The sequence below is a fragment of the Melopsittacus undulatus genome, chromosome 3, assembly GCF_012275295.1.
Source record: "Melopsittacus undulatus isolate bMelUnd1 chromosome 3, bMelUnd1.mat.Z, whole genome shotgun sequence".
Classification (NCBI taxonomy): Eukaryota; Metazoa; Chordata; class Aves; order Psittaciformes; family Psittaculidae; genus Melopsittacus; species Melopsittacus undulatus.
In genome coordinates, this window is record NC_047529.1 from 116,065,578 (window position 1) to 116,124,724 (window position 59,147).

The window sequence follows — 59,147 nt, forward strand, 5'->3', positions numbered from 1 at the left end:
AAGAAAGGTGGTACACACACGGATTGAAAGACAGCAACCAAAAACGTCACACATTCCCATTCACACAGGAAAAACCCATGAGTTCACCAAATGGAAAACAAAAGCAGTAAATCTTACAGCTTAACCCAATTCCACTTGATTGTAGCTGCATGAGACAGTGCAAGGCTTGCTCAAAGAGCATTTTTCCATTGGGTAACATGGGCTGGCAGCTCTAATGACACACTCCAGTGATTGTCTCTGAAACAACCTGTCTTGACCAAAACAGATGACCAAAAGGATGAATAGGAAAGTCCTATTAACCTGAAATGACTCTTATGTATTCTTCCCACTTGTTCCCTTGTTCGTTCTTCCTTGTAAAACATGAGCATTCAGCAACAGAAAGATACGGTGATAAAGCCAAGCACTCATCTATAAAATAAACTCTCTCAAGGACTTACGTACCAAGCTGAAGAAGAAAGCTCCTCACTGCAGCAATGCCAGACTATGCCTTACAGGCCTGGTATTTTCACACCCAGCCAACAACGGGGTTTAAGGCCATAAATCCTACATAAGAATGGGGCAGTGTTCTCTGGGTCCATAGAAGAAAAGCATATTGGGCACATAGAAGAAAAGCATATTGAAAATGAAAAGCTGATGCATAGGATTGGGATACCTCTCCTCGCTTGGTTTCCCACTCCATCCTCTCTTAGTTGACATGTAATTCCTTTTATTAAAGGATTCTCTCTTTAAGCAGTTAGGATCTTTAGGCGCCAGCTCTACTCTTACTGAAGGACTGATCAAGAATGTCAAGACTTAGAGTCAGAAACCCTATTTCCAATTCCAGATGGATGTTTGATTTGAATGGTTTGTTCAGCCCCAATCACCCCAATTTATTTCTGCCATGAGCTAAAACCTCAGTTTCCTGACAGAAGATTATTGCACAAACTACTGGTTGGTTCTTTATTTGCTCTTTATTTTGCTGCTGCTTTAAATACTTCATCATTGCCTGCAAATAGCTCACAGGTTTCCCACTTACAAGAGGTGGGGTTTTAAAGCCAGGATATAATTAAGCCTTCATTATCAGGAATATTTCCTTTCCAGGGACCCAGCAGGGTTTCCAACATACCAAAATCCCACGTGGACCTTTTCCAGAGGGTAGCCAGGTAATTTGGCAGAAGACAAGAAAAAACAAGGAGCCAGAAGGGCTAGAGGATTTGATAATCAGCTGAACATCACTAAAGAAATTGGAAGCCAGAAGTGAAGAAAGGAATTCAAGGAAAGGAAAAAAGCTCAATTTGTGAATTTGAACACCATGTACAGGACCTTCTGGAAAGCATTTGGATACTGCCAAAGACTTTGAGATCACTTCCCCAAAACTGCAGAAGTATTACTCAGTTAAGATTTTGCAATAGCAGAATAAAAGCAGCCACAGGCCATGAATACAAATATGAATCTTGCCAAAGAATGTATCTATTTTGGCACATATTATTGTCATTTTTCCAAAGGGAAACACCACCCACAGATATCCAAAGGGAGGAATTGTTCCCTTTGCTGACCCAGGCTGAAAGTGTGTACAGCCCTCGATGGGGCAGCTTGTATCACACTAAGTCACTAAATGTAAAGAACAGATACAATGAAAGCATCTCTACTTCCACTCCTGTATTCTTCTCTGCCATCTGAGTATCTATGAGTTACTTTTCCTATATGAAGCTACCTCACCAGAGGACTCTTCATAGAGCTTGCATCTCCAGGAGCAGCAAGGGGTGCACATTTTCTCTCTAGCACTGGACATGGCAAAGAGACGTGGACCAAAAGAGAGTGTTCCAAGCATGCTTAGCTTATTCTGGTAGGTGTATTCCCACGTCTGAAGCATTTACCATACAAAGGTTAAACCAAGATCATCAGGATTAGAGGCTAAGTTTAGAAAGTCCTTTCTACATAAAACTATTCTCTACATTTACAGTGAAATGAGAAAAAAGAAAAGCATTTCATGATACTTGTCATACTGAAAGACTTAGTTTGGAGTTTAAAAGGTCCCCATACCCAACTGTAACAACCTGTGGAAAACTTCAAGTAGGATTCCACCTCCTGGATGGCATGACATCTGTGGGAACTCAAAGAGATGGCATCATTGATGGCAATGAACCTGCAGGCTCAGCTTAAATACTACCAAAGCTTAAGTGTCTGCAGAAAGTCCACCAAGTCAGGCCTGACTTATTCAGTAATAGTAGGGCTCCACTGTTATTGTGCTGCTATCAGTTCTGGAGGTGTAGAGATACAGCACAAGGTAAAGGAGAATAGTTTAAAAGCACCGCAGTGAGAAATCCACATCCCAAATTCAGATCAATCTAATAACACAAGGTGAATGTTAATGAAGTCGGCTCCTTTTGTAACCAAGATGTATGATATAAACAGCAAATGTTTCCTCAAAATGAAACATCACTATTTTCCCTTCAGTCATCCTTACAGCTCTTAACTGCACACGTGATTTAAATCGTATGAGCACAAAAACATCTCTTAAGACAAGTTACACAGTTCATAACAGAGAAACAAATGCACAAAAGGATAGAACACGGTTTGATACGCCACAAACACTCAGAGAAGGTTTAACACACAACATGGAATTTCTTCAGCAGCACTGATTAAACTCAGGATGAGGCAAGGATCTTCCTTACAAAGTAAAGGCACCAGCTCTTTGTAAACACGTACTCCTCTCATTTTAACTGAGAAAGCACTCAAATGTGGAGGCAACCTGTGTGGTAGTGTTCCATTGCCTATAAATACTCCACAGTAGAGACAAAGGCCTTTCTCCTCCTTTGCATTTAACAAGAAATGGGGTTTTTCTTCAGTTTATCTAGTGGGAGACTCTCTAAATCTCCCTGGAAATGTTACAATGAATCTGTAAGACAGCGTTTTCTTTTATCTGCCTTCTGATACCCATCGAGAAGTTTCAAGGCAAAAGCAATGTCAGTCTGAAACACACACGTTTGCAGTCATCTCTTGTTTTCACCGTTGTGCTATAGACAGTTCCCCAGAAGGAACCATTGGCTTATATTAAAAATACAGATACATTTAAAAAGGAACTTGTGATGCCTGGAGAGTGTTCACACAGTTCTCTACTAATGAAACTGCAGAACTTGAAACCTGCTATAATAAATACTCCATACAAAAGTGAACTGCCTGCGTCATGGGCAAAATGAACTGAGCATCTTCCTAGTTCCTATCACGCAACAATCACCGGCATCACCAAACACATTTTACTACTCATACACACAAATCCAGTGATTACACTAATTACTATTGTTCGGTAGGCAACCAAACTTGTGCATTTCTAAAGCCACCTTCTTTGAGCTTTTATAAAGCTGACTGAACTTTTAATGCAGTGTTTTCTGGTTCGACAGGACTCTCAACTGGAACCTGGAGAGGAGGGAGAAAAATAAAGGACAAAGCTGAAATTAAGCTGTTATTCAGCAGAAGCTCTTCCCAAACTCAGTATTCCTGGGTAACTATACTATTGGAGTCTAACATACTATGTAGTTGATTAACCAAATGGGGCATTAGAGAAAGCCCCACTTTACCTTATCTCAATAACGGAAAGAAAACCAAACCAAAACACCAGCCCCCCCTGACAACCCATAGAATTGAGTTTTGTAGTATAACTCTAAACTGTACATTTAATACATACAGGTATTTATCACATGGAGATAAACTTTCAGGTCTTTTCTCCATTATATTTAACACGGTAGAATCTTGATGATCAAGGTTTGGTATCAAAATGCTATTGTACTTTAACAACATAGGCAGCTCTCCATTATTTATGGTGATCTCAGGGTAAGGACTCCAGGTCTTTGTTATATCCTGGCTAATATAAATGAAGCTGTGGGCCAATCTAGGCTAATTCACCAGGTGATAATAGAAACCAGACAAGCCATGGACCACTGCCTACAGTCAGCATGTACAACCCCCAGACAGCCCCCTACCCGGGCTGGTAAAGCCACAGGATGCCACACTGTGCACACACAGCTGCACAGGTTTCAGGTTCAAGTTAGCTCATGGGGCACCAGATGCTAACAGTGTGCACCTGATTGAAAACAATCAAAAACTGCAATATATGCAAGACACCTACATGTGACAGAGGATCCTGCAGTGTCCGGCTCCAAAAAGCTGCTTCATGATAGATCCAAATGACCAGAAATCCCACAACACTGAAAGAAAGTTTCCAGTGCCAACCTTACTGCTCCTAGTAACTGTGATCATCTGAACAACCTGCTGAAACATGGGACTGGGACCTCCTGAACAGCAGGAAGTGTGCTGTGCTCCCCCTTCATTTAAACTGAGGGTGCTCAGCAGAGCTAAGGGGAGAAACAGATACCCGAAGGAATCACCCCATGTGGCTCTGTTGTTCCAAACCAGATGGAAACAGTCCTAGTATGAGTTTTTGCAATTCCTCTTTTGCTGCTAGTATTATGCCAACAGAAGCCAAGCATTCAAGTATGGCAATGCAATCATGGTAGAAGAGTCACCACTTACAGCTTTAACATCCAAATTCATTATCCCTGAATTCACATTGTGTCTTCGCAAATCTGATTTTATTAAGGCTGTAACAAGGAAATGAAGAGAAAGCTGGTCACAACTTTGCAGTGACATGCATTTCAAGGGAAACATTCATACAGTGCAACTACATACAAGGTGCTTTCAGCACATACTCAGAATACCTGTATTCCCTCTGCTGCATTTGGAACTTACTGACAATTTGAACTTGCTCCTCACAAGGCACACACAGAAAAAGACAATGGAAGCTTTTAAACCACGAGCAAAGCTGGATGGTTTTAGCATGTTCAGCACATTTCTAAGTACCAACATGTGCAAGTCACTGGTACAGTTCAGGAATACATCCAGAGTTTCTTGCATTTAGAAAACTGCAAAGTGTCTCCATGTATGTATTTGTTTACATGCATTAACCTACTCTGGAGATAGACATCTGCCTCAGATTCAAGACATGACTCCCAAAATGGGTGAGAGATCTGTCACCCTTAAAACAAAAGGTCTGTGTGCAGCAAGTACTTACAGTGAAAGCGAGAGCAAACAGAAAGAACACTAACCACTAAACCCTGCAGCTGTAACTTCGGTCAGCCCAGACAGGAAACCATGTACTGAAACCCTAGATGGCCGAGACATCTAAAAACTACCCAGCAATTCACTATGTCAGAAAAACCTCCATGTTTTTACATGAAAGGGAAATCATTACTTACGTTTCTGGTTAATTACCTGTTAAGATAATGCCCACAAAGATCCAAGCACAAAGGAAGAGGTTTCCTGCACGAGGACTGTAGTCTGTTGTGAGTTTTCCTTGAACAAGTGTGAAGATAATTCCAAATATCTATGAGCAAAGAAGTGGCTTCATCAGGATCACACAGAAAAGAGCCATCACTTTACCTCGCAAAGTTTTAGGTCATATCTTATGGAAACCAAATTGACTACAGCAACACAAAGGAGACTTAAAAGCCAAGTCTAAGAAAGCCACCTTAGGCAGAATGGCCTTCCTGAATACTATTTTACTTGAAGAAATAAAATGATACAACCTGTGCTGATGCATTAAGGAGACCTGAGGAAGTGCCTTCAGACTCTGGGTATGTAATTTCCACAGCAAACTCAAAGCCAAGTGGGAGATAGCCAGTCATGAAGAACCTATTGAAGAGGAGAGCAAGAGGATGGCCTTCATCTATCACTACAGCTAAGGAAGTCAGACATAAACACATGGTATTATGAATTAGCTGGTATCCCAAACTGTCCATTTTCAAGACCTAACATGATTCAATACTTGCTTCACTGGCTTCATTCCCTCAATTTTATCCAACAATTTTAGACACACATCTTTCTTTTTAGGACAAAGGTGTTTTAACCTATTTGTCCTGTTCCGCATAACCACCTGCACTCCACACATAGAATCATAGAATAGTTAGGATTGGAAAGGACCTCAAGATCATCTAGTTCCAATCCCCCTGCCATGGGCAGGGACACCTCACACTAACCCATATCACTCAAGGCTTCATCCAACCTGGTCTTGAACACTGCCAGGGATGGAGCATTCATAACCTTCTCTGACGCATCCATGAGCCACTCCATAGTTGAAGCCAATTGATTTTAAATGGAAGTCACACACAAACATCATTTTATCAGGCCAACCATCCATGCTGGAGGACAAAAAGGGACCATCGGTAGGAGGTGAAGCTGGACACTAGAATGTCTGCTAGAACCTGCTGAGGAAGATGCTGAGGGGACTCACTGGTGATGGGCTTAATGCAGTTGAGGTTTCTAAAGTCTAACTGGTTTTTAAAGTGAAAATCTCAAGGCATTTCTGGCTCTACCTTGACCATTGTGCCTGGATTCAGCACTATTCCTGCTGGGCCTTTTACATGATGAGAGGTGCTCTTCTTAATGAACAAAGCACCCAGCACGTTGCTTAGGCTACCAAAACTTTGATCCAAATCAACACACACAGAAGCCAGCCTTCCTAGAGTTTAATCACTTATGCACTGGTCAACAGAAAGGTGTAGCTTTACTGCAGAGAGCTTTCTGAACTGGACCCAAGCTAACTGACCCCATACAGACTGTTGGGTCCATAAAATGGGAAAAGAAATTCACTGAGAAGTGAGTTGCTTTAGGTTTATTTTGATGTAATTGAAGGTGAAACCCTAGTAAACACTGTCTGTACTGTGTGCTATAGGCATAGCTGAGAGGATGGCAACAGAATATACAGTAGAATCATTTAGTTCACATAGTTAGATACTGTTTCTGAAGAGAACTGCAGGAAGCCTTCTAGCCCTCTAAATGCTCACCCCAGTACTCCTCCAGTCACAAACACCACTGTAAGGTATCCGAGGTCCAGGGTGAAGGTAAACACCAGCATTCCAATGAAAGAGAGAATGTAAACGATCAAAGTAGTTTGTCTGTAACCCAACCACAATAGAAAACAATTAACAAAAGTTAACACTGTTAGCATAAGGTCATAGCACATTGCTGAAGCATGGAAAGGTAACAGAAACGTTACTTATTCTGACACAACCGGCATTCTACAGCTAGAAAATCTGCTTCATGTAATTCTGACTCAAACATATCATGCAATGAGAACATATCCCTCGTTACTGCCTTGGTTATATGGCTGCTTTACTCAAGACTAAAGACACTCAGACTCTTAAAGAGTGGACAATCACAGCAGATACTATTACCTTAAGATTGTCTTAGTTCTCTCTTATGTTGTACCTCTTGGCCATGCTGCAGCACTGCCCATTACACAGTATGTCAATATATGAGCAGCCAGATCAAACACTAATAGCAATAAAAGTCAGCCTAAGAGGCAAGTCAAACAAATCTCATTACAATGTTCCATTTATATTAACTCTGGAATAAGGGATGTCATCCAAAATATTAAAGCACATGTTATTTATAAGCCAAAATACATGCAGAAACACAGCCAATCTGTAGCATTAACATCCATGAGGTTTCTAGAGCTCCCGCACATAACATACTAAGAGTCCTAGGGGAGAGCTACTCCACTGCAAGCAGTGTTCCAGGACACTGCTTACTCCTGGTGGGCACCACAACATCAGTGATGGACCCAGGAGCTCCTGCCCCAGAACAGAGTTCTGCTCCATGGTCATTCCCTGAATTTAAAGCAAATATTACACTTGCTAACTGGACCACCATCAACCATCCATTTCACAGACCAATGCAGAGTAGGTTTTGAGCTTTTATGCTTTCCTAGGAGAAGGAGCCCACTGGGCCACCTGGCCACTGTATGTGAGACATACAATGCCTTCCTGGTTAGCCTTACGCTCCTGAAGAGACAGGAGTACAAGCAAAACCCCTTCACATCTTTACATACTCCTCTCATTTCTCTTGGCCAGGAACCAGTGTCAAGCTTTTGCCTCAAGAAGCTAGTCTCCATCAAGGCTGCTAAAGATCAGAGATGAACTGCATTTCATCGCTGGTTCAGTTCAGCTCTCAGGTTGCAGTGTTTTTCCAAGGCAATCGCACCAGCCTCCTACCCCTAACCCCACACATGCCTACCCACACTTACTTGTATGTTTTAGTGTAATCCAGCCACAAACCACAAATAATCGAACCCACCATTCCTGCCACCACCAGTGTCAAGCCAATTCTCCCAGCGTTCACTTCTTCTCCCTTTCAACAAATATTTATATGGTGCTCATTAATAACTTGCTTCCACTCAGAGTCAAGTTCAGACCTCTTGGTAGTCATAAGCACAAACACATACTCCTATGACTCCCATAGCTGTATGGTGCAAGAAACTGCAGGGGGGTACAAAGGAAACCAAACGTCTGAGCACACATAGCACCTACACAACAACACACATCACCTCTGCAAATGGTCAGGAGAAAAAGAAATACAAGGAAAATCCAAGAACCTTACCTCATAATGAGTTAATATCATCTGGTTTAAGAGTGTGGAGACAGAATAAAATGCTCCAGTCATAATACCTGCAGTACCAAAGGAAAAGCTTCAGCTGTTTCAGGTGTTGCCATGCAAATCTGCTATCCTAAAGAGTACCTTTAGGTATTTCAGACTCACGTCAGAGGCAAAACCTTTTACAGGTCAGGCGAAATCTCCTCCCCAGACCTACAAAGGGTATTTTGAATCCTGGCTGCTGACTTAAAGGTTGTCACTTTCTCCCATTAAAACCCACCACAACTAAAACCCATTGTACTTTCCACACACACCCGGACTGCTCTGCCAGACTACAGCCAGACAGCCCCACTTACCATAACTGATGAGCAGAAGTACAAATGGAGTATTTCTGAACAAGTTAATAATTGACTGCTTGTAGGAGTAATCCTCGGGAGGCACAGTCTGCAGGACTGCTTGAGAGTGACTAGGAGGGTACTTGGGCTTTTCTTCAAACACTGGGGAAAGAGAAGAAGGAACCGGTTTGATTCCTCTTTATGCCTTTTCCTTTCTGAAGTGCCTGAGTCTGATGGATTTCAGATTAACTTGTGCTTTGTACACTCCCATTCTAGATTCTCTTGTGGAAGAACCAAGCCACAGCCCCAAAGGATGTGCTAATGATTTGGTCACATCTGATCGCTCCCCACATAAGGTCAAAGACAGACTTCATCTGCAATGTGTCTAGACCTCTGTATCTTATCCGTAAGACTAACAGAGAGAATTCACATTATATTATAATGGCCTTAGAGCAGAAAGAATAAGTGAACTAAATACTCTGAGAGGTCACCCCATGTGAAGCAGACATACAGTAAGCCAGTTGTCATTTAAACCTGGCACATTGGGTAAGCAAACAAAAGTAAACTGGAGAAAAAATAAATCTCAGCTGTTTTAAGCACAGGCAGATGCTTTAAGTGTGATGTTGTAAACACTCCCTGTGGTCACCATTTAAATTATAAGGGAACACTTACCAACGCCTGTTAAGAAGAACAAAAGTGTGGATACTATTGCTGTTCCATAGAACATGATGCTGATGTTATGTGCCATTAGATCGATATCTTTCGGTGTATTTGGAACCAAAACAGGTGGCAACAAAAAGCCTATTGCAGTGCCAAGCTGTAAAGCAAGAAAAGAAAACCAAAACTCATTTCACTGTGAACATAAAAACTTACAGAAGTAGAAAACCTTACCAGGTAGAATCCAGAATTTATATCATAATAAGAATTAATCAAACTATGAAGGAAAAGTGTTCCTTTAGCACCATGCTTCTGAGCCATTTGCTTTCAATGACATTTCACAACCAGGTCTTTCATAACTCAGGTTTTAACCTTTTCATTTCTAAATGAAACTGCAAAACTGCACCTAGCACACAGCACATTTAAGAGCTAAGCATTAAGCAAGCCTTTCTGCAGAGGAATCTTTCCCAGGCAAACACAGTGCATGCACATAAATCTGTATTGATCATCCTGCAACTGAAGTCCTAGAGATAACAGAAGCTACTCTTGTAGCAATACCCTGCTTGATCAAAATGCTCCACTTGATGTCCACATCCTGCCACCACAGTAACAAAGACTGGCACACCAGATTTATTGCAGAGCTGATAGGGCAGAGAAGAGCAAGAGAAAAAGAACATCCTGAATAAGGACCACAAACCTTAAACCTCCATCTGCAATTATTACTAAGGAAATAAAGAACAATCACAAAATAAAGCAGCAGTGAGTTTGTATCTGGAGTCAATTCCAAAGCAGCAACTGATTTTGTACGAAGGAGAGACAAAACACAAGGACTGAGACTTTGTGTATATATATAAAACATTTTAAAGCACAAAGGAACAACAATCTTGGACTATTCTCCAATTTACGCCTGCTGCTCCTCCAAAACTAAACTGAATCTTGAAGTGTTAGAACAGGGTTATTTTTTTAACTAAAAAACAACAACCCCAAACCTAAATCTATTTCAGGTAAAAAACGAGCACCAAAGACTGTAAAGAGCCAATATAGTACCCACAATATTGGAAGAAAGTAAAATGATACCATTTTCTCCCCTTTTACACCTGGAGAGGTTAAGACCAAGAGTTCCAATGAGTGTGATGTGCCGAGTTTCAGATGCTAGATGCTTGTGGAAATCAGCATTCCTAGCAACCCTCGACAGGTACATCCGCTGCATTCCCTGTGATCTGTGTTGCAACTGCAAGTGATCAGCATCTGAAGATAACAGGAGCAATGTGGCTTTTGACAACTGCAGTGTCCTTCCCTTCTGGTCCCAGCCCTGTCTGCTCTAGCACTGAGGTTATGCAAAGAAACCCCACGACCAGCTGGTTATAGCAACTGTTATACAGTTCACTTTGTGCAGTGAAACATGCACATTGAGACTGTATCATATTGCACAGGCAGAAGCGAACTGCACTGGGGTATACAGGCAACATCACTTCTAACTTCCCACTGCCTAACTGGTCATTTCAGTGCTCTTACAATGTAGTTTGAAAGGGCTTTTAAGTATAAAAACTGAGGACAGAAATTCTCTTGTTTGACACCATATCAGTCTTTATGGGTCACAAGCAGGACTGGGATCTTAAGACCTACACAGCTCACAGCTCTGAGCTAGCAGGGTACAGGAAGGTGAAACCCATTTTGCCAGTGCACTCCACAGGTGCTTCCCTAGCAGAGGCCCATCAGGCATGTTGGTGCACTAAGATCCATCCTTCCAGAAGGGAATGCGCTCCAGAAATAATGAAGGTTTCTTTTGTTCACACCTCTGCTCCCGTTTTCCTTGTGCAGCTTTCTCATGGTTCCTATCTGCACTCCCACTGCTGTCCTGCATCACTTCTATCCCTGCATCCAAGTGAAGCATCAGACTCAGAGCTGGATCCTTAGCACTGTACTGCGGAACTGAAACTCCAGTAACTCCTGCTACTGGGAGAACTGGTGTGTGTCAGAAAGAGCAGAAATTTAGCTGCCAAACCTGATTCCAGGGCACAGGTGCAAAATTCCTGCTCAACTGCTAAAACAACCAACAACCCCTGAAGTGTTCACTCCAAATGGGGCAGTTGACTTGTCCACTGGAAGACTTCAATGCAAAACCAGAATGTTTTGGGACAGCATTGGGAAATCTGTGACCAGCAAAGGATGAACTAATGAGCAACCCTAACTGTAAATATGCAACACTAGTATTACCACTGTAATAATCCAAAGATCACAAACATAAAATCATTACTCACACGATAAACTGCACCTACGACCTCATCCCACACCAGTGATGCTGATGGGAATCTCAATGTTTCGTTGCTACAAAACAAGCAGGGACAGTGGCAGGGGAGAGAACAAGGCTATGGGGAGGTACCATCTCTTCACCCATGCTTTCAGATACACCTGTTCCAGCTCTCTGAATCTGGCCAGGACCTGAGAGCTTCAGTAAACCTGTGACTCCATTGTCAGCTCCCCACAGTGATGGGAACTCACAGCGCTACAGAAAACTTCATGAGCCACCACGGCATTGACCACTGGCACCTGGCGAGTCCAGGCCATATTTTAAAGGGCAAGAACTAAAGTATGTTGGAATTGGGGCTCTCCATCAAAGGTCACACACTCAATCCCCTGCCAGCCAAGGGTGTATTCAATCAGCTGGATGATGCCAAATGCAAGCAGCAAGATCCTGAATGCAAGAGGAAGAGGAAGCGGAGCAGGATGACTTCTGCAAAGGGTCTCAACTGGTGTACTCCAGGCAGCTGAAGGAAGCATGCAAGCTGCTACACACTGCCACATAGCCAGCGTTCTGCAGAGCAAGTCTGTGAGGCATCATCACCTCCACTGCCCGTGCTCCATCACTTCTCCTCTCTCCATCTCCATCTCTTGAAGAATACTTTCTCCCACTTTAACGACCTATGTTTAACCCAACACCACACCACGCTCCGGAGGAAGCCTCCCTTGCCCCCTACCTGGTTGCCCAGCACAGCCACGGCGCAGGCGGTGGAGACCTCGGTGGGGCCGAACCAGACGGATGCGATGCGCGAAGGCAGCCCCAGGATGAAGACCTGTGCGACGGCGCAGACAGCCTGTGCTGCCAGGGTGAGCGGGTACCGGCTGGGAGCCAGGCTGCCGCACTTGAGCCAGGCTCCCAGCCCGTTGAGGCCGGCACCCAGCAGCGCCGTGAGCCGCAGCCCGCGGGTGTCCAGCAGCCAGGTAGCGGGCAGGATCAGCGGCACGTAGGCCACCATGTAGACCATGGAGAGCCAGTCTATCTGCGTGAAGGAGACGCCGTAGAAGACCGCGAAGATGTTGCTGAGGATGCTGTACTGGATCCACTGGAAAGCGTTCACCAGCGAGTAGCTGCTGAAGACGGCCAGCACCGCCAGCCGCCGCCGCGACAGCCGCGTCTCCACCGGGCCGCCCGCTGCCGACAGCATGGCCTCGGCCTCCGCCCGCTCCCCGGCCCGCCCGTCCTCCTCCTCCTCCTTGCCAGGTAGGAAGCCGTTGCAGCGCTGCCCCGGGGGCGCGGCGCTGGCCGCCGGCATCCCCCCGCTGTCCCCTTCCGCCTCCTCCTCGCCGCCGTCCTCCACCATCTCGGCCGTCTCCGCACCCAGCTCCCCGGCAGCGGCGCCCGCAGCCCCGCTCCGCCGCACAAGGTCACCCGGTTCCGGCTCCGAGACCACGGCCGCCGGCACAGCTCCGCCCCGGCCGGCGGGAGGAGCGGGACGAGCGGGAGGCGGCTCCGGGGAGGCGGGGGTGGTCTGGGCGGCCCTGGATGCTGGGAAGCTGTTGGGGTGCATGTGCGCCCTATGTATATGTGTGTGTATGTGTATGATGTATGTAAATGTAAATACATATGTATGTGATGTATATGTAAATATATATATGTATATACACACAAAGAGCCTTGTATATGTGTGTGTATAATTAATTATTTATTTATTCTATAGCATAGAATCCCAGAATGGTTTGTGTTGGAAGGGACCTTAAAGCTCCTCCAGCTCCAACCCCTGCCACAGGCAGGGACCCCTTCCACTGGAGCAGCTGCTCCAAGCCCCTGTGTCCAACCTGGCCTTGAGCACTGCCAGGGATGGGGCAGCCACAGCTTCTCTGGGCACCCTGTGCCAGCGCCTCAGCACCCTCACAGGAAGCAGCTTCTGCCTAAGAGCTCAGCTCAGTCTCCCCTGTTCTGGCAGGTTCAAGCCATTTCCCTTGGCCTGTCCCTACAGGCCCTTGTCCAAAGCTCCTCTCCAGGTTTCCTGCAGCCCCTTCAGGCACTGGAGCTGCTCTCAGGTCTCCCCTTCAGGAGCCTTCTCTTGCCCAGGCTGCCCCAGCCCAGCTCTCTCAGCCTGGCTCAGAGCAGAGCTGCTCCAGCCCTTGCAGCATCTCTGTGGCCTCCTCTGGACTTGTTCCAGCAGCTCCACATCCCTCTTGTGCTGTTGCCCTAGAGCTGGACACAAGACTCTCAGTGAGCTCTCACCAGAAGCAGAGCAGAGTGGCAGGATCACCTCCTCTGACCTGCTGCTCACACCCCAGTTGATGCAGCCCAGCACACGGGTGGTTTCTGGGCTGCGAGCACACACTACCAGGTTGTGTTGAGCTTCTCATCAACCAACACCCCCAACCCTCACCCCTCAGGGCTGCTCTCAATCCGTTCTCTGCCCACCCTGTGTTTGTGCTTGGGATTGTTACATATATATAAAAGCCTTACAGTATTTTAACCCCATAAAGGCTGCCCATGTGGGTTCAAATTCAGTCTGTCCTGGAATGGGCAGCACACCTTGGGTTTCACTGCCACAGTGCCCATAGAGCATCGTCTCCTCTATCCACCTGATGGCTCGGCACACTGACTGTCATCTGCTTCCTGCACATGGATTCCGCACATAAGGAATAAGTGGGCATCAGGGAACTGTAGAGACAAAGAGGCTAAGCCTGGCAGTGGAAGGAGCACAGGGATGAAAGCTGCCTCCCCATGAGGAGAATGAAGTTTATTTACTTTTCCATAGGCTTCACAACCATTACTTCTGATTTACTCCCATTTCTATGAGAAACAGGGCCAAGGGCATAGCTATCCAGGAAGAGAAAGTTACGCCATGAGAAACATCCATTGCTGGAGTCCGCTTGAAACACATGGCCTTGGATGTCAACATTTCATGGACAATTTATTAGCTAAAGGCAGAACACTGATGTCAAGGTTTACAGCTCAACTGCTGTAATGATGTTACTGTTTCTCCCCTAGCCTATGTTCCATTGGAAGTAAAAGATTAAACACTGATTTATAAGGTATTTATGATGCATATGATTTTCAATGCAAAGGTTGATGTCTTGATGCACTGAAAACCTACGTGGCAGGAGAGCTCCAGGTACTTGTCATCCATAAATGTTTAAACAAGAAAAGTACAGCAGCTCAAGGAAGGGCTTTCAGAACAAAAGATCTGAAGTTCCAACTGAGCTAGAAATGACCGATTTTAGCAGGATATTAAACAAACCTCAATAAGCTGGACTTGAAAGAAAGTAGTTGGAGTGTCACATGTTTCAATTTCTTGACTGAAAGCCATTAGAGAACACAGGGGAACACGTAAACATCCTCTTCCTCCTATGCAGTCCTCATCCCAGCAACATTTGCCCATTATCCCACAGGATAAAGCCCATTATCCCAGTTGGAAAATGAGTGTTTGCAACACAGGACACAACTGAAATGTGTGTGTAGCTCCAGTTTATCTGTTGTGCTGGTTTCAGCAGTAGCAGTCATTTTTCTCCTTCTTGGTAGCTGGTGCAGTGCTGTGGTTTGACTTTCGAGATGGGAACATTGCTGATAGCAGCGATGTTTTGAGTTACTGCTCAAATGTTTGGTTTGTCCAAGGACTTTCTGAGCCTCATGCTCTGCCAGGGAGGAAGGAGAGACAGGACACCTGACCCAGGCTAGCCAAAGAGGCGCTGGCACAGGGTGCCCAGAGAAGCTGTGGCTGCCCCATCCCTGGCAGTGCTCAAGGCCAGGTTGGACACAGGGGCTTGGAGCAGCTGCTCCAGTGGAAGGGGTCCCTACCTGTGGTAAGGGGTTGGAACTGTATGATCTTAAAGTCCCTTCAAACCCAAACCTTCATGACAGCAATCAATGTAGCAACATGCAAAGTAAGTACCAGCTCTGGCAGAATGGCATTCAGGCTGTTTAAGCCTTTGGGGATAATCTTATATTTCCAATGAAGTGCAAACACAGGCTGAACAGAGTATTTATGTCCCTTAAGACCTCAGACAGTACCAACAGCTTATAGCTTTTAGAAACCTTAGGAAGGGAATGAATGGTCCATACTGAGACTTGCAAATACAGGAAAAACTATTTGCTGTGACTGCTCAGCTACCTCTCTTCCACATCCACAGCCCTGTTTTTCTGTCCTGTTGTCTTCTGCCATGCTTACGTTTTAAGGTATGCATAAACCTAATTGCTTTTAAATGAGTGGAAAGGATTTACTTTTTTTCCCCATTAGGTAAGTGAAATTTGGAATATACATATCTGCTTAAAATAGTCCACAGGGAGGAAAAACCCTATCATGAAACCATCCTTTCTTACCCCAAGTCAGAAAAGCCCTCTGTATTGGTGAATCCTGAGGCACTAGCTGTTTTGCTCCATTTCCTTCACCATTCCCCCAGTGTTACAGTACCTTCCTTAGTCCCTGTTTCACTGAGTTTCCATCTGACATACTTGTTCAGGTGTACTTTGTGATGTGCTTATGTTCCTAGGTCATTACTAAGTACACCCCTGTGCTTTCCACCCAGCTGTCTTGGTATTACTGAGCCTTGAGACATACATTCAAAGAAAGCAGAGCAACACTCAGCAAGTTCATTGTTTTTATCTTAAACACTCATGTGTTTGCTTTTAGTAAGCAAAACAGCCTTCCATCAACAATAAAGAGTGGCTGTGGAGGTGAGCAGAGTTACACATGGCAGTCAGCACAGTAGAGACATAAGAGCAGGGGTCACCTGGGGAGACAGCCATGTGAGGTCCAGAGGAAGGCTCTGCACCCACTCACTGTGAGCCACTAGCCTACAGTGATGCCCCAAACCAAACATGGACAGATCTGCCTTTCCCTGGATCCAGTTCCCTATTGTTTTTGTGGATTCAGCAACATAAGACATGTCAGCAGTCACATGCAAACGTAGCTTCAGGTCCTACTTTACACTGACTCCTGATGCTGTTTTGAACAGGCCCTTAGAGCTGGAGGGCACAGAGTGAACTAGGGCTGCTCCAACCCGCCCTGGGCTGGACTGAGACCAAAAGCAGCAGGCTGGGAGAAACACTCAGCCCTTTTTCCAGCCCCACCTTTGTAATCTGCTGTTCCAGTTCCAAAGGGTGGAATAGCTGGCAATGGACTATACCCAAACACTCATTCCTGATCCCTCACGAACTGGCTTATGGCCAGATTACACAGACAGTGCACACCAAAAGCAGTAGTGCTCAGTTAAACCTGATCTTTGGTTTGCTCCAAATATTTGTTTTCCAGTGATCACTGCTGGCCATGTGTTCTTTCACTTTTATTGCTCTTTGCATCCATCTGAAGTTTAAGAGTCTTTCACAAGTGTTGGATTAAATCCAACTCGTTTCTATTCAGCCATTGCCCCGGGCACCAACAAAAATACAGCTATGATCCTTCCCTGTGTATATAAACTGCATGCAGCATGCTTATTAATAAGATAAGCTTCTTTCTCCCATCCTCCCTCCTCCATTGCAAGTTGCATATACCAAGGGCTGAAACCTGAACTTGAATCAAGTGCTGAAGAGTAACGGGACAGGAGGTGCATCTGCTCCTACGCAAACCACTGTTCAAGCTCCCTGAAGGCAAAACCAGGTCCTCTTTCATTTTCCTGCCTTTGTCTCAGTGAGAACCTTTCCTCTGCAACATAGCATGGGAGAGAAGATGAAAACTACCACAAGCAGTCCTTTTAGGGAAGCATAACCCACTTATCAGTGAAAGGATGGTGTGGGTGCTAACAGAAGAAAGGGAAGAACCATAAAATGAAGTGTCCTATGGGAGAAAGGCTGGGGAGTCTCCCACATCCTTAGCAGATGCACAGCTGGAAAGGAACACTTTTCTAGCTCACATTTGGCAAAGCCGCTGCTATAGATGTAAGTGCTCACAAGTGTTGTTATGTTTTTCATCTCAAGCCATTGAACACTTGGGTAAACTCAAACTTCAAAACAACCCCAAGTGTTCTTTAGAGGATGCCTGTGGAGCCGAGATGCAGGAAACAGATGTGGGGCTGAGTTAAAGCCTGATGTATGAAGGAGATACTGTGAAAGGTTTATGGCAGGTCCAGTTGTTCTGCTGTGGCCAGCTGCAGTGCATGGATTCTCTGCTGCTCCTCACATCACTGAGCTGTGGACATGAGCCATGGACTGAAGTCAAGTCCAGCCCAGCCCAGCCCACACAAACACTTGACAGAATGTGATGAGCCTCACACTGTGATCTAATGCCTTTCCTAGCTGACTTCTTTGGGAGAGACAGAAGCTCTTAGCAGCAAAGAAACAGAGCAGAAAACAGCACCCTCCAAAAGGGAACATACTTGGAAGTAGAGTAACGTGAATAATAAAAAGCAAGGAAATGTGACATCAGCTATGAAAACACTCCTGGTAAAGATCTGAAGTAGCTTCTCTAGCTTCCCTACAATGTCCTCATTGCAGGAAACCAGCATTTCAGACATCCATCAGTATGCCCCCTTAGTTGGGATTTTGCCATTTTCATTTTACTCCTGCACAGAATTTTAGCCAGGAAAATATAGGTTTGGATTTTAATCACATCTCTTTTCATATCTATCCATGCAGAGGGATGGAAGCAGAGCTTACAATGAGTTACACCTTCAGACAGTTTTCATACAATCAAATCAAGCAAACCCTGGTTCTGCAGAAATAGAGCAGATGAAGCTGGTCGCCAGCTTATCTTTCCTGAAGAGCAGGAGGACTGGTTCCACATCCTGGAATAAAACAGCTCCAATGCTTTCTAAGACTGCTGGCTGCTAAGCTGAGCCACAGCAAACAAAGCCACACTCATTTGTGTGCACCTTGAAATGCAAACAGCGAAAGCAAGAGTGTGGGGCAGAGGGGACCAGTCTGCAGTGTTACTAACAGCTTCTGAATAGCCTCATCACCCAGCCCTCTGAGAAGAAAGTGCAAAGCTAGATTGGAGGGGTGCTAGTGCAGGTAACTCTAGTGAGCAGGGGGAGAAAGACCCCAGTCTTCTGGACACCTCCTCAAGCTATCAGTGCCCCAGCGTTCACCATCACATGCCATAATCTGCATCCACTGGGACAGCAGGGATGGAACAAGACCACTGCATGTAGCTGCACCTCTCCAAAGAAAGGGCAACTGAAGGACTCCAAGAGGAAGCTCTGATCATCCTGACACCACAGCAGCCCCCATGTGCTGGTCAAGAAACAACCTCTTTGGATAAGTGCTGTGTCCCTGCCTGTCAATGGGTGTTGTGCTGACTGGGAGCACAGAAAGGATTTGTTTGGGGAGTACTGACATTTGCTCATGCATGTTGTATACCACATTAGTCCACTGCACATGCCATTGCCTCAACTCAGCACAGAGGTCCTGTGTAGTACAGAGCTAAGTTTCCACCCTGACTTTTCCAGTCAGGAACAATGACCCCTAAAGAGAAAGGAAGTTATATAGTGATCCGTTGACTGGGGCTCCCCACATGGTGCTCCATTTAACTTCTTCCCACAGTGCTCCATTTGTCTGCTTCCCCCCCTTTGTTGTGTGTCCAGCAATGTTCTGAGCACAAAAATGCTCTCTATATGTTTATAGCAATAAGCCAGTGCCAATCAGGACTTCAAAGCTGCCCTCTGCAGGTAGTGCACTTCACAAAGGCAGACCTTCCTGCTAGATAACCCCAGGTCCTTTCCATTTCATGGGCTCACCAGTGCTCATGTGCTGAGCAGACCTGGGAGGGAGGTCCCAAGCAGCAGGTCCAATTCCACCCGGGAGATGTATCGACTGCCATAGACACACTCCATGTGAATCAGTTCACATGATAATGGTCATACTGTCTCCTAGCCCATGTCCACAGCTCAGGTTTTGACAATGGTCAACAAAACTTGACAGACAGAGCTCTTGGTTTGTGGCCACATGGATGACACCAACCCTCTCCATTTGTCCTTGAGGCGACCAAGAGGGAGTGCACACCCAGCCTGACACCAGCAGCTATCCCAACACAGCCTACCCAGCTCTGGACTGGCTCAGCACATGCTATTTCTTGCCTAAATGGCAATCCAACAAGCACAGGGAAGCAACATGGAAGGGAGCTGGGGAATTACGGGGACACACAAGAAAACTGAGGTATCCCCGCAGGCAGAGGGTACATGGGGGAACTGGTGGTACCATGGCAGGGATCAGAAAGACATGAAGGGAGCTGGAAATGCAGCACTGGGAGTACTGGGCCATAGTGGGAGCAACACAGGACATGCGTAGGAGACTGTGAGGAGCTCAGAAATCCCTGGAGCTGGAAAGCTTTATTGGTTACACTGCTCACAAGAAAACTTCTATCAACACAGGATATGTGCTTTATCTAAGCTGCAGCTGGGCACTGAAGGAGACAAGGGTCTGCACTTTGGTGGCAGAACATACAGCCCTGGCACAGCCAAACTAGTGCACACAAAGTCTGCATATTGAAGGAGTTAAACCCAGAACCCACACAGAAATGGAATCATCGACTCTGCCAGGTTGGAAAACACCTTCAAGATCCCCAAGTCCAGCCATTCCCAGCACTGCCAAGAACTGAACCACGTCACTGAATACAGAATACACGTGGGAAGGAGGCAGGCACCGCACCTGGACCATGCCTGTCTGCTCCACTCTGGATCAGAGGAACCCCAAAACACAGAGTGACGAAGTCAGGAGCCTTTGGGGGGCAGGAGGAGGCAGGGCCACATCGGCTGTTATCCCCCAGCAGCAACCATGGCACAGGTTGCAGACAGTGCCAGCAGCCTGTGCCAGTGCATCTGCAGGGACCCTGCAGCAGATGGGAGGTGACACTCATCCCGGTGCCACAGAGCACAGCTCTGCTGCTGTTGAGCACTATGGGCTTTGTCAACAGGGGTTAAGCAGGGTGAGGAGCACAAACAGCTCTCACTGCTGCAGGCAGGCTCTAACAGCCCCCATCCATGTGCTGAGCCAGCCTGCCTGCAGGAGCGTCATAGGTTCCATCACACACTGTGATGTGTCATGACTTCTCTATGTCTCACCCCCTGCACCTCCAAACCAGGCGGATGTGGCCATGCTTCCCCCATGCCAGTGCTGCTCTGTGGTCTTGCAGGCAGCTGTACTCACTGCCATGAGGGAAGCTGGAGGTTTGCTCAGCCACACCACAGTGCGGGTGCTCTGCTGTGGCAGGCTGGGCCCATCTGTAGGTAGCCATGGACTTTGGACACCATGCAGCCACCTCACTAGTATACACTGAGATATTACCTCCCCCAAGCATTGCAGACAAAAATCCAAACATAAATCCATAATGTTGACTGCTGCTTTGGTAGGAATGTGTCTCCAAGTGTTGTTGCAGAAGTAGTTTGGTCTTCAGACCACAGTCCTTTGAAACTTCCCCTCACAGGGAAGAACTTGTTCCTTACACCTAACCTGAACTTGCCCTGTTTCAGTTTGAACCCATCACCCCCTGTCCTTTTGCTACAGTCTGATGAAGAGTCCCTCTCCAGCATCCTTGTAGCCCCCTTCAGACACTGGAAGCTGCTCTGAGGTCTCCACAACGTCTTCTCTTCTCCAGGCTCTTTCTCCTATACACTCCTTGTCCTACTGCCTCATTGCTTCTGCTTTTTCAGGTGACTCACACCACCCTTTCCATCAGCAGACCTGAGTGCAGTAGTGGCACTGATGCTCTGTGCTTGCATTAAGCATCCTGTTGGCAGCATCTCTCTGTGCACAGCAGTGAGCATGTGGGGAGACAGGTATTAATCCCTGCCCCAGGCACAGGTTCAGCAGGGCCATGATCCTCACTATGTTTTATCACTGTTTTGTCATTCATTACAGTTCAAAAAGGGGGACAAAACTCTGCCAGGCCCTGGAGAGGGTGTGCTTTGCACTCACTGCATGGTGGGGCCACCACACAGTGCATGGGGGGGTTCCTATGCCCATGCCCAAACTGATTCACACCAACAGAAAAGCCAGCCCCAGCAGGGCCAATGAATGGATGGATAACCACCTGCTGAAGAGGAAAGTGCTGAGACAACTCATAGGTGCCATGGTGATTCGTATCCTTTCTTTGATCTCAGCTATATCATTGTACTGCGTATAGAAAGCAAAGAGAAGAACAACAAACGTTTCTGCTACGGCAGTGGCTGACTCAAATTCACTTTCCTGCTCTGTGATGGGAACAGAGGATCGAACCCAGCCTGCATTAATGGAAAAACAAACAAAATCAGAAGTTCATCACTGATGAAAGTTGCACTTCCAGCCAAGTATTTATTTGCTTTTGCCTCTAAAGAGCCTCTCTATGCATTGCATAGGAGCCTGTTGGAAGCACCTCCAGTAAAAGTCTTTGGTCAATTTGTTTAAACTCTTATCATGGTAAACAGCAGGATTAAACAGCACATCACCCACTTGGCCTCATCCCCATCTCCTCACTTATTCCCATGTCAGAATCTGGGGAAACTCATGGCAGTTTGTTCCAGAGCTCAGCAGGTTCAGGCACTGTTAGTCCAAGGGTAGGAAGAGAGCTCCTGGGAGACTGATGTGAATGAGCACAGACAGAGCCCTCAGACACTCTTCACTGTTGGTCCTGAACACAGAGGGGATTTCCAGGATCCAAGGAGTTCAAGTGACTTACCATGAGCTCTTTAGTTCCACTGTACCCACTCCACTCCTCCAAATCACTTGGCCTTCAGGCAAAATCACTTCAGCCTTGTTCCAAATGAGCCCTGTAAACAGCTTGGCCTGGGTGGCCAAAGGGCAATGAGACCAGCCAGCCATGGAGGTGCAACTGCAGCATCCTTCCAGTGCCTGTTACTGATTCAAGGTGTGCGTGGGACAAGGAAGGCGCAGAGAAACCTCTGTGTGAACTGGTAACCATGGATGGCACACACTGGCCCATTGTTTTGTCTCTATCAGGAGCTTCACATTAGGAGCTCTGTAGATCCACAAGCTCTACAGCTCAGCCTGTGGAAAGTACCTTCACATTATTACCGTCACCCTGCACACTGCTTGTTAGTCATGCCTGGCACTGGGCTGTGCACGCACTGCAAGACCTTGCACATGTGGGAATCCCCAGTGCACACAATGCATCTGGGTGTGTTACTTTAAGCCTGGAAAGAACCAAGCAATGTGGGTCTTCTTTTTATGGCAGATGCTGTACCAACCAGAGCTGGATGGAAAACACAGCACTGACTGGGTAACGTGGCACTGATGGGGTAACGTGGCACTGATGGGGTAACATGGCACTGACGGGGTAACACTGGTGGCACTGATGGGGTAACATGGCACCGACGGGGTAACACTGCACTGACAGGGTAATGCAGCACTGACTGGATGGCAAAGCACTGGACAGCAGAGCACTGACTGGGTAACAGCACTGACTGGGTAACGCAGCACTGGATAGCAGAGCACTGAATAGCAGAGCGCTGACTGGATAGCAGAGCACTGACTGGATAGCAGAGCACTGACTTGGATAACAGCACTGACAGATGAGCAAGGCACGCTGAAGGCATTGATTATGCCAAAGAAATCACAAACCTGCTTTGATTTTTCTATCACATCATGTACATCCTGCAAGTTATAGAGACACAAGGGGTCATACAAAGTGCAACCCTACCTGCTGTTTGTAGCTTCCCAGGAAGAGGTGATGGCTAAAGGTATCAGATGGAGCTTGGGACCTACTGCTTTCCATACGGCTGCAGACCATCTGTAGTGTTCCTCACAGCAGTGCTCTGCCTGGCTGGGAGCTGCAGGATGTGAGCGTGTCTACAGGGTTTTGCAGCATCACAGCAGCAAAAGGGATTGAAGAGCTCAGGTGAGGCTAAGCTTGAACCAGAGCAATGTTACCCTCAAAATGTCACCCTCCACTTTCAGATTTCGTGCAGAATCAGTACTCAATAGTGCCCTTTGTGTAATGCCAGTGTTTTCATCCAAGGCTATGAACTTCCTAGGGAACAATACTAAAGCCAAAACTCCATAGATATTTGGACACTGTCTGACTTCTTACCAGGAACATCTCCATATTCAATTGCATTCCCATGCAACATTGGGAGCCTTCCTGTCACACAGGAAGCACATGTAGGGCTGCCTGGTATCACCTGTTTAGCATCTCGAATAGCACAGAAACAAGGAATGGTTGGGGCCAGAAAAGATGTTAAAGATTATCTAGATCCAACCCTCTGCCATGGCCAAGGACACCTTCCACTAGAGCAGCTTGTGCCCATCACCATCCAACCTGGCCTTGAACACTGCCAGGGATGGGGCAGCCACAGCTTCTCTGGGCACCCTGTGCCAGCGCCTCAGCACCCTCACAGGGAACAGCTTCTGCCTTAGATCTAACCTGAACTTGCCCTGTTTCACTTTGAACCCATCACCCCTTGTCCTATGGCTGCAGTCCCCGATGAAGAGTCCCTCTCCAGCATCCTTGTAGCCCCCTTCAGACACTGGAAGCTGCTCTGAGGTCTCCACGCAGCTTCTCTGCTCCAAGCTGAACAGCCCCAACATGATCACGAATCAGTAATGTTAATCCCATTCATAGTCCAAAGACTATTGCACACCCGCTACCTAGTGGCACCTGGAGGCAAGCTCTTTCCTTCACCCAATAGTGGGAATGATGCCTGTTGATCCAGGATAACAAATGACTCTAACTGCTCTAACATTCAGCAAAAATTCAGGTGGCTGTTGCTCTGAATGCACGTTGTAGTAGAGATAAATAGTTCACATTTGGTTGGTTGGGGCAGGCTGAAACCTGTTCAGGAACGTATGTTTAAACTTACTAAGCTAACAAGCAGAATACAGCTATTCTGCCAAAATAGCAAAAAACCCCAAAACCTCCTGACATTGTGGTTTTAAGAAATTAAGGAAGAAAACACAGAGGAAACCAAAAGTTTAAGATGGGTATCACTTACATGACAAACTTCTGCTCTTTCCCCCACATCTTTTTTTTTAACCCTATTTGGTAGCTGATGCCTTCTTCAATTGCATTCTCCTTAAAGCAAGGAAACAACCCAAACCCTTGCCTTGCAGTCCTATATCCCAGAAGGCAGACATGCAATGATTTCAAAGTATTTCAAACCATTTTGCAGAAGGGCAATGAGTAAGATCCTCTTAAACAAGGAAACCAGGAAGGAGTCTGATCTGAAACATCACATAAGCATCTTAGACACAAAACACACGTGGCAAAGGCTTTAAAAGACAAAGCCTGCTTGCCTAGTGGCTCTCAGAACAATTGTCATGTATAACTCACCTTGTCCATTGCTGGTTTATAATCAGCCACACTTTGATCAGGATTTCAACAGGATTCTACCAGTCCTAAACAAGTGTTTTTGCATCACAAGTGGGCCCACAACCATGTGATTTTCAGTCAGCAGTAATTAAGGAATGAAAGGGACATGAAGCACCACACATCATCCATCTCCCGAACTGGGAGCAGCTGAGCAAGGAAACTATCCTGACAATTGTGTGGTGCTCTTCTTTATACACTATTCAGTGAGAAACATGAGAGATGCAACTGAGCAACCTGTCTTTATCACATCCAAGAGATGACAATGGTGCATACAAAAGGTATTTGAGAATTTCCCTGTATTCATCCAATGCAGCTTTAGAACACTCTGCTCGCTTCTTGAACTTTGCAACACCAAAGCTCCACTTTAAAACAAGATGGATATTGGCTTTATTAATTACACCATAAATAACAGTGTCTGCAATATCATACATTTCAGTTTCCCAATCTATATCCGAAGAAAGTTCCGAAGTTTGGGGAATACTTTCAGTGCGTTCTCTGTAGTGACTTCTATAACTTCTTCAACTGGAATTCCTTTAATTCTGGCAATGTATTCTGCAGCAATGTAGATATTCTTTGGTTCATTTCTCACCTGAAAACAGCCACCAAACAAGAACAAAATTACAGATCCCTAGAGAACACAGGTCTTTCAGATTCAGTATGTCCAGACACAACTGTGACACACTGCACCAGAAGAATTACATGTATCTTCTTGGGTTATTTTTCCCTCTGCTCATTCCTGAATTACTTCTCCTTTCCCAGCCTCAGGAACACTGACTTGCTCACCTCAAAACATTCACTTGGCAACCTCTTTCATCCTCTGTACCCATGCTTACACTGCTTCACTCTCCCGTGCCAGTAACTGACCTCCATGAGGAGTGGGTTTGGATATACATACATAGAAGTCCTTGCTTCCCATCATTTACCTGTTTTTCAGGCCCCAGAGCAGGAGAGTCAGTTTCCAAGCACATATTTTCCAGTGGTAACAGCTTCACAAGCTTCTGCTTCTTGAAGAAAGTAAGACAACTGTTAAACACCTCATGCACTTAGAGCTGTGGGGGAAGATGTATGAAGGGAGGCTACATTTTGCATTTAAATGCAACATCAGAAGACTTTGGTACCACTGTCTGCATTTTATCAACCATTTCAGAATGGAAGCAAGAATACCAGGAGCTGCTCAAGAAGTCCTTCCAAATTAGGATTATCCTGTTTTCTAAATATCTAAACTATTATCTGAAAACTGAATCCATTGTTATTTATTACATTATGTAGTTATGCTGCACAAAACACCTTACAGTTACCAATGCAATTTTAATTAGCTGGTGTTCTATATGTATTTATATTTATGTGGCTTTTTCTCGTCTCTGTTTTACCCCTCAGCCCCACTTTGCTTTCCCTTCTCCTCCTAACCCTACTCCCATCTATATCCATCCCTCAGCCCCCTCCACTTGAATCCTGCCTTTTCCTGTCTTACACTTCCTGAGCTTATCAAGGAAAGTGATGATGGTGCAGGATGGAAACAGACTGCTCCAAAGGCAGGAGTCAGCATAGCTTGTGTCAGCTCAGAGTATAAATCAGAAGAGCAGCCTCACAAAACGAAGGGCTGAACCTGACCCATGCTGACTTTAAGTAATTTAGCTGTGTCTTTGCTGGGCACACTTGGTGATAATCACAGTTCTTCCAAGGTCTGTAACTTAGCCAACTGTGAGCAGATTTCCTTTTGAACAGAAAGTACCATAGTACTGAGACACAAACTAGTTCTTTTCCACACCATGTTCCACTCTAGGACAATACAGTGACAGAAGCTTCTGAAGAAAAGATCACCAGAAACCACATGAAAAGGAGTAAAAGATCACCTATTTTCTCAATCCTTGTTTCTCAGGAATAGCTGAGCTGGTTTAGTCAACATTTCCCCCAAAAAGTCAGCTAAGGCAAAAATCCCAGGCAGAAATTGAGCCAAAGTAAAAATGTGCAACACTAAGAACTGAAACTTCTATTGAGAAGTGTCAGGTGACAGCAGCCATAGCGAGTACTGCCAGTCCCACTTTGAACTGTAGACTTCAACAGGCATGTTCTTGAGCTGTCACATTTGCTATCATGACAAGCTGTCAGATATTACCTGTAATGCAAGCAGCAAACCCCTTTAAGCATTACCTGTTCACTCCTTATAATGGAAGGAGGAATGGAGAAGAAGTATCCAGCTTTCACCCCTTCCATTGCTACAGATGGCTTCCCATCAAAGGCATGGAGCAACACCTTGGTAGCACCTCAGAGAAGAGAAACAAACCAAATCATCAGCAGGGTTTACAGCAGGCCTGCGACATCAGCTTCCAATGGGATCTCAGTCCCATTAGGAATAGACATCATATCTCTGCACTGTTCCTCCTAAGTTTAATGTACACAAACTTATCTGAGGACATGGCACAACAGAAGAAACAATGCTAACAAAAGCCATGACAGAGAAAACTCATTAAAAACATACCTTGTTCCTTTAAGAGGTTAATGGTCGGTCTTCCAGCTGAGCGGGAATGCACATTTCTGCACAGCAAGGAGATAAATCATTAGGAAACTCAGCAAAATACTTTTTCTTTGGACAAAACACGAATGAGCAGCAGCAGCTTGGGATGAAAATAACTAATCTGTAATCCACCTTTATCAGGAGAAAAAAAACCATCTAGAGACATAAATAAACATCTAGAGACATAGCATCTAGAGACATAATTAGCTACAGTATGCAACAGCAACATAGCAAGGGCAGGACATAGAAGATGACTGTACTCAAGTGCAAACATAGGGGAAGTTCTATAATTGAATCTCAGACTGGAGGCAGTCAGGGCACTAATGCCAGTTTAGTCCATGTAAGTAATAATTATAAATCCTGGGAAATATTTCCTCATGTTACTGAAATCTGGCAAACTCTCATACCAGTATAAATACCACCTACAAAGGCAAATCCAGTCTTCTCGCTATCTCAGTCTGCTTGATCAGAACCTGTCTTTGTCCTTCCTTCTGTTCATCCGTGCTGGCAAATCTGGGAGTGAAATCTAGTCCAACCTACAGTACACAAAGAGAAGTGAAAACCTTTAACAGACCTAGCATTTGACTAAACCACAATACCACATATAAAGGCAACAAATGCTTCAAACCCACAGGCATTTCAAAATGTATATATTAGAAACTGCTATTAAAATGAACTCAACTGTAGCTGAACTCAGAAAGAAATCCATTCTCAGCCATAAGCTTTTCAACTGTGAAAGCACTTGTGAGCAAACAAGTAAGTCCCTCCAGTACCAACACACAAAAGGCTGACTCTACCCTGGAGCTTTCAAGCCTCTGTTTATAAACAAATGTAAGCCAAGAGACAACACATGGATACAGGCAGATGAGGGATCACAAGAAAAAAGGACTGTGCACGCTGGTGTAATGTACTGAAGTCATAGCTCAGCCTCACTTTGTCAGGGAAGAAGGCAGGAAGGATGTGAATGAGGGTAACAATGTGACTTGACACTTCACAGTGTCAGAGAACAGGTCCAAAGACATTTGGGTATAAGGCAGCATAGCTTGATTATGCAATCTTCCTATGAAATTCACCAGCATAAATGTCATCTATTTCCTAATAATGATGAAGAAGGAAAAGAGGGGAACAGGCAAAGCTGTGAAGGAAAGCATATGAAGAGAATTATGAATCAGACGTAGTGCTTGTTCAGACTGACAGCAACACTTATTGCATACACAAAACTGAGTATTCACTAAGTTTTTGGAATTCCAGTGACAGATGGAATCACAGAATGGTTTGGGTTTGAAGGGACCTTAAGATCATTCAGTTCCAACCCCTGCCACGGGCAGGGACCCCTTCCACTGGAGCAGCTGCTCCAAGACCCTGTGTCCAACCTGGCCTTCAACACTGCCAGGGATGGGGCAGCCACAGCTTCTCTGGGCACCCTGTGCCAGCGCCTCAGCACCCTCACAGGGAACAGCTTCTGCCTTAGATCGAACCTGAACTTGCCCTGGTTCACTCTGAACCCATCACCCCTTGTCCTATGGCTGCAGTCCCTGATGAAAAGTCCCTTTCTGCATTCAATGCCGAATATGATGCCAAAGTCACAGACATTTAAACAAGTTATAGAATTTTACTTACTTCCCCAATCCCCACCAGTTTATCTTTGTAGAGTTCTATAAGCGGCAATGCAGCATCCAGATCCTGCAAGAACAAATTACAGATGCAACCCTCACTGCCCTTACCAGATGGAAGGGTTTTGAACTCAGCGTTATGATTAAACTGGAGTTCCCTTCATCAAGCTTAAATCCTGCACCTTAAAACTTGCTATTACTGGGAATTGTGCGGTCAGACTCTAGAAACCTGCAGGATTTCCCTTCTTTACATTATGACCCTTTATTTCAAGCTATTCTTCCATAGGAGCAGAAGTAATTAAAACAAAGGCTGCAGACAGCTCCCCAAGCTTTCCAGGTTAAGGGCATGAACCATTGCCTTCCACTTCCCATACTAACAAAGGGACATCTGCAAACTGTTCACTGTAAGCCAAGCACTCACCTGGGACTTGCACAAACTGACTGCAGTAACACGGCCAGATGACTGCAGTGAACAATCCTGCTGTAGCACTAACTCAACAGCACAGATGTGCTAAGAGAGCTTGGGATTCGGTCTGCTGGGTCTTTTGTATTACAGAACAACAAGAAAAATCACTGGGCAGATCGAAGTTAAATCAGGCAAACCGGAGCACTCCATCATCTGCCCTGAGCCGTATTCTGGAGCCAGGTTAACTAACTGTGGTTTACCTTCAAAGCAACGCTGCGCTGCTCCTCTGGTGAGACCTCCTGCACCGGGTGAAGTCCCAGGCACGGGAACACAAACCCTGGGAATCTGGGCATGGAATGTGCATCAGTACCGTGAGAGAGACTGCACAGAGAGCCGGTTTACAGCCAACATGGGCTGGCCAAGGAAGAGGGCAGCGAGTCCCCATCAGCTCCGGGACACGGGAGGTGCTCCGGGACACGGTGTGAGCTCCAAGCCTCCCCTCCCACCTCGCACCTCTCCGACAGCTCCAGGACACTCGGGAACTCCGCCGCCCGCTCCGACACCACCACAAGGGCCGACACCGCCGCCTGCAGCACACAGAAACCCCCAGGCCGCTGAGGCGAGGACGGGCCGGGCGCTGGGGCCGGGCCGGGGGCTGGGGCCGGGCCGGGGGCTGCGGCCGGGCCGGGGGCTGCGGCAGGGCCGGGGGCTGCGGCAGGGCCGGGGGCCTCACCTGCTGCGCTGCCCTCACCACATCCGCCACGTCCTGCAAGAGACACGGACCTCCTCAGCGGCAGGACGGGGGCCGGAGCCGGGGCCGCAGCCACCCGCCCCTCCACGCCTCACCGCCTGGAAGCAGGGCGCAGCCAGGTGACAATGGCAATCCACCGGCCCCACCGCCATGCCCCGGCCGGAGGGGAAGGGAAGGGGCGGGGTGGCCGCGGGTTTTGCTTCCGGGCCGGCATTTTCCCTCCGTACGAGACGGGAAATGGCGTCCGCAGAGGCGAGGCTGAGCCCGGGCCCCGCCGGGCGGGACTCGCGGGTGCGGTGCCGCTGTCGGCGCACAGTGGCTGAGGTGATGGAGCTGTGCGAGCCCTTCCTGCGGGCCCTGGCGCACGGGCAGCCGGGCGGGGCTGCCGACGAGGGGGACGCGTTCTGGGTGAGCCTGCGGGGACTGGGGAGCAGCCAGGCCCAGCGTCACCCGGGATCCAATGGTGTCAGGGTCTGGCACTAGGCGGAGGTGTCTGCGTTACCTTAGCGGGTTTATGTTCGTTACCAGAGGGACATTGAGGGGCTGGAGAGGGGCCAGAGAAGGGCAATGGAGCTGGTGCGGGGCCTGGCGCCCATGTGTGATGGGGAACGGCTGAGGGACCGGTGGGGTTCAGATGGAGAAGAGAAAGCTCAGGGGGGACCTGATGGCTCCCTACAAGTGCCTGCAGGAGGATGGAACCAGGAGGGGCTGGGCTCTGCTCCCAAGGAACAAGGGATGGGACAAGAGGAACCGGCCTCAAGCTGCACCAGGGCAGGTTTAGATGGAGCTGAGGAACAATTCCTGCCCCACAGGGTGCTCAGGCATTGGAACAGGCTGCCCAGGGCAGGGCTGCAGGCACCGGCCCTGCAAGTGTTCACACAGCGTGGAGACGAGGCCTCAGTGCCATGGGGCAGTGGTGGCCTTGGCAGTGCTGGGAATGGTTGGACTGGATGAGCTTAAAGGGCTTTTCCAGCCCGGTTGAATCGATGGTTCTACACAGTTCAATCACAGATGAAGCTGTTCACCCTGACAGGGCTGACCTGGGCAGGGTAGCAAGGCAGGAGCAGCCTTTCCAGCGGCAGGCATCAGGTGAAGCCTCTTTCCTGGGGGAGGGCTCCTGGAGGAGCTGAAGGAGGGTTTCTCATGGTCTCCTGTACCCTGCAGAGCTTCAAAACAGCGCTGCAGGAGAACATCACCATCAATGGGCATCCCTGGGATGAGGCGCAGGATGAGTCCACGCAGCAGAGTGGTATGTGTGTTTTTCCATTGATCTCCTGCTGTTTCTCTTGGTTTCTGCTTGTGGTTTGTTGAGTTGGGCAGTGGTTGTAAGGATGCTTATGGAGCTGGGGAGGTCAAACTCCAGCTCAGATGTGCCTGTGTAAAGATGCTTAGTGCTGCACTGTGGGAGCTTGCAGAGCAGTGCTTGTAAATGAAATTAAGGGTAACCAAGATATTTAGGGACCTGTATGCAAGAGAAAAGAGGCAGGCAAAGTGCTTTATGTGAAGGACTATTGCTTGTTTGACACTTCTCTCAAGATCGTTATTAGTCCAAAGCTCCAGCTATTACTGGTATGGTGCCTACATAACTTAAAGGATTTGTTCTTGGCTACCATGGAAAAGTAGTGTATAGACTGGCCCAAAGTAGCTGATATTAACATGGGGAAAAAGAAAGGTTTATCTAGGTTTAATGGCAGCAGTCTTGTTGGAAAGTCTTCAGCAAGCTTTTTGGAAGTTGGCATTTCGTAGCAAGACTTTTCATTTGGGAGGTTAGGAAAGAGCATGGTCTGTTTCATCAGCTTCTCTTATCAGAATAAAGGTAATATACAAAATTTAATGGAATGGGGTAAGGTGACCTATATTTAAAGCTAGAACACAGCAAAAGATCCAAGTCCAGTGACTTCCCCTCCTCTCTGGACAGCCAGTGTCTGTGTTTGACTGCCCTGATGGTGAAAAATTCCTGTGGCCTGTTGGAATTCTCATTATTGAAATGTATCTGTTGCCTCTCATCCTCCTGCTGCACATTTCTGAGAAGAGCTTGCCGCTGTTCTCTCTAGAAACACCCTTTAGGTATCTGAAGAGAGCAGTTAAATCACCCCTTAGCTGAACCTCCAGGCTGAGCAAATCCAGCTCCCTCAGCTGCTTCTCATACATCATGTGCTCCAGATGCCAGTCCTCTTGCTGCTTGGAATAGCTTCTGTACCCAATGACACTGTCTCCCAGAGCATCCAAGCTAGGATGTTATGGCTTAGCAGGTGAGAAATGTGGCTGGATCTTTGAGCTCAGAGGGTAGTGTTCAATGTTTTATCTCGGGGCTGATTACAAGCAGAGTTTCTCAGGTGTCTGTTCTGGGACCCATTCTTGTTAGTGCCTATCCAAGACCTGAAGAAGGAAAGTGCCTTCACCTGTTTGCAGCTGACATCAGCCATAGTGGGATGCAAGGAGTATGCTCAAGGGCAGGCCCATTCAGTAGAATGTAAACAGGTTGGGGAAGTGCATCTGGGAATCTCGTAAAATACAGCAAGGACAAAAGCAAAGCCCTAAACCTGGGAAGGGATAACCCCCTGCAGAGGTGTGGGATGAAAAGGACCTGAGGGTGCTGGTGGGCTAACCATGAGCCAACCTAGTATATTGTGTCAACAGGAGTGTAGTCAGTAGGTAACAAAGAAGGGAGTATCTGCCTTTACTCTGCACTTGCTGGAGCACATCTGACTACCCTCAGTTTAGGACCCACCCCCAGTACAGGAAAGTTGTTGATAAGCTGGGGTGAGTTCATCAGAGGCTGCCAAGTGGCCAGAGTGCTGGAGGAACACTTGCACTGTGAGTTGAGACTGAAGGAACTGACTTGTTGAGCCCAAAGAAGACAAGCCAGCCTTCCGGTACCCACAGGGAGGTTACTGAGAACACAGAGCCAGGCTGTTTATAGGGGTGTGCAGTGGGGAACCAGAGGCAAGGCTCATGCTGAAAGGGGAGATTCTGACTTGATGTAGGGAAGTAGAAACTCACATTAGGGTAACTGAGCCTTGGAAAAGGTTGCTCAGAGAGCTTGTGCAGTCTCCAGAACTGGAGGCTTCCAATAACCAACTGGACAAAAGTGTCCAGAGCAACATGGTTTGAACTGGGACTTGATGCTGCTGTGAGCAGGAGGCTTGAGTCACAAGAGCCTTCCTGAGGGCCCTTCGAGCCTGAATGACCTTGTGTTGGGGACACTGGCCAAGATCTCTTCCTGTCAAAGGAACCTAGTAGTATGTCTGTTGCTGCTACTTAATATACTGGCCTGGGTTCAGCAGTAGCATCCATTTTTTTCCTCCTTCTTGGTATCTTTGGATTCTCTTTCCTAACTCTCCGGGAGTTGGGGGGGCAAGGGGGGGAGTGAGTGCATGAGCTGTGCAGCTTGGTTTGAACCATGACATTAAGTAAATGGTTAAAATTACTACTATTTATATCTAATATATATACTATGCTTGTACTTACTGTCTTTTTAATAATGATAGATTCTTAGTAGTCTGGTGTCCAAAGAAAATTTCAGAACCATTAATTTGTTAGCATTAGGTATTCTTTGCTTGCAACTTGATGCTTTTTACAGTTGCACAAAGCTGAAAATACAGATATGTTGAACTGGCTGTGGAGAGAGAGCTCCTTGAACTCTTGGCTAGGAAACTTCTGCAGTTGTAGTTCTAGAATGATAAAACACCAATTCCTTTGACTATGAGGTCAAAAATGCATTGGTCTCGTGATGCAAAATGCCAGACTGATTGAGGCTCACTTCACTAATTCATATTTGCCCAAAAAATTCTCAACAGGGTTTTCTTAACAGGAAATCTTTGTCCAGATAGATGTTATTTTCAGTAATTTCTCCTTTGTTTGTACAAGTCTAACTTAATGCCAGCAGAGATACTGCCATCTTCCTGCAGTTGGTGTAAGGACTGTATTGTGCTTTTCAGTTTCACTTAAATTTACTCATGTGCCTGACTATCTCTGATCCAGTTGGAATCACCCAGTGATATGGCATTTTGAGCCTCCAGTGTTTACACTGACCAGTGGCTCAAATGTTCCCTCTCTGTACTTAAATGATTTCATGGTGATCCTAAACCAAACAAACCCACAAACTCTTAAAACCTTGAGTTTTCCTTTCTGAGGTTTACAGTCACCTGAGTCTGCACAGGTTGACCCACAGAAGGTGCTCAAAATCAGTTCTTTACCACGAGGTGGAAAACATTGCATGGCATGCAAGTTGTGCTCAAGACAGTAGTGGAAACAGGGAGTATATATCTTCAGTAGGATAGGAGTGGTGAAAACACCAATTGAAAGCTGAAAATATATTCTAGGTACTGAATCTTGGGAGTGGAAAAGCAAGTTATGAAAGTTAGGTCCTACCACATATGGTCTCTTGGGCCTCTGATGTTGAAAGCAGATACGGTTTGGGTTTTGCAAACTCCTTCTGGCTAGGAGTTACAGGTGTCATCAGGATGCAGAGTATTTCCAGGAACTGTGTTTCATTGTCACATTCAACTGCATGTTTGTGCTCTATATGAAATACAATCAGGTGGCTTCAAATGACTCTTTGGATAGTTGGTGTTTGCCTAATGCTTGTAACTTGCACAGATAAACCATTTTTCTTGCTGCATGTTGTGTTGCTTTTCTTCACTCGGAAAACAAGTTCCTTCAAAAGAGAGCAATTTCTTTGTGAGAAATTCTTCATATCTTCAGAGCTCATAAAGAAATAGGGGTTTAATTTTTTGCCCCAGGTGATTCTCTACCTCCCCATGCCCCATGTTGTGCTTCCATTTCTGTATTGCCTTATAAAGAAGATACAAGACATGTATTTATCTCTTCATGGATAATTACACACTGTTTCTTATTGCAGATCTAAAACTGTTTTTCTTAAGACTTTGTCTCAAATTAAAAATAAGAAAACCAACAAAAATGTAGAATTCCTCCAGTAACTTTGTGTGTTTGTCATTTTTAGGTTCCGACATTAAAACTCTTGAAGATGAATTTGATGATATAATAGTAGGGACAACAACAAAGCGTAAGCAGTGGCCGAGAAAAATACTGATGCATGCTATCCAAGCCATGAAAGCTGAGCAAGAGCTGTTGGTGAGTATCCTATGATTTTCAGAAAACCTTTGCATATACTAGCTGCTGATCATCTGTAACTTGAAAAAATAACCTTGACCTTTAAGCTTCTTCCCATAGTTGCTTTGGATCCTTTGCATTATAATGAAGGTTACTACAGACAGTTGTGATTGTGAGCGAGCTGGGCTTGTGGCACATTCAACAAGTTAGTTAAGTAGATTGCTTTATCTCATGATTTACAAGCCAGTAGTCACCTAGTTATCCAGATGTTTAATCTGGGCTTCTGAAATCCTTGGCTGAAGGCTGGTTGAAGGTGTTCTGTTACATACAGATACAAGTGGCAGTACAAGAGGTAACAGCCTCAAGCTGCACCAGGTGATGTTTAAATTGGGTGTTAGGACATCTTCATTCAGGGAGTGATCAGACATTGGAACAGGCTGCCCAGGGAAATGGTGGAGTCGCTGTCCCTGGAAGTGTTCAGAAAACATGTAGATGAGGCCCTCAGTGACATGGTTTAGTGGTGAACTTGGCAGTCCTGGGGTAATGGTTGGACCTGATAATCTTAAAGGCCTTTTCCAACCTAGTTGATTCTGTGGTAGACATTATGATGTGCAGGCTGTTCGAAAGGTGGCTGTGTTTTCCTAAGCGCTTTGTTGAGCTGTGTACTTCAGTAACTTACACTTAGTAAGTACTTCCAGTAAAGAAAGAAAAGAAAAAAAAAGGTAATGTGGATTAATGAACAGATGCAGTAATTTCTCTGGGGTTTTTTGACACTGAGTGTAATTACTGGCATTAAACAACTTAGTCTTGTCCTTGGTTGCTATGTTTCTTTCCAGCTGTTAAGTTAGATCTTTTGTTTTGCTTACCTGCTGATTAATGAGGAGTCAATTTCCTGCAGGGAAAAAAGGAAAAAACAAGAAGCAGCTGGAATAAGTGGAAATATGGGAAATTCCTGTAACCATTAACAAAAAAACCCAGCTGTGATGGTAGTCAAACCATTGGCATACATTGCCCAGCAAGACTGTGGAGTCTCTGTCCTTGGAGATGCCCTTTTCCAGCTGCTGAGCTCTTCCAAGTTTTATACCACTACGACTAGATGATCACCGTATAAGTTTTCAGTCAATACCTTCTGTTATGTTTGAGGATAATGCAGACAATGTTTGTTCTTCTGCTTGGAGTTGTTACTGTAAAGTTGCTAAGAATATCTGTCAACTCTGAAAGAATTGCTCTAGTACAACTCCAGGGAGAAATAAATAACTTTCCTCCTATATGCTTTTGATTGAAGAAGGTTAAAAGGACAGCTCCTGAAGTGGAGAAAAATAGTAACTTCTAGATGATATAACTTACATTGTCATGTCTTTGGTTTTTTCCTTCCCCATTAGATACTTCTAGTCCCACCATTGATATAACTAAATATTAGTTGTATTCATTACTTATTATTAGTTAACCTCATGTCACAATTAACTGATGTCAAGTCACAAGACTCCAAGTAGGACCAAAAAGCCAGACAGCCTGACCTGTGAAGCAGTGTTCATACTTATGCATATGTAGTTGCAGGGCTAGAATGTAATCATTTAAATAGTTTTCTTTTACTTAGTTTTTGTTTTAATGTACTCTTTGAGTTTGCTGCCCTGTGAAAGCGTACTGCTGGTTTTGTGAATGGCTCCTTAGAAACCAGAGCAGCTTTTTCCTCAGTTGTGCAGCAGGTGGCAATGTGTCTTCCAAAACTGGATTCAGTTTAGTTCTCAGGCTTTAGTAACTACAATTCTGCAAGCTACAGCAGATTTTGAGATGTTTGCAGTGAATGTCACTCTGTTAACCAGAACGCTATTTCTAGTAGCTATCTATAAACTTTATCTCTCATACTTTCCTTATCTGAACAATTTCACCACCATCATTTTGTATTAGCCTTTTTCTGTTGTTCTTTCTGCTGTGGGTATATTAAATATCTATTAAACCAAGAGGTTGTTTCAGAATCTGTCTTTGTTTTGAATATGCAGAAGCTCTACCAGCCTGTGATCCCACCAGAGGAGATAAGATCACCACCTTCTCAAGGTAAAGATTTCACGGGGAGGGCAGCTGCCTGAGGAAACACTGCCTACCCAACTGGCCAGCTGTAAATGTTGAGGAGGTTTTCTTTCTTTGAACTTGTTTAAATAACTAACTAAACCAGCCAGAAGTTTGTAATGACTGCATGTAGTCACAGTTCATTGTGTTCATTGCTCTTAAGTGCTGTCTGCTGTCAGGCACTGTACTTAAAGCTGGATTGGGTAGAAATTGTCACAGAGCTACTACTCTCAATAGGTTTTCTTCTTCACTGCTGGTGGAGGCCAGATAGGGAACTAAATGGATCACTAACATGATACTTTGACCATTCTTATGTTCCTTCTATATGAATACTAGAAATACTTCTGTCTCTCTTCCTAATCAGTCAGTTTCTTCAGGGAATTGAAAGCAGTCACCTAGTACTCAGTGACGGCAGTGTGGGCTCTCCTAACTTGCAGAGTAAGCGTCAAATTTTATCCTGCCTCTGACATTTGTAAGAGTTGATGAAGAAACAAAACTGCAAATAACACCATGAGTTTGCTGCATGCTTTTGAAAGATTCCTTATACAAACTTCTTGGAATGAGGCAGTGTATTTTGCAGTTGGTGCTTGTGATGTACTTTTGAGGTTGGCCTTAAGAAATGGAAACTTTTGTCTTGCCTGTTCTTAAGTATTGAAAAATTACACAATTTACCAATGTTGTTCTGAGTTGAAAAGTGCGGTGACAGAGCCCTCACCCTAGTGAGGTGCATGTGGTTTAAAGCTGATGTAACCAGCAGTGGTGTTTAAGTTTGAGAAGCTGAGCTTAATCTTCGAGCTCTCACCCTGCTGATCTGGCTGCATTCTAGTCATCATTTCCTCTTTGTAAACAGGAGACATTGCTTCCAGAAATGCCAGCCTGTGCAGCTAACAGGAGCAGTAAAGAGTGTCACTTCATGGCTGAGTTGCTTTTAGTTTCTAGTGTCCAGACCTATGCTTTTCTGATGTGAATCAACTACTTCCTGCAAGTTAGTAACAACTTGCACTATGGTATTGCCCTTTTAGTTTTGGTAACAGCAAAGTCCTAGCTAAGATAGCATAGAGTTTGTGCTGAATTTTAGTATTATGTAGTCTTTGGGAAGTTTATGTATCCCAATTTAGCACGTACAGTGGCCAGAAACCAAAAATATTTAGATTACTCAATACCTTTCATTTCCTTTTTTCATTTCCCTATGTTTTGGAAAGCTTTAAACACTGAGGAATATAATGCTGTCCATGCTAAGCCGCACGCCTTCAGGCACATTTCATTTAACTGTCAGGCCTTCTGTATAACTGGAATAATCAAATGAATTATTTTTACTTAACTCTTTCCTTGCCTTTTCATAGGATCACCAATTTTCTTATTCAAATGCTTTCCTATAAGAATGCTTCATTATAGACATGTCCTTTTAGAGGATGTCCATTCATAGGCCTCTGTAGTATGTTGAACTGAGTGGCTGTTGAATTACCTCTCTTTAGGAACTCTGAATGATGGTGCATTTTAGCATCCACATTTATACATAGGTCATGCTTTTCTTAGCCATCCCTGCTCAGCACATCGGGCATGTAAAGAGACCATTTAACCAAACACCATCTCTTGCTGCTCATTCTCACTGTGTTTCAGCAGGGGATCACTGTCACCCTGTGCTAGAACACAGTGATTGACTTAAGCATCACTATATAGCACTTGCTTATCCTTTCATTTTAGGGTTTTGGTGCTGGTGGCGTAGCATTGGAGACAGAATGGAAGAGAACATTCAAACCAGTTTTATATCAACTTAAAGAGCTGAACTTTTGAGTAAAGAATTATTGCTTGTAAATCAATCATCAAAAACATATATTTTGTTGATGATGTTATCATACTGCTATTGCAATCAAATATATGCCATGTCCTCACAGTATTCTGTGCCTGCTGCCTGCTTCAGTGCTCCTGAAAGCTTCTTTCTCTTTCTTTGCTTATTAACCCAGGCGAATTAATGCAGTTCATGTTGTTTATGCTTGGTTCTGTTTTAGTCTTGGTGCTAACACTTGGTAAGCTCAGCCAGGAGAAAAACGTAACCTTTATTGAAAAAACTGATTTGTTGGAGCTCCTTAAAAATGGGATTACTTTACCTCATTTCCTCCACAGTTGTGCTCTTTCATGCATTTTTATTCAATATAATAAGAACTTGAAAGGTTTGAAGCCAGATCTTTTTCTGTTCCTTTGTGTCAAATACTGTCTTTGTGTCTCATGTTTTGTATAAGCTGTAGGGTTTCTAGTGGAGAACTTTGTGGCTTGCGATAGTTGAGACTGCTAGGCTCTACTACATTTTGAGTGTTAAAGAGTAATAATAGTAAGATAAAACATACAAACTCTTGTCCTCAGTGCCATAATGAAAGGGATGTGTTGTAGGTTTAATTTTATACTGGGACTCCACTGCTTTTCAATTTGATTTCTAAGCAGATAGTTGGGGGTGGAAGTTGTGTTTTAGAAGTTCATTTGGGCTTTGTTTTTTTTTCTGTAGATGCTTACATCGCAGATCTGAAGCAGATGATGGAAACGGCATCCGAACACATCAGAGGAGTAATGAAGGTGAGATCTCTGTGCTCTGAGAAGATAATCTTTAGTTTCTTGATCTGATAAATATGTCAGAGAATAGGAGTTCTAACCTATCTTGGCTGTGGATTTGTACCAGAAAGCCTGTGTGTGTATTGTTGAAGTAGGTTAATCTTCAGGTTTGGACTGCTGAAGTTCCATCTGTAGAGCATTACATCTCACATGGTGGTGAGGAAGATGACCCTGTGGCTGTAGGTGTTTTTTACAGATATTTTAGAGCCTGCAGCATCAACTTTACATAGCATGTGACATTTATTACTTCAGTACCAGCTTAGACATGAACTATGGTGTTCTTGTGCTACTCAGCTTGGAGATGTAATGCAGGAACAGTGAAACTTGGCATACTTCTCATGGCTTCTTGAGCAGACCCTTGTCACTCTTAGGCTGGTAGCTCTGAGTTGCCAACCTTCACCTGCCACCCAAGGGATCCTTTCAGCAGCCTCTGAAGCTTTTGTGTGTGTCAGAATCTAATGATCCTACAAGGATGCTGGAGAGGGACTGTTCATCAGGGACTGCAGCCATAGGACAAGGGGTGATGGGTTCAGACTGAAACAGGGCAAGTTCAGGTTAGATCTAAGGCAGAAGCTCTTCCCTGTGAGGGTGCTGAAGCACTGGCACAGGGTGCCCTGTGAAGTGGTCATGCTCTATCCCTGGCATTTCAAGGCCATGTCGGACTGTGCCTGGGGTGACATGGTTTAGTGTGAGGTGTCCCTGCCCATGGCAGGGGGTTGGAACTGGATGATCTTAAGGTCCTTTCCCACCCTGACTATTCCATAGAACACATTGCATTCACTGTAACCATTACTTTCCCCATGTAACATGAGACACTTGGGTTTGTTTTTGCAGACTCTCCCAGGACTAGTAGAAAAAGCAGAAGGTTTTTCCCAAGCGTTAACTTGGCAACCAACCTTGGAACTCTGCAGGGTGCAGCAAGGAGTCTTTGCTTTCAAAGAAAAGAAGGAAACCAATGTCCAAGATCTCTTCTCGCCAGGAGAGGTCACACCAACAGACACTGATACTAATAAAAATGTTCTGCTTAAAAGAAGAAGAGCTGTAAGTTCACCACAAAGAAGACGCTACCCACTTCGACGGAAGAAGATTGCTTTCAGCACCTGAACTTCTCCTGTGCTATTTTCAGCTTGGAATCTCAGTTGTGCTCTTTTGTTCAGTGTGCTCAGGCTTTCTCTTAAAACTTCGTCTCCCCTCTAATGCAGTGCTGTACGTGGGAGCTTCCTCAGTTATTTGGCCTTTGATCCTTCTAAATATTTCTATTTTTATTGTCACACTGGGGGTATATGAAAGCCTGCACATACCAGTAGCATCCGATACCCAGCAAGTGGATTTGCTGATGAACTCTCTTTGTTTTGCTCTTACTCCAGCATTTAGCTTGAGTCCTCCTGCTGAGCACATGCTTCATGTATGTGGGCACTCTTTTGGTAAACCCCTGAGTGCTCATTTACATTCAGCATGTTTCTAAAGAGGATGGAGACTGTGTAGCTGTCCTAATGCACTTTTATTTAGTACTGAGTTGGGTGGCTGTTTTTTAGGTAAAGAAATTCACTGGAGCATATTGAAAACACCAGTTTTGATGCAATGTCACAGGTTTTAGAGAATCCACACACAAATGGGACATTGGTCCCTGCTATTCCACCTTTCCTGAACTCAGGTCAGCTGAGCTTATTGATAGTCATTTTTGGTTAAACTTGGGGTTTTAGCAGTTGTACATACTTACTTGTAGTGTACTCTTCTGAACAGGGATTCAGCCATCCACATCTTCCTGCCAGCTATTTCACTTCATGTAAGCCAAGTATGCAGCTGGGGGTTTCCTGTACAATAGATATACACATTACAGGATCTTGACTTGGGTCACATATGCACTTAGGGTGTTTGACTAAACTGTAAAGATCAGTATAGGCTACCAGTAAGTGGTACTAATTTGACCTAGCTTGATTTCTTTCTTTACATATTAGATTGCACAGTAGCACTAAATTGAGCATTGTGCCTTAACCGATCATAACTTGTCTGGTTTATGGTTGCATGTGCTTATAGTAAATACTTGTGTCTAATACATAATGTATGTCTTGTACAGGAAATGGAGAGGGCTTTTAGAAACTTTATTAATGAAATGTGCTGGGGGTAGAAGATAGCTCTATCTTCATGTCTAAGGGGCTGGAAATGTTCAAGAAAACACGTGACAGATTTTGGCATCATTTCTTTTGTAAAGGTGAGCACCTATATGAGACTTTGTATATTTAATCATCTGTAGATACTTGCTTCCCATCTCTTGCCTATATTCCAATGTGTGTTTTTATACCAAGTAAATTAAATCAGTAAAGGAAGATCAAAGTTTCAGATAATGTTGTCAGTTCTAATCCTGGAGTAGATGGTGACTGAGCAGTGAAGACTTCAGAAGACATCTGTGTTAAATTTGGGCTCCAGTAACTGAAGTAGTTCCCTTTACCGCCTTTGAACTCACAACTGTTATTAATCTGAGGGCTACAAAGCAGCTAATGTAAGAGAGGACAGGATGTGAGGGACTGGAGCTGAGAAGCTGTGGAACGTATGGCTGGGACAGGTTTTCACACAGCAACTTGCTGTTGTAGCTGCTTTGAGCACGTGTGAACCCCCCCCCCCCGGTGGCTTCTTCCCCAAGATCCACAGGTACTCTTTAATCTGGGTGTTCCAAGAGTTTGCTTGGCTCCCACTGTAGCATTTGAACTTCTTCTGTGCTAATAGGAAGATTCCCTGCTATTCTCTGTGAATAATGATAGACAAGTACAGAAATAGCTAGGAATAGGCATACCTCTTAGAAGAGGTCCCACCAAAAATGGATGAGGTAGGACAAACGCCTTCAGAAATAAGGAGGGAGAGCACCATACATTAAGACTTAATAAGTGAATTCATGAACCCACCCCACAGTGTCTATTATTGTTAAGGATGCTTGGTCTGCATGGGATTTGAGGGAAGTGGGAATGGATGTCCTAAGCTTATTCCACAGCCCTTGTATCAACTGCAGCTGGGTGGAAGCAGAAAATGAGCACGTCTGGAAATGCTGGCCGAAGGAATAGTGTGAAGAAGGTTAAAGAAAACAAGAATCCAAGTGCGGTGTATAAAGCATGAACTTAAAACCCTCTGATGGCTACTGTTGGCCAAGTGATGGAGGAGGGTGTTAGAGGAACCTCCCTTTAAATGCAAGTTCCCTGGTGAGCTGAGCTTAAAGCACTTGAATGTTCAGCTGGCTGTTCATTTCTATAGCAAGTGATATCTGCAACTAGCTGTGCCTGAGAATCTGCTCTTCCCATTGGCAGAAACACATGAAATACTCCAGGTTTTCCAATCCCTTTTGTCCTTCAGTTAACTTCACAGAAATCAGCAGCGTTGTGCAAGTCAGGGGCTAATGAAGGCTTCCACTGAAATGTCACAACATCCAAACGTCTTATTTTTAGTTCAGGCACAATTGGTGTTGCATCAAGAAATGTCTGGTAGTTTTTCTTTATATAGCCTTTGGGTTTTGTAAGACAGCTGAATGGTGGTGGGTGCTTGGGAAGATCTGCACACCAAGGCTGAGTTTCTCAGCTGCTTAGGGCGAGGTGGAACATCTCACTGTTCATTACCATGTCCTGTCAGCAATGCGCTTGTCGCTCAGGGGGTGAAAAGCTGCACATTGGAGCTGTATCCTCGTGCACTTTGGCTCTGTGTCATTTGAGCACAGGGGATTACAAACAGCACTCTTCCAGAAAGCTTCCCATGGACACTGACTGTGGGGAAGCTGGGGTGCTCTGACCGCTGCTGTGCTGAGCTGTGCTCAGCAGCTCTCCTCTGCCTGTGTGTAGGCTGCTTCAGTGCTGACAAAAATCACTGATAACAGCCATTATAAAGTGTAAGCTCAGCTGACTGTGCTGCTCTCTGGGCTTGTTTTCTCTCCTGCATCGAGACAGTGCTGCTGTTACTGCTGCATTACCTGGAATTGCTGTGTTGGCATCTCTGCAGATGTACCAGAGATAGTGTTAATACACAGCAGAAATGTTCCCACAAGCAAATTCTGACTTTTAGTTTCCTTTGTCACTGTGAACAAGACCAGGCTGCATTTGGGCTCCAGGGACTGTCCCATGACTTGTCCCATATTTGTGGGACCCTGGAAACCTGTTTCTTCTATAGGTGCCAGGACTCATTCAGTGAAGCAGATGCTAAGTTCTTGGTAAGCTGCTCAGGACTTGGTGCTGCTGACAGCCTGCAGTCAGCATGGCTCCTGGAACAGCATAAGAGCTCCATATGGGGTCAGCTCAAAGTCCTGCTGTGGAAGGGGATGTTTTTCCCCACAGATCACCCTGAAAGGCAGTTGAGCTAGTTTGTCCATGCAGTCCATGGATTTTGTTGCAAAAGAGAATACCTGTTCCCCGAGCTTATGGAAATACCATCTTCTGGTCCTGTTTATTTCAACTGTGCCTAAACTACAAGGAACCCACTGCTTATTTCTTAAACAACTGCTCAAACACTGCTTGTGCCCATATTTCTACTCCTTTAACCACATGGTGAGCAGTTAGTGCAAGATTGGACTGTTGCAGAGGAGGGGTTGAGAGCAAGTTACCCTCTGATCCCTCACTACCTTGGGCTGTCTTCCTGCTGATATTGGTTTGGATCCCCTCAGCTGAACCCACACCTCCTGCCACCTCCATCACACCCCCTTAGTGAGCATCCCGCATCCGCACACTGGGTGGTGGAGGAAGGGAGAAGCCAGACTGCTTTTATAGAAAGCAGGGATTGGGAATGCCCTGTCGGATGCTTGGGAGAGCCAGCACAGCCTGGGGACATAGGTGAGGTCAGTGCTCCGTAGTGAAGTGAGTCTCCATGGTTGTTAGGCCGAGGAAGGCTCACAGGTCAGTGCTAGGGGAGCTCTGTGTGGCAGGAGGATGGAGGCACAAGCTACTTCGGGGTGGAAGAGCAGGGAGAAGTGCTTGCCTCTGGGAAGTGCTGCTCAGTGTTCTCAGTGATGCTGACTGCTGCTGCTGCAGCCCAACAGGAAACCTGTGGCAGAGAGTCCTGGGGTCCCAGGCACCACATTTCTCCCACTTTCAGCATGAAGTGTTGGCCAGATCTTCCTAAAGGAAGATTTGTAACAGATGCTGATACTTGCTCAGTTTGTAACCTCACATTCCTCGAAGCTGCAGGACTCAAACTCCTGGGAAAACCAGAAGAGAGAAGTGACCAATATAAGAATTTACTTGGGGGCTTTATGACTGAGTGCCTTCCATTCTGGGGGCACTTTGCCTTCCTCTGTGTCTGCCCCTAAGAGCTCTGACATGGTTTAGTGGTGGTCTTGGCAGTCCTCATGTAAAGTTAGACTTGATGATCTTAAAGGTCTCTTCCTGATACAGGGGTAAGCAATGTACAGGGGGTAATACAGAGAAATTGTACAAGGGGGTTAAAGGAATTTCCTTTGCTTAAACAAAAGTATTGTCTGTCCTAAGTACCTGCCATTGCCACCTTGCCAAGGCATTGATTACTGCTGGAGGGGGAGAAGCAGATGCAGTTCTACTGACAAAAGCAGGTGATTGGTCCTGCTGATAAGCGTGGGAGAGGCAGACTGGGCGACCAAGCCCTAAGACCATGACAAAAGCACAGGTGTTTGGTCCTGCTGAGAAGAGGGGGAGAAGCAGACTGGGTGCCGACCAAACCCTAAGGCCATGTCTGAAGGTTAAAAGGTGTAAAGTTTAAGAAGAGGAAGACTCATTTACTTCATCCTGAGACCCCTGCCCATGACCAGAAGGGGCACTGCGCGGGTGCAAAGGACCTTCTGGCTCATTATAATACAAAGCGGGGATAGATACTAAATATGTATAGGCGGACTGAGCAACCTTATGTCTATGTATACCTTAAGAGAATAAATGTAAAGGGAGAACAACCCTGAGGTGTGCATGCTTTGGAGGAGCTATCCCCATGCACCTCAGCGCTGAATAAAAGCATACCTACTTTACAACTTTAACTAGTTGTGGAGTCTATCCGCGAATCATTCCAACCTGGTTGATTCATTATCCGAAAGCTGAGCATGGCCCAGAGTGTGCAGTGGTTACAGATACCAATGGTAGAGCAGGGATGCTGTTGAAGTACCCGCTGCTGTGAACAGCTCCCATTGCTTGGGAGCAGAGGGCCAGAATACCGGTTGAATTAGAACAGGAGGGAAGGGTTTGGAGGGCTGAAGGAAACGTGGTTGCACAGAGAGATTTTGCTCTGCAGCAACGGCGTTTTCCGCAGCCCTCGCCCGGCTTTGCCTTTACAAGAAGCCTGTGGAGTTTCCTTACGATTTAAAGGAACCGGGCAAGTAGCGAAAGTGAAAACCGCTCTCTCCCAGCGCCGGTGCCGTGCGAGCCGCGGCTCTCACTGCCCGGAGCTGGCACCGCTTCGGGGGCCGATGGCGGAGCGCGGCGGGCCGGGCCGACGGGAGGTGAGGGGGGGACGGGGCAGGAGCAGGGAAGCCGCGGGGCCGGGGCAACCCAGGGGGGTTTTCATGCAGCTCCTGCCCGTCAGCGCTGGGCCCCGGGGGTGCGGGTTTCCCCCCGGCTCCGGCAGGTCCCTGGCGCTGCCGGTTCGCCATGTGACGGCCATGCGGGCGGTGCGGGGCGGCAGCTCCGCCCCGGGCCGGGGGTGCCAGGTGCCGGGCGGCCCGGGGCGGTGCGTCCTGCCCCGCTCTGCGCTCCCATCGCATCCCCTCCGCTCCCCGCCGGGGCTCCGCAGGCGGCGGGGATGTCGTGCGCCGTCCCGGCGGCGGGGGGCAGCCAGCAGGTACGGGCACGGACGGGGCTCGGCGCTGGGGACGGGCGGGCGCATGGGGCTGAGACACGTCGGGCAGCCCTTCCCTTCCCTTCCCTTCCCTTCCCTTTCCTTCCCTTCCCTTCCCTTCCCTTCCCTTCCCTTCCCTTCCCTTCCCTTCTCCACCGGCAGCCAGGGGAAGCAGGGGATGCGCTGCCCTTCGCAGGCACCGGGAGGGTTGTTGGATGGCCAGGGGTAGGTGCTGTGGTGATGCTGGTTGTACGTGCACCTTCTCAGAACCAGTTACACGCCTGACTTCAGGTGTCTCCAGGTGCACCCTAAGAACTAGCCCAGGGGCTCTGGCTTGTGTCTTGCAGAGTCATGAAGAAGATGACAGGAAGGTAAGGAGGAGAGAAAAAAACCGAGTGGCTGCACAGAGGAGCCGGAAGAAGCAGACTCAGAAAGCAGATAAACTTCACGAGGTGAATGGGTGCTTGATGCTCAGCAGGCACGGCTTGGTACCGAGCATGGGACTTCACCGTGAGAGGGACTTCAGCAGGAGCTGTGGGCCTGTCTTCACGCTCCCCCAGCTCCGAGCTGTGGTGTGAGGCAGGCACACACATGCTGTGGGTGCCTGGTGGTGCAGGACAGGACGGCTCTGCCACCCATGACACTGCCAAGGGATGTGGTCCTGCCCTGGCCTCAGCATCTTGTGCTGCTCGGTGCCCACCCAGTGAGCCTCAGCACAGGGCTCCTCTGGGGTGCATTGAATCCCTTTTGCTCTGGATTAGCGTTGAGTTTGTCACGTTCACTGCAGCAAGGTGAACACTTGCTGCCTTAGGAGGGAGAAGGTGATGGAGGAGGAGGGGACCATGCTGCTTACTGGCAGTGCTGGCTCAAGCCAGTACTAAACCAACAGGGTGAGCCAGGAATACCCAGGCTTCTTAGGAACTTGAAAGCCTCCAAGCATGAGAGCTCGGTTCAGTTACAGTAGTGCTTGTGTGCTCTGATAAATAATAGTGGGTGTTTCCAAAAAACCCATCATGAAAGTAACTGTTTCTTCCAGAAACTCTTAATATTTCTCAATATCAGCAACGTGCTGTGGTTTTCTCACGTCCCCAGTGCAAACGCCGGAGGACAGGAATCCCCTTTGTCTGCTTTGGGAAGCTACCTCACACAACAGTGCTTTTGTTGTAGCCAGGGCTCTTGGGGTAAGCATTAGTGCTGCTGTGGCTGTGGCAGAGGCCCTTGTTCAGCCCTGGAGGTTCAGCACAGGCTCTTCTCAGTGGGAAGGATCTGGCAGCACTCAGCAGAGGGGCAGCGCAGGGAGTTTTGGGTTTGGTTTTTCCCTGATCTCCTGTGAGTCAGCGCCTGAGGAAGCCAGGTGCTGGTACTTGTGGAAAGGGGCAACCCCCGGCCTCTGTGGAATCCTTTCTGAGCCTGCTCCCATCCTGCAGCCGCTCCGATGTTCCTCCTGAGCTTGAGGATCTTCTTTGTGCCGCTTCATTCTCGGGCATGCTGGTGCCCCAGGTGCAGGCAGATCTGGTTGGATGAGCATTCATTCTTACCAAGAACCATCTGATAGGCTCTGCAATGGGGCAGAGCAATGGGAGAGTAACCCTCACTCCAAAACCCAACCCCATGGAGCAAGAAGAAGAGAGTAGAGTCAGGGATGGACAATGGGCTGGAGTTTGGCTACCATAATGTGTTTATTGTACCCTGTGGGTGGGAGGTGGAAGGTGATGAAGGGGATGCAAACTCTGGCAGCAAAAGGCAGCAGAGGCAGTGCCAGGCTGTCCTGAGGAGCACTGCACATCCCTGCTGCCTCATAAAGGGCCTTGGAAGGGAGGTGAGGCTGAGTGGGTGAGTGCTGAGCCCTGGGCCAGCAGTGAGGGGCAGGCTCCATGGGCTGGCTCTGATGGAGCTCTCTCCTCTTTGGGATGCAAAGCCTTGGCACAGGGACACTTGAGACACGCAGCTCTCAAAAGCTGTGACACGCGTGTGTCGCATCCATGGCAGATGGGGGCTGCAGAGCTCAACACTCCTGCAGTTCAGAGCTGCTTATTCACTGCTAGAGAAGCCTTTAGCTCTGCTTTTGAGGTCAGGGGTATCCAAGGCAGTGCTCAGACCTTCTGGTGACAAGCTGTCATGACACCCCCCTCCTCCTGCTCCTGACTCCGGGCATCTGAGCCGGTGGCACTGGGCAGGCTGTGGTAGCCGTGCACCAGATAAACGTCCTTTCCCCCCACTGACCCCTTTCCTCACCAGCAATGCCAGGAGCCAGGTTTTCCCAGCACCTCCCTGCAGTCAGTGCTTTCATTCTCTCTGCTCTGACTGTGCAGTGCTGCCCTGCTCAGCTCTTCCCAGCAGGAGCAGCCCAGGGCTGGCACCAGCCACCATGGGGACACAGCCACTCCTGCCCCAAGGGCCAACAGCATCTCCTGGTCTTCAGGGGCCACAGCACGGCCAGTGCACGGGTTGTAAAGCACTTTCCCTGCTCCAGCACCCAGGCTGTGTCTGTCTTTCCTTGGCATTTTGTGTGTTGTAGCAAGAGACCACAACAGTTTTTCCACAGTTACATGAATATACTTGAGGTGGGAAGCACTGAAAGGCATGTTCTTATTCTGAGCAGGCTTTCTGTCTTTCTCTCCTTCCAGGAATACGAGTCTCTTGAGCAAGAAAATACCTCTCTGAAAAGAGAAATTGGCAAGCTAACAGATGAAATGAAACACTTGAGTGAAGTGTTGAAGGACCATGAGAAGGTCTGTCCACTATTGCACTGCACCATGAACTTTGTGACCGTACCAAGGCCCGATGCACTCACCAGCTGCCTACCAAGATGAAAGCCTTTAAATGGAATGTGTGAAAGTGCCACTAATGGGATGTTTGAAGAACTGCCTACTTATGGCACAGGTCTTCCATGGAAGGGGGCTGGACTCGACCATACAGCTCTTCTCCATGTTGAAGTGTTATAGTCTTCTGAATCTCAGGAAAACACCAGTGTGGATAAAAGACAATTTGAACTGTGACTTCTTATTTGGTAGAGTCTTTGAGCCATGGTTTTGCATCCAGACATGTCAGAGTGGTAAAGTCCACCATCGCCAATGGAATGGAGACAGGGAAAAGTACTCACCCTGGGCAGGGATGTCTTTCTGCCACATGTCCACAGACAGTAACCCTTTATCACTTGTCACCCGTGTACATCATGTTCTGGCTGCTGTTTTCTCTTTCCTTTAAACAGTTTTGGTTAATAAAAGTGATGTCTTATCTTTGTGATGTTCTCCACCTTCTTCGATACTCAGTGTCCTTATGGCATCTCTACTGTTCAAATCCAAAGTCCAATGCTGATCTTCCTGTCAGCTGTTTGATTATTTGCTGATTGCCTCTTCATTGGCTCCTCTTTGGAAGTGTTGTAGCAAATGAGTTTTCCCAATCTTTACTTCTTTAATACCCCCAACCATCCAACCTGGAGTGTTTTATACCCCAAAGATCTTTCATCCTGCATATTGCTTCTTGAAAGTGATGTGTATGGATAGAACAAATGGAATTAGCAAAGCGTTTTGTTCTGTGTTCACACTGAAGATGTTTGGTAGCTGCTTGCAAGGAAACATTTTCTTTACTAGAATTATGACAACGTTGGTGAGAAATACACAGAGCAACGTGTTTGCTTTCCCTGATGGTTCTTAGTAGTGCCAGGCTCTAGAAGTGGGAATGCTGTAGCAAAGAGTGGTTTTCTCCCAGTATTTCCCAGTCAAAGAGCACCTCTGGATAATAAGAAGCTCGACCCCTTTGACAGCTCTCACCTCAGCATTTGGATTCTTTTCAGTTCAACACGTGGGATTCATTTCTTCTGTCACCAGGATCATAGCACTTATCAGCAGAGTGAACATGATCTGCAATTGCTGAAAGATCTTTGTTTCCTCTTTAGCGTCTCCAGTAGAATGGAACTGGGGAAACCCTGTGGACAACTTTACCTTCTAAAGGGGATAACATCCTTGATACCCATGTGCATGTCACCCCTAAGAAAGGATCTTCAGCACCTTCATCCACTCACCTTCAGGCCCTGGATGCTGCTGTGTAATTTGGGTACAGCAGAGGTGTCATGGAGTGGTATAGGGGAAATGAACAACATTCACCATGGGAGGAATTTGGTATAGCTTAGGATGGAGTGAGGATGCCTCACATCTCTTAACTGTGTATGTGCAACTGAGCTGAGGCTGGGAATGGAAAACAGCTAGTGGAGGTTGGGGCTGATGCAAAAGCATGGTCTGTGCTATGGAGCTCTGCAGCCCCTTGAAAATGGAAGGAAAGATTCACCACCTTGTCCAAGATACTCCATCCCAGTACAATCCTTCTAAAGATACTTGCTCCTCAAAGCAGAGATCTAGTTTGCTGGGTAAAATCCTCCCCCTTACACATTTATTCCTCTAAACAACTTCCAGAAACTGGTTCCAGCTTATCATTTGGTAATCTAAGTTCTACTGTACACTCCATCAGTAATCACTGTGCTTGTTCTGCGATGTAAGCTTTAGTCCTCTGTTTCTGCATTGGAGTTTCTTGGTTTATTGACTGCACAATGTCTATGCAGAGTGTACAGGGGAAAACAGCTGAACCCATAGCAAGCCTGTGTGCTGGCAATGGCAATCTAGACCGAGGTTATGCTGCTTGGAAGGGCTGACAGCCCTGCAGGGGCCTTCATTGCTACCAGTTCCTTTATACAGCTGCAAAGCGTAGCTCCAGCCTGTGCATCATGTCCCTTAGTGACAGTGGGCTCTGAACTCCCTGAGGCTTGAGCTGCGGCTTCCTCCTTCATCCACTGCATCACTTCTTTTCCCAGCACTATTTCCAAAGGGCCTTATGCATCATTCTTCTGTTTAATAGATTAACTGAGCTGTCTCCTGCAAACAGCACACTGTGTGACTAATGTTCTGAGACGAGTTTCAAAACTGAAAGTATGCTCTGGAGCCTGGGATAATGGGTGCAGAAATAGGGAACCAGAAAGGAGAACAGAAAGGAAATGGTCCATTTGCTAAGGAAGCAACAGGAAGCTCTTTTTCAAATCCAAAGCTCTATTTTTGCAGCAAGGTATTACACTGTCACAAGAAGTGTTTCATACCTATGTATGGCTAAAACACTGCTTGGTGTCTTCTAGGGTCAGAAAGCTTCCAGTTAGTTCAGTTTGTTCCCTGTGAATGTGTTACATTCAGACACAGGTATACCAGCAAGAGCTCCTCTATGTTCAGATGATGGCTCATGCAAGGAGCACTGTGAAGTCTTGTTTGTGGATGTGTAACGTAGATGAGGGTTGCTGGGGTTTGCCTCTTAGGTTGACAATGAAGGTTACGGTTTGTCTAGATTTGGTTTGTGTGAACTTCTTGTTTGCATTGTCTGTGACTCTAACGAAGAAGCAAAATGCTCAGTGTAAACTTACCCACAGATAAAAGCACCGATGGCAGGAGCAGACAGGGTCCAATCCAGCTATTTGTCTATTCCCTTCTTTCAGTTGTTGTTGGGTCAGATTTAAATGGATTATATGTTGAGAAGATAACTTTAGCCTCCAAAGGTATAGAAATGAACAGCAAGGCAAAGTCAGGCTTCCCAAAACAGCTATTGTGAGTATAAGAGACATCAACTATTACATCTCAAGGGAGCTGATTAGAAAGTCTTGCTCCTTCCTACTGGTGTTTTACATTCATAAGCATGAATAAAGATAAGCATATAAACATGAAAATGAACATTTATCTTATACACATCCAGAATCTTGCTAAAAATGCACCCTTTAAAAGACACATTTAAACCAGCCTAATTGACAGACTTTATGTTCTTTTCCCTTACACCTTTTACAGTTGCCTCCTGCTCCACCTGCAATACCTGCTGATCCCATCTGCATTCAGTATTTGCAGTAGCCTTTGCATTCTCTTACCATTTTATTTCAAATGCCCCTTTTTTGCCTTTTCCCCATTTCCTTCTGTTCCTGTGTAGCTTGGTGACAACATCACCCTATGGTATCAGTGTTAGAGGAACAAGGCTCGTCCATGGGAGTACATAGAAGTTGAGCTTCACTGGTACACCCTGTATATGGTTAAAGGCTTGTGTGTGTGGCTGCTTTTGTCAGTTCAACACTAAGGAAGGTGTCTGTGCACCTTTTAAGATGTACTTCAAAGTGTCATAACCTTTCCTCTGGCCTCTAAACCCAGTGCTGTTTCCTGTCCGTAGATGAACACTTTGCTGCATGGCATTTGGGGTTTCCATCTGTGAATCAGTCTAGAATTTCTGCCTCAATGAAAGTGATAGAAATAAGAACCATTCAAAAAACTCCCTTTTCTCTTCTTCCCATCAGTGCAGTGATACAATTCCTGTCACAGGAAGGAAGCACATCTGATAAGCAGGAGAAGTGGTGGGTTTATTTACTGTTACAAAGACTGCTGTTGTTCTCTTGGTAGGAAGGTAGGAGTTTTCTGTTTGTAAACCCTGCGTTCCTGTCAAGTGGTCACTGGAGAAGCCCTGCATGCACATACAGCATGTGGCATGTGGGGGCAGGCATCCATAAGGGAGTGCAAGAATCTGGATTCATTATTTGCAGGAATGTGGGTTTTACATTGATTTCACTGGAAGCAGAAACAGCCTCAGAGGATACGTGGCACGGTGCTTACTCACTTGGGTAATGTTTAACTCAAGAACAGCAACAAGCTGACTTGAAGTGGGCCATTCTCAAGAAAGAAACCATAGCAATAATCATCCCTGAATGCTTCTCTTCTGGTACTCATTAAGGTTTTTTGCCAGATAGCCCCTGTGGAAAGAAATCCATAAGAACAGAGTAGGATTTGGGGGCTTTTTTTTCACCACTGCAGAAATAGCACCAAAAGTATTCTGGAAATAGCTGGCATGGCTTTTGCAAATGATCAGTTATCTACCTGTTGTTTGTTTGGTCTGCTGTAGGGAACTGTATCCTGGGCTGCATCAAAAGCAGCATGAGCAGCAGGTCGAAGGAGGTGATCCTGCCCCTCTGCTCTGCTCTTGTGAGACACCACTTGCAGCACTGTGTGCAGTGCTGGTGTCCTCAGCATGAGGACCTGGAGCTGTTGGAGCAAGTGCAGAGGAGGCCACGAGGATGCTCAGGGGCTGCAGCACCTCCTGTATGGAGACAGGCTGAGAACATTGGGGCTGTTCAGCCTGGAGCAGAGAAGCTGCGTGGAGACCTCAGAGCAGCTTCCAGTGTCTGAAGAGGGCTACAAGGATGCTGGAGAGGGACTCTTCATCAGGGACTGCAGCCATAGGACAAGGGGTGATGGGTTCAGAGTGAAACAGGGCAAGTTCAGGTTAGATCTAAGGCAGAAGCTGTTCCCTGTGAGGGTGCTGAGGCGCTGGCACAGGGTGCCCAGAGAAGCTGTGGCTGCCCCATCCCTGGCAGTGTTCAAGGCCAGGTTGGACACAGGGGCTTGGAGCAAGCTGCTGTAGTGTGAGGTGTCCCTGCCCGTGGCAGAGGTTTGGAACTGGATGATCTTAAGGTCCTTTCCAACCCAAACCAGTCTGGGATGCTATGATCATTTCAGTTTTCTTTAGAAGTGGATAAGCTAAACCACAGAGGTCTGTTCTGGTACAGAATGAAAACATTCATTGAAGGTGTTAACTAGAGATGATTATTGCACTTCAATTTCACAGCTTACCTCATCCTGAAGTGGCTTCTTCATGTTGCCAAACAGAACATGACATCTCTAATAGGTGCCTTCTTTTAAATCTATGCTAGAAGAGGGTTTATTGCATGTGTTTAGTAACCTATAGACTGCCAGTATAGCTTGCTGCACTCAGCTGGGTACTGTCCAACTAAGTCTGCCACAGATCATTGCCCTTAGAACTCAGTTCTGGATAAAGGTCTCCAATAATGTGGAGGAACTTTCTCCTTGAACTGACTCCTAATGAACTTGTCCTGTTTTCATTATTCCAGATTATTAAAACATCAGAACTCTTGTGATTCTAAGCAAGGTTCGTGAGTAACCTCTCCCTTGGCATCAGCAAACATTTGTCTTCCCATCGTAAAGTAAAGCTTGGGAATACTGATTTGTTATCTGGCTTGGGTAGAATAATTCAGGATAAGGAATAAGCAACAAGACTCTGCTTAAATATTTGATGTGAAACTGTATGAGATACAATTACTTCAGCTGGAGATGATGTGAAATAGTCCAAGAATTGAAAAATAACCAGAGAACAAACTGAAGGAAAATGGCAATAGCTTGTTTTACAGAGGTAGAGATCAGGCTAAAGAATGGCTTGTAAGTGGAGGTGCTCAAGGGCTGATAACATACCACTATTGGTTAGTACCTTTGGCAAGGACTTTGGATACAAAGGAACCATCAGTACAGAAGAAGAGTAATATATCATGCAAAAGAAACTGCATGACCTTGCGCAAAGTAGGAATGCCATGGTGATTCATCATAGGATCATAGAACAGCCCAGGCTGCAGGGGATGAAAGATCACCTGGACCAAGCTTTTGTGGGAAAGGGAACCTAGATGTGATTATCTAGCAGCCCATCATGATGCAAAGTATGCAGTCACAAACTTAACTCATCAACAGGAAACAACAACAGAATGAAGAAGCAAAGGCATACTAGTAACTGATGCTGAGGCACCAATAGAGTGGGGCAAGAAGGAAGCTAAATAGGAACTCAGATGTGTAGTAATGGGGTTGTTTCTTTGTGTGTTTGTGCTCTTAAAGAGAGAAACAGCAATGTAATTATGCAAGGGCCTGGCAAAACCTCATCTGGAATTCTGCACACAATTCTGCTCAGCCATGATAAAGGAAGATGAACCCAAACTAGTCCAGGGATGCAGAAGGGCTACCAGGAAGACTAAGGGAATGAGGAATATAGTTTTTGAGACTTCATTTTAGACAAAGTCTGAGAAGTGGTAGAGTCAAAGCCTATGTAATTACAGCAAAGTAAAAACTGTGTAAGTGAAAGAGTAGGTAACATGTAATGTTAGTAGAAGGAAAAATAGATATGATTTGGTCATGTTTTTGAGCTATGTATGCAAAGGAGTTTCTACCTGTCAGAAGAAAGGCGCTCAGGAATAACCTTCCAAAAGAAGTGGTATGGGCAGTTTTGCAGGCATGCATGTGTTGGGGCAACCCACTTAGTTTTAGGATGAGCCTATTTGACAGGACACCAATTGAGGATACTGTTGATCCAAAACATTTCCTCCTGTCCCATGTCCTTATTCTCTTTAGGGCAGGATTGCTCCTTAAAAGCAAGAAGATCCTAAAACAAACAAAACAAACCACATAAACCAACCCCCTGAGATCCCTGAATCTCACATCATTACTGATGAGAGAGCTAACACAGACACAAGGCTTTATCAGAGGCAGACTCCTTTGATAGCATCCAGGTAAAGAGGAGAGCAGAGAAGAAAGAGATTATTTATTTAGTCTCTAACCGCCTACCATTGAACCAAGGCACATTCCCAGAAAGAGCAGAAAACTGTTCACAGAGAAACAGAAACCAAACCTAACAGGAATCTGGGGGATTTCCCAAACTCTATAGCTGTTTAAAAGCTGAGTGACTCCAGCTTTGCCTATATGCCTTTTACTGCAGGCCATTTTTGTTTCTCTTACAAACAGCTCATTGATTAAACATCAAACAGGATGTCTTTAAGAGCAGAGAGCTTTAAAACAGGATTTGATACTAAGCAAGAGATCTGCTAGTTCCCTTTTAGCTGGCTGAGTTTCATCTTTGCTTATCAGAGCTGTTTTAGGGTACAGTAATTTCCAAGTGCACTATGGGGTTGCGAGGTAAAGAATCTCTAGAGATGAATATATATATATATTTTTCTCCCTTACTGTAAATGACACTAGTGCCCAGGCCAAAATTTCCCTTGTAAATTCTGGTCATCCCATTAGTTTGCTAAGTTCCAGTATGGACTCGGGACATATTCAGTCAGTGCACTGAGAGGTTACGCACCCTTGCTCATGCCTTTCTAGGGGTAGGTCCATCAGCTCTGTTTAAGGACTTGATGAATGGCCGAGAGCCATGAAATTTGATAGAGACTTTTTGATCATACAGGTGAAGGGATTATTGGCAATAACTTAGGTATCATATAAGTCCTTATATAAGGACAGAAGTTGCTTTTCATGAGCAATTCTGAAGTGATGTGCACATGTGAGCACGGCTGTATTTTTACCATCGTGTTAAGAAACTGTGATCAAAAGATCTTCCAAACATTATCAGCTTTTATCACAATTTGATCCTATTTCCCTAATAATAACATTAATAATAAAATAAATGAAAACCCTAGTTAATTGTTTTAATTTGCTCTATGCATTTTCAAATGGTGTTTCATGAACAAATGCACTTCAGTTAGGTCTATTGTGCTCTGCAAGGTACATCCCTCTTGGTCTTTTATCAGGTTAAATGTACCTTTTTCCAGCACCATCTGCCCATTTTACCTACTAAGAACATGAAGTTCTTCAAGGCAGAAGACTTGTGGCACTGAGCAGCCAATTCAGGTGAATGCCCAAGTGCTTTCCTGGTTTTTCCATCCACTTGAATCTATCTCCTCTGCTGTTAATCATGCTTTGTCATGCAACAGTGATGGCTGTGGGAACATCAGTGGCCCAGAATGGTTGGTTCCATGTTTCATGGGTTGAGGCTTCCTAATAATTCAGTGATGCTTTCCAAAGCCTCTTACCTCTTTCTCAGCCATATGCCTTGCCCTGTGACAGCTGATTCCCTGTGCACTTTGAGTGTTTCTTATAGCCCCTTCAGAACAGGGAGTATCTGTTCACGCTTGGCTCAGATGTTGATATTTCAGCTGCCATACTTCAGTGTAATTTGTTCTTACCTCACTGAAACTGTTCGTAACTACAACAGAATTATGTCAGTGTTATGCACATGTACAGTATATATTTCCTCAGCTTAACTTCTTTTACGTGGAGCCCCTTCCTCACTGTGTTCAGCAAGACTGCCATCAGCCACATGGCACCCAAAAGGCACACCATGGAACACAGCCTCTCACGTGCAGTGATTACTATGTGTTAACAGAATGTGTCCAGTCCTGCAGCACCTCCAAGAAGCTCTGTGTGTCCACAGGGGGGTCTGCATTGGCAGAATCTACTGCTCTGATAAAGGGACATAGTCTGAAAGGTTATGACTTAATGTGAGACATGAGAAACCTCATTTTCTGCTCCAGGGTTCCCTTTTGCTGTTCAGCACTAGATTCCTGCTTTATATCTGTTCTCCCTAACATGGTTTTATAGGATGCTGTGCTCACCAGCACAATATTAAATGGTCCCCAGGCACTGTTTTAACTCACTTGTCATGTTTTCTACACTATACCTCACTTTGTAATTACTGCCTCCCATTACCAATAATTGATGCCCTCCAGAGGGCCCCGTTTAAGACTGAGTAATAAAATACTGGGAGATTACTATTTGCTTGATGACAGATCAGTTCATGCACCTCTTACCAAAGCTCTCCAGTGCTAGGAAATAAGCAGAATACAGTGGTTGGCTGCTTTCTGGTGTTACTCAGTTAGCAACCAAGAGTTAGTTCTCTGAGGTTATTCTCTGGGGTTTAATGGAGCAGATTCATTTCTTATCTTCAGCCCTCTCAGGGAATTGTATGAGGTGAGTTTAGTACATGGATGTCTGGCATGAAAGCAGATCTTAGAGTGCAAACCAAGACTTGCATTACTGTTTCAGCATTGTAAAAGCTTAGTTAATTCAAACACTCTCATTTAGCCATGTGCTGATGCTGCCAGTGAGAGCACAAGGGCTTCACATGCATGGACGCATAGTCAGGTTCTGAAGTTGCATGTTGCAGTCTATATTTCCTTTAAATCTGATGGGAAATTGTAAGCAGCTGCATATGTTGCCAAACACTTGGTGAGTTGCCTTAGTGATTTCAAAATCAGAGCCAACAACTGAATGCAATAAAACATCTCACCTGCTTCTTTCCCTATCCCACCTTTATGCCATTTTGAGGGATGCAAAGGGTGTGGAGGACATTGAATTGACAAGTGATTTCTGTAGGGGTTTCATGTGGGTACATTCCAGCTGAGTAAGGGCATTGATAAACCTGGCCACAGGTTTGTTGTTGCTTTGCTCCTCTGCCATTGGTTGCCAGAACTGATAGAAAGGGGTCATACCTCTGCTTAACCCACTTCAGTTCTCACTCAGATCTCCTGGCTCCTTTGAAAGGCCCCTGATGCTTTAAGGTAAGATACTGCAGGATGTTTATTTGTGTTTTAGTCCTGGGGGAGTCAAAGAGTGGGGAGTTTTGGCTTCAAGCCTGTGAGAAGTGCTGGAGTGAATAGTTCTTTCTTCTATGGCCTTAACCAAAGTGTTCAGCTCCTACTCAGAGTGGGGGGAAATGAAAGGAAAGGAGAGAGACTCAAGCATCCAGAGGAAAAGGTGAGCTTTGGCTGCCTCTGAAGTCCACCTAGGCTAGGATTTCATGCTATGTTAGCAGTGCTCGAGTGTATTTTCAGGGTGTAATGT

The 59,147-nt window shown here is 45.9% G+C and overlaps 4 protein-coding genes across 6 annotated transcripts; 2 read left to right on the forward strand and 2 right to left on the reverse strand.

Annotated features, from left to right (window-relative positions):
* Positions 1-1,912: 1,912 nt before the first annotated feature.
* On the reverse strand, positions 1,913-13,000 carry FLVCR1 (FLVCR choline and heme transporter 1). Its single transcript, XM_005143885.3, has 10 exons — positions 12,377-13,000; positions 9,414-9,558; positions 8,763-8,903; positions 8,413-8,480; positions 8,060-8,163; positions 6,819-6,929; positions 5,562-5,667; positions 5,248-5,359; positions 4,510-4,577; positions 1,913-3,396 (listed from the first exon to the last, which is right to left on the reverse strand). Exons 1-10 carry the CDS (start codon positions 12,998-13,000, stop codon positions 3,334-3,336), a joined length of 1,542 nt encoding a protein of 513 aa, XP_005143942.3. The 3' UTR covers positions 1,913-3,333.
* A 12,109-nt stretch (positions 13,001-25,109) lies between these two features.
* On the reverse strand, positions 25,110-30,354 carry TATDN3 (TatD DNase domain containing 3). Of its 2 annotated transcripts, none has more exons than XM_034060691.1 (10): positions 30,270-30,354; positions 30,157-30,189; positions 29,937-30,010; positions 29,684-29,768; positions 29,025-29,087; positions 27,831-27,940; positions 27,369-27,424; positions 27,041-27,153; positions 25,813-25,893; positions 25,110-25,478 (listed from the first exon to the last, which is right to left on the reverse strand). In XM_034060691.1, the coding sequence occupies exons 1-10, from the start codon at positions 30,324-30,326 to the stop codon at positions 25,335-25,337; spliced, it is 816 nt and encodes a 271-aa protein (XP_033916582.1). In that variant the 5' UTR covers positions 30,327-30,354; the 3' UTR covers positions 25,110-25,334. The 2 variants fall into 2 exon arrangements, with proteins under 2 accessions (XP_033916582.1, XP_033916583.1); XM_034060692.1 differs by having other exon boundaries at positions 25,253-25,478; positions 25,813-25,890.
* NSL1 (NSL1 component of MIS12 kinetochore complex) lies at positions 30,325-42,255 on the forward strand. The gene is made up of 6 exons (XM_034060690.1): positions 30,325-30,582; positions 31,339-31,423; positions 35,141-35,271; positions 37,251-37,305; positions 39,818-39,885; positions 40,756-42,255. Exons 1-6 carry the CDS (start codon positions 30,325-30,327, stop codon positions 41,023-41,025), a joined length of 867 nt encoding a protein of 288 aa, XP_033916581.1. The 3' UTR covers positions 41,026-42,255.
* A 4,046-nt stretch (positions 42,256-46,301) lies between these two features.
* On the forward strand, positions 46,302-49,865 carry BATF3 (basic leucine zipper ATF-like transcription factor 3). Of its 2 annotated transcripts, none has more exons than XM_034060981.1 (3): positions 46,302-46,351; positions 47,034-47,138; positions 49,314-49,865. In XM_034060981.1, the coding sequence occupies exons 1-3, from the start codon at positions 46,319-46,321 to the stop codon at positions 49,497-49,499; spliced, it is 324 nt and encodes a 107-aa protein (XP_033916872.1). In that variant the 5' UTR covers positions 46,302-46,318; the 3' UTR covers positions 49,500-49,865. The 2 variants fall into 2 exon arrangements, with proteins under 2 accessions (XP_033916872.1, XP_033916871.1); XM_034060980.1 differs by lacking the exon at positions 46,302-46,351 and adding an exon at positions 46,611-46,689.
* Positions 49,866-59,147: the final 9,282 nt, after the last annotated feature.

What these genes read in the sequence shown, in the direction of transcription:
- BATF3 (XM_034060980.1), top strand. Translation starts at nt 46,651, where the DNA reads ATGTCGTGCGCCGTCCCGGCGGCGGGGGGCAGCCAGCAG. An exon ending in CGGCGGGGGGCAGCCAGCAG is followed by an intron (nt 46,690 to 47,033) that starts GTACGGGCACGG and finishes TGTGTCTTGCAG; the next exon opens with AGTCATGAAGAAGATGACAG. An exon ending in AAGCAGATAAACTTCACGAG is followed by an intron (nt 47,139 to 49,313) that starts GTGAATGGGTGC and finishes CTCTCCTTCCAG; the next exon opens with GAATACGAGTCTCTTGAGCA.
- FLVCR1 (XM_005143885.3), bottom strand. Translation starts at nt 13,000, where the DNA reads ATGGTGGAGGACGGCGGCGAGGAGGAGGCGGAAGGGGACAGCGGGGGG. An exon ending in TCCTTAATGCATCAGCACAG is followed by an intron (nt 5,360 to 5,561) that starts GTTGTATCATTT and finishes CTTTGCTCATAG; the next exon opens with ATATTTGGAATTATCTTCAC. An exon ending in TGTGGGCATTATCTTAACAG is followed by an intron (nt 4,578 to 5,247) that starts GTAATTAACCAG and finishes TCCTTGTTACAG; the next exon opens with CCTTAATAAAATCAGATTTG.
- TATDN3 (XM_034060691.1), bottom strand. Translation starts at nt 30,326, where the DNA reads ATGGCGGTGGGGCCGGTGGATTGCCATTGTCACCTGGCTGCGCCCTGC. An exon ending in AGCGCAGCGTTGCTTTGAAG is followed by an intron (nt 29,088 to 29,683) that starts GTAAACCACAGT and finishes TTGTTCTTGCAG; the next exon opens with GATCTGGATGCTGCATTGCC. An exon ending in TAACCTCTTAAAGGAACAAG is followed by an intron (nt 27,154 to 27,368) that starts GTATGTTTTTAA and finishes CTCTTCTCTGAG; the next exon opens with GTGCTACCAAGGTGTTGCTC.
- NSL1 (XM_034060690.1), top strand. Translation starts at nt 30,325, where the DNA reads ATGCCCCGGCCGGAGGGGAAGGGAAGGGGCGGGGTGGCCGCGGGTTTT. An exon ending in AAGCTGAGCAAGAGCTGTTG is followed by an intron (nt 35,272 to 37,250) that starts GTGAGTATCCTA and finishes TTGAATATGCAG; the next exon opens with AAGCTCTACCAGCCTGTGAT. An exon ending in AAGATCACCACCTTCTCAAG is followed by an intron (nt 37,306 to 39,817) that starts GTAAAGATTTCA and finishes TTTTTTCTGTAG; the next exon opens with ATGCTTACATCGCAGATCTG.